This window comes from Lampetra fluviatilis, chromosome 53 (genome assembly GCF_964198595.1).
Source record: "Lampetra fluviatilis chromosome 53, kcLamFluv1.1, whole genome shotgun sequence".
NCBI lineage: Eukaryota > Metazoa > Chordata > Hyperoartia > Petromyzontiformes > Petromyzontidae > Lampetra > Lampetra fluviatilis.
Genome location: NC_136327.1, coordinates 1,531,722 through 1,594,499, shown reverse-complemented (window position 1 = coordinate 1,594,499; position 62,778 = coordinate 1,531,722). Strand labels below are relative to the sequence as shown.

The 62,778-nt window shown below is 52.7% G+C and overlaps 2 protein-coding genes and 1 long non-coding RNA gene across 3 annotated transcripts; 1 reads left to right on the top strand and 2 right to left on the bottom strand.

Annotated features, from left to right (window-relative positions):
* Positions 1-8,833: 8,833 nt before the first annotated feature.
* LOC144949266 (lamin-B1-like) lies at positions 8,834-29,466 on the bottom strand. The gene is made up of 12 exons (XM_078879186.1): positions 29,115-29,466; positions 25,673-25,884; positions 20,906-21,062; positions 19,230-19,355; positions 18,614-18,784; positions 18,154-18,279; positions 17,345-17,565; positions 15,534-15,765; positions 14,885-14,992; positions 13,276-13,395; positions 12,619-12,732; positions 8,834-10,775 (listed from the first exon to the last, which is right to left on the bottom strand). The coding sequence occupies exons 1-12, from the start codon at positions 29,262-29,264 to the stop codon at positions 10,734-10,736; spliced, it is 1,779 nt and encodes a 592-aa protein (XP_078735312.1). The 5' UTR covers positions 29,265-29,466; the 3' UTR covers positions 8,834-10,733.
* A 4,253-nt stretch (positions 29,467-33,719) lies between these two features.
* LOC144949267 (uncharacterized) lies at positions 33,720-37,742 on the top strand. Its single transcript, XR_013640260.1, has 4 exons — positions 33,720-33,808; positions 34,277-34,388; positions 37,091-37,204; positions 37,685-37,742. It is a non-coding gene; the product is annotated as an uncharacterized LOC144949267 (long non-coding RNA).
* Positions 33,799-47,649, bottom strand: LONP1 (lon peptidase 1, mitochondrial). The gene is made up of 16 exons (XM_078879185.1): positions 47,100-47,649; positions 45,391-45,479; positions 43,855-43,974; positions 42,846-43,194; positions 42,067-42,258; positions 41,387-41,470; positions 40,564-40,784; positions 40,253-40,391; positions 39,439-39,705; positions 38,161-38,283; positions 37,706-37,822; positions 37,070-37,210; positions 36,532-36,697; positions 35,918-36,126; positions 35,320-35,484; positions 33,799-34,948 (listed from the first exon to the last, which is right to left on the bottom strand). Exons 1-16 carry the CDS (start codon positions 47,604-47,606, stop codon positions 34,793-34,795), a joined length of 3,045 nt encoding a protein of 1,014 aa, XP_078735311.1. The 5' UTR covers positions 47,607-47,649; the 3' UTR covers positions 33,799-34,792.
* Between the last annotated feature and the right edge of the window lie 15,129 nt (positions 47,650-62,778).

Here is a 62,778-nt window from a genome sequence, read left to right as displayed (position 1 = left end):
TGTGAGCGTCGCTCCTCCGCCCTCCGTTGTTGTTGGAGGGCGACTGCCTCCAACTGCCCAGTAGCGTCCTTCACGAGCCTCCTCCAGAGGCCGATATTGACACCACTGGTACGAGTCATCGGCAAGTCCACTCAGCTCCACGTCCTCCCGTACCACATCACTCCATCTCTTCTCTAGCCCGTGCCGCGCCCGTTTAGCCCCCTCGATCCGGCCGAACAAAAGCTGTTTAGGCATGCGGTGGCTTTGCTGGCTACATGACCCAGCCACGGATACACAAACACGGAGACACAGACAGACGCATCGATTTAATGGATGAACGAGCTTTCTAAACCTCGTTTCAATGGTCACTTTTATTCAATAAACTATGTTCAATGAGTTTAACACGTCAGCTTTCGCGACCAATGCTATCCATAATTAAGGTTTTTTTGGGTCGCATAAATATAAATGCGTCGTGAAACCCGCACAAGTTTTGCATATTCCCAGGTGTTTTCTCCAGCCGTGCATCCTCCCTCACGCACTTAGCCAGCTTGTTGCAGGCAACTTCTATTTTACACTCGAATTTATCTGGAGCTTAGACTCTTAGGTTTGTTCGGTAAAGTGACGTAGGTAAAAAAAAATCAATTAAATCACGACGTTAATTGATTTATTTTCATTTATTATTATTTCATTATTTTATTTTTTACCTACGTGACTTTACCGACAAAATCTAAGAGTATGGATCCTTGCAGTCACGAAAGCTCCAAATCTAGAATTATCTGGAGCTGTGCTCTCTACCAGAAGATGGTGGTGAAGCCAAGGCTGCCGGTCCCTTACGTAATGAATACTGCAACAACAAGGAGACACGTGAGTTGGTGGTTATTGGCAGTGGAAGGCCTCGTGTCTTGCTGCTTCAGAGAGAAGAGAAAGGCGCTGGAATACGACGAAAAAAAAACTACCCCGTAACTTCAAACTCGCGAACGATTCTCACCAGCGGCCATCTTACGTGAGGGAAGCGTCGCCGATTGTGATGGGAAAGCTGGCGATGACGTCATCAACACGCCCCTCCCTCCACCTCCCCCCGTCTGCCCCTCCCCCCCACCGTTATCCTTCCCGCTACCGCCAGGGGCGCTGCGCGAGACGCCGCGTGAGGTAAAATAAATAAATAATGAGAGCGCAGCTCGGTCTGTGACGTCACAACCCCGATTTTTTTGGGGGCGGGGTCAGCGTGTCACATCCGGCGGTGACGTCACAATCGTCACAGGCTAAATACACGTGACGCTCACACGCGAGACTCACACCTCAACTGGATTCGCGCTGGCAACACTCGTGGCAAGATGCTGCTCCTGCATGTAGTCATAGCGTTTGTCATGTTGATCTTGAGTCACTTGACCAGATTGGTTGACTACGAAGGAGAAAGTGTCAACTACCGGACTCTATTGGTCACAGAACCCAACATGGACCCCTTGCCATACACTGTGTCACAACAGCTCATGGCCGTTGCGATAGTGATAATGGCTGCGATCCAGATATTCACGTGGCGACGTTGGAGCTCTAACCTATCCGACACCGAGCGTTACAACGCCGTGCTGTGCGAGGAAAACGTGAAGCTGCGTCAAAGAAGAAGCTTGGTGGAAGACGACAACGCATTCCTCAGGGTCAGGGAGGTGGAGACGCGTAAAGAAAATGAGGCGTTGCGTCGAGAGATACTGCTTCGGGAGAGAGCAATGGTGCTGCGTCCACAGGTGCTGTGTGAAAAGAACTGGCTCGTAAAGAAGGAGAATCAACGGCTGCGTCACGAGAAGCTGATTCGTGTCGCAGTCGCCAACGCCGCCGCAGCCAACGTCACCATCTCCACCAATGCTGCCGACGCTGCCACCGCCGCGAACGCCAACGCTAATGACGCCACCACCGCCGCTATCACGACTAATGAGGAGACCTTCGTTGCTGCCGCAGCCAACACCACAATGTCCACCAATTCCGCAGACGATCCCACCACCTCAAACGCCGACACTGATGATGCTACCGCCTCCATCGCCGCCACTGACGCCACCACCGCCAACGTCACCACCAAGACCAAGAAACTTAAATTTCGATGTCTCAGAAACCTCTTTCATAAACGCTTAAATTTGCCAAGTTAAAGAGCCCTAAAAAAACATCGCACACATAAAGGCAAAAGACAAAGAATAGGATAATGGCTGTTAGCAAGGACGTATGACATACACGACTGCTCCTCACACACACATGCACACACACATGCACACACACACACGCAAGTGCATGACTTACTAATGGGTTATGTTTCTGAAGACCCTTCATTAGTCGAATGGTTCGTAAGTCGGGAAGCAATAATGTACTGTATTTAAATGCACATATCTGTCGGTGTCTTAAAATGTGTTATGGTTAAACAAAAAAGTGAAGCATTGTTAAGCTTATAAATAAGAATAATTGTATATTTGCATGTAACACTCTAAAATATATATATACTGTATGGTGAATACAACTTAAAATAAAGTAACATCAAAATAAATAAATCCGTTTTGTTTTTGTTACCTTGAGTCCTGATGTTGGCTTGGTTGTGTAGGAGAAATTCATGGTTAATTAAAAGAAGTGACCAAGCGAGTATGGTGAAGGGCGCATTTTTGGAAACTTTTCTGGAAATCTTTCTGGAAAGATTGGTCGGGTTGGCTCTGGCTCCTTTTCAACATTTCTGAAAAACCTATCAAGGGAAACTTGGACAGAGGCCATCTTATTTTGTTCATATATATCTTCGTGGAATCTCAAGCCATCGGTGGACACTCTAGAGACATTGGTAAATATATATAAGTTAGGGTCTTGTACCTCAAGAATAGTCAAGCCGGCTTCAAAATAACGAAAAGCTTCAGCCAATGATTTGGTTGTAAATCTCTTGGGCTCCGGAATGGCAGTGACCTCAGCTACATCTGAAAGCACATTGGTCATCTCTTGTGAATGGGAGCTGAGCAACTGTTGAACTTTATCAGCCTCAATCTCCTGCTCAATTTACTTTCCCAATCCAACCACGTTTGTCAATGACTGTGGACATCGTTTCCTCAAACCCCCTGAAATCACTCACAAATTGAGGGCAAAGCTGTATCCAAACACCATTCATGTTTGTCTGCTGCACCTCATTCCAAGGCCCTGTAATGTTCTTGATGAAATGATAAATATTGAAACCCTTACAAAACTCAAGGGTTTTACAACCTTCACCTTCTATTGCCTTTATTGCCTCTGCAAATGTCCTACGTAGGTAGTAGGCTTTAAATGAGGCAATACGTCCCTGACCAATAGGTTGCAGTATGGATGTTGTGTTGGGTGGCAGGAAGACAACCTTGATGTTGTGATGAAAATCACCCAGGTGTGCAGGGTGACCAGGAGCATTAACCAACACTAGCAAGATGATGATGGGCAGCTGATTGGATGCACAGAACTGCTCCCGTTCGTTCACTAAATGATGACAAAACAAGTCTTCCAATAGGGCCCCAGTTACTGATGCTCTGTTGTTAGACTTCCTGAGGACAGGAAGTGATGCCTTGGAGATGCCCTTGAGGGGCCAAGATTGCAGTCAACAGCTGCATTGCCACCAATTTATAGGGTTAATCTGCCGTTTGCAGCTTTAAACCCTGACAAAGACTTCTCCTCTTTTGTGATTTAAGTACAATCAGGCATCTTCTTGCAAAAACAATGTCTCAGCCAGGTTGAACACCTGCTAAGCACTGAATTTCCCCTCCCTAATAATATCAGCCATTAATGGCCAGGAAATTCACGAGCTGCTTCAACATCAGCACGAGCAGCTTCCCCATTAATTTAATGTAATGAAAATTTGCCCTCGCTTTAAATATATTAAACCACCCACGACTCTCAACAAACTATTCACTTTCACCTAGCTTCGCCTTTAAATCGTCGGAGAAACGTTTGCTTTATCCTGGATCAACATACGGCTTCGTGGCACATGACGCTGAATCTGGACCTCAAGCCATATAAGCATTTTTTGGTTTCCAATTTGCAAATCACGGCAATCCTTTTACTTGTAATTGTGGTTGACTTCATAGGTACCGATCCCGTCTCATGTTCGATAATTCGATCTTTGTCTTGTATTATTGTTCCTATCGTTCACTGGTGAAGGCCGAATGTACGTCCTATGGTCGTAGGAGTTTCACCTTTCTCAGACTGCTTGATTATGTCCAGCTTCATCTCCATAGTAATGGTGCAGCTTTTCCTCGACACACACACATCCATTAATTCAGTCTTCTGTTTCTCAGACATGGTGAGGTTCACTCCGATATCTAAACTTACTCATGAGAATAAACAGCACACGATGTTGCGCATTACGCGGGATGCTGCCACTCATTACATCTCTCGAAGGATCGCTGCACCAAACCAAATTGTTCCGTGGTTTGGTTCTTAACTTCGAGTGTACGTTCGCAAGTCGATGATTAAAACATTAATATATTTTTGAAATGTTCGTAAATGTGGAGGTTCGCAAATTGGGTGTTCGTAAGTTGGGGACTGCCAGTATAGAATAACAGCCAATATAAATTGGCCAGGCCGGCGCTTTCTTTTGGTGGGCAGAGTGATGGCAATGCCACAACTCTTCGTGGCAACCCTGTAGGTTCAGCCACCCGTGCACTTGATTTGGTCAGGAGGCACATTCACACGAAGTGAGACATATCGACAGAGACACACAGACACGGAGCTGCACAAACACAGACACACAAACACGGAGACAAAAAGAGACGAACAGATTTAATGGATGAACGAACATTCTAAATCTCGTTTCAATGGTCACTTTTATTCAATTAACTATGTTCAATTAATTTTGATTTAAAGCTTTCGTGACTGCAGGGATTCATATTCTTGGTTCTTTCGGTAAAGTCACGTAGAAGGGAAACAATAAAATAATAAAAATATAAAACAATAAAATTGTCACGACTTTATTGTTTTGTTTCCCTTCTACGTGACTTTACCGAAAGAACCAAGAATATATTCAACGAGTTTAACACGTAGGCTTTCGCGACCAATATTATCCATAATTAAGGTTGTTTTTGGTTAGGTCGCGTAAATATAAATGCGTCGTGAAACCAGCACAAGTTTTGCATATTCCCAGGTGTTTCGTGCATCCTCCCTCACGCAACTTAACCAGCTTGTTGCAGGCAACTTTTATTTTACACTCGAATTTATCTGGAGCTTATACTCTTATGTTTTTTCGGTGAAGTCACGTAAGTAAAAAATAAAATAATAATAATAAAAATAATAATAAATTAAAATAAATCAATAAAATCACGTTAATTGATTTATTTGCATTTATTGTTATTTTATTTATTTATCTGGAGCTGTGCTCTCTACCAAAAGAAACTCGACTCCCAGAGACCACTTTTGGTTGATGGTGGTGAAGCCAAGGATGCCGGTCCCTTACGTAATGAATACTGCAACAACAAGGAGACACGTGAGTTGGCTGTCATTGGTGGTTATTGGCAGTGGAAGGCCGCGTGTCTTGCTGCATCAGAGAGAAGAGAAAGGCGCTGGAATACGGCGAAAAAAAACTGCCCCATAACTTCAAACTCGCGAAAGATTGTCACCAGCGGCCATCTTACGTGAGGGAAGCGTCGCCCGTTGTTGTGAACGGGAAAGCCGGCGATGACGTCTTCAACACCCCCCCCCCTCTTCTTGGTTCTTTCGGTAAAGTCACGTAGAAGGGAAATAATAAAATAATAAAAATAAAACATAATAAAATAATTCTCACGACGTTTCGTTGTCTTTCCGACAGACCTGTTCTTCACCTGAGGACAGCTGCTTGCGTTGTGGCCGAAACGTCGTGAGAATTATTTTATTGTTTTATTTTTATAATTTTATTATTTCCCTTCTACGTGACTTTACCGAAAGAACCAAGGAGATGAATCCCTGCAGTCACGAAAACGTTAAATCGAACCCCCCCCCCTTTCACCTCCCCCCACGCTGTGAGGGGACACGGGGATTGGCAAAAGCGAGAAACTCTTCCCTGTGTAAGATGGCCGACAGGAACGCGGCAGCGACCCCCCCCCCCACCGTCACCCTCCCCGAAAAACCGCGTGAGTTGTAATAAATAAATAATGCGGGCGCAGCTCGGTCTGTGACGTCACAGACTCATTTTTTTGGGGCGTGGTTAGCTGACGTGCCCGGCCGATATCGGATTCTAAGCGCGTCACATCCGGCGATGACGTCACAATCGTCAACGGCTAAATTCACGTGACGCTCACACGCGATGCTCACACTCGAACTGGCTTCTGTGGCAAGATGTTGCACCTGCACGGAGTCAAGGTGTTCGTCATATCGACTTTGATTCACGCGACCGGATTGGTCGTTTATAAAGGAAACAGTACCAACTACCCGACCCCGACTCTATTGTGCACAAAGCCCAACATAGACCCCTTGCCATGCGTTGTGTCACGGCTGATGGGCATTGCGATAGTGATGATGGCTGTGATCCAGATATTCCTGTGGCGTCGTTGGAGCTGTGACCTATCCGACGCCGAGCGTTACAACGCCATGCTGTGCGAGGAAAACGTGAAGCTGCGTCAAATAAAAAGCTCGGTGGAAGACGACAACGCAGTCCTGAGGGTGAGGCAGGCGGCGACGCGTCAGGACAATGATGCGTTGCGTCGAGAGATGCTGCTTCATGAGAGGGCGATGGTGCTGCATCCACAGATGCTGCATGAGGAGATCCGCCTCGTAGAGAAGGATAATCAACGGCTGCGTCACGAGAACGAGAAGCTGATTCGTGCTGCAGCTGCCAACGTCAGCAGCTCCACTAATGTCACCGATGCTCCCAACGCCGCGAACACCAACACTCACGACGCCACCACCACCACCACGACGACGCCAACACCGCCACCACTAATGCCACCACCAAGACGAGTAAACTTTCATTTGTATGGCTCAGAACTCTCTTTCGTGCAACTATTTCATTTTAAAAGTTAACATCACACACACACATAAAGGCAAGAGACAAAGAACCCCCGTATAGCCTTAACAGACTCTTTGGACAAGGGCTGTTAGCAAGGACATATCCTACACGATGGTACACGAGTGGGTGGGTGGCCAGCATCACGCCCGACCGCCTTTGTCTTCCCAGTGGCGATGTTTACACACTACCAGGCACTCATTTGAGGCTGAGTCGACCTAGGGGAGGCCCAGGACCGGTTCAGATAATCGTCACTGGTGGTAACCATGAGCAGGAATCAAATCCGGGTCGCCAGGTTCATAGCGCAGCGCGCTAAACGCTACACTACCGCTCACACGGACAAAGATCCCCCGTATAGCCTTAACAGACTGTAGGGGCAAGTGCTGTTAGCAAGCACCTATGAAGGCCGGAACAGTACACGATGGGGTGGGTGGCCAGCACCACGCCCGACTGCCTTTGTCTCCCTAGTGGCGATGTTTACACACCACACCAGGTACTCATTTGAGGCTGAGTCGACCTAGGGGAGGCCCGGGACCGGTTTAGATAATCATCACTGGTGTTGGCCGTGAGCGGGAATCGAACACGTATCGCCGGGTTCATAGCGCAGCGCGCTAACCGCTACACTACCGCTCCCCACTTTAAATGCATATATCTGTCAGAGTTATAAAATGTGTTATGGTTATACAAAAAAAGGAAGCATTGTTAAGCTTAAAAATAACAATAATTGTACATGTAACACTGTAAAAAATATACTGTATGGTGAATACATCTTAAAATAAAGTTGCATAAAAATAAATAAATCCGATTTGTTTTCGTTACTTTGAGTCCAGAAGCGTGGTAACACTGGTGGTATTGTGAGTAATGTATCACGTGGTAACACCGTGGGGGTATTGTGAGTAATGTGTCACGTGGTAACACTGTCGGGGTATTGTGAGTAATGTGTCACGTGGTAACACCGTGGGGGTATTGTGAGTAATGTGTCACGTGGTAACACTGTGGGGGTATTGAGTAATGTGTCACGTGGTAACACTGTGGGGGTATTGTGAGTAATGTATCACGTGGTAACACCGTGGGGGTATTGTGGGTAATGTATCACGTGGTAACACTGTGGGGGTATTGTGAGTAATGTGTCACGTGGTAACACCGTGGGGGTATTGTGGGTAATGTATCACGTGGTAACACCGTGGGGGTATTGTGAGTAATGTGTCACGTGGTAACACCGTGGGGGTATTGTGGGTAATGTATCACGTGGTAACACCGTGGGGGTATTGTGAGTAATGTATCACGTGGTAACACCGTGGGGGTATTGTGAGTAATGGATCACGTGGTAACACTGTGGGGGCCTTAATCCACTTATACGTAAGGTCGATTTTGGCAACTCGGGAAGGGAATGACATAGCGAGCTGAAAATAATCGCGTTGACTTAGAAATTCCAGACAGTATAAGCTGTGAAAATTTCATGACGCCAGAGCTCATCGTTCAAGAGTTTTTGCTGCTTCACACAGATGTATTTTCTGCTTTATAAATTAAGATAATTTGGGTCTTTCGGTAGTCACGTAGATAGGTTCACAGAAAATAACCAAAACTACGACGTTTCGATCGCAACACGAGCGATCGTCATCAGGAGGAATAAAATAGGGGGAAAGCTGCTGAGGCAGACTGTTTTAAAGGTTTAAAATGGGTGTAGCCCAAGGGTCATAAACGAAGTGGGCAGGGCGAGTGATGTTAATGTGAGAGATTAGCATGTTAATGTAAGATCGCAGAGCCGCCGCCACATTGAGGTCGGCGCGCGGAGGTGGCTGTGTTGGTTTGAAAAAATTTAACCTGTTCAACTTCCACTGGGTGAGGCTGTGGATGATTTCACAGGAGACGTGACACGAGACACAGCAACAAGTTGGCATGGGTATAAAAGTAAGTTTATTTTTTTTGTTGTTGTCATGGACAGAAACAAAAGACTTCCATAATTTCACTTGTTTCATAATTTCAGGTAAATGCGTAATTTAAAAAGACGAAAGATACTGTAGAGCATGCACTAGAAAACTCCGCTAGAAAACCTCGAATTCACAAATACTGTGCTGCGACACGCGAGGGTGCCGAGCCGACCCCAACGCTCCCCAGCACGCGCTTCACAGTTTAATCCCGGCCCAGGTGCTCCTCTCTTTTGTCCTTCACCACGTGGCAAAGGCAGCAGTAGGAAGTCAGTCAGTCAACTTTCAGTGTGAGAGCTGTCCACTCTGGAGGTGGTTTATGTAGAGATGTTCATCACCCACAGGATGCGTTAGTGTGCAGTGTACCCTAGAGGAGATGCGTGAACAGCCAGACGTAGTCAAGCGACTGCACGTGTGTTTCGATGACGGGCTCTCTCTCCTCACGACATCACGACTCTCGGCATCCATGCATGGGAACCACACGGCACGGAGAAAGCACCAGACGTGAGGGACATGGGGTGATCAAGGGTGGAGAGGGGTACATGGGGGTGAAGAGGTACATAGTGGAAGAGGGGAGGGGGGGACGGGGTCTAGTGGCATTGCCCTGCATGACGTAACCCCACCCCTCACCGCAGCCACACAAGATGCGTTCCCTGAAACCATTATTTATTTCAGTGCCAATGCAACACTGCAAGAGAGTGGACTGCCTAACTTTGAAACAGTGACGTGCATGTCTGTACAGCACAAACCAAATTGGAGCCCACCAATAGCTCTCCGCGTGTTTTCTAGTTGTCATTTTCCTGGAGAAGCTCCCAGCACGTGCTGCGAAAAATCATACATCGTGCTGAATGCCACAACATAAAGACACGTCGGAGAGCTATACAGCACAACTATATAAACCTACGCGCTAGAATGGAGCACATGTTTATGGGCGTGGAGGGGACACGTGCGTGGCGTGGAGCAGTGGTGACTTCAGTCTCTGCCACATCGTACGGCGCAACACCATCGACTATAGCTACATGCATCCAACCGCGACCACACGCTCAATTCACTACCGCATGTCACCATGACCACACAACTATCGCCACCACTACCAGTCTACCGCACAATCTACCACTACCAGTCAACTTTAGTTGACCATTACTACCGGAGTCGACTACTACCGCGGTCGATAGACACTGCAGAGTTGTTCACTACCTGTCAACCATCGTCGCGGTCGACCACTACTTGACTGACAATGCAGACTAACAGCTCCCGCCGTTAACCAATGCTGCAGTCTACCACTGCAACTGATTGGTTACGCCACCGTTGATCCCGACCACACAGTCGACCACTCCTACTCACTAAACACTGCACAGTTGACGCTGCCGGAATGCTCAACTGTGCGGTGTTGGTTAACAGTAGCAGTGGTCAACTGTGCAGTGTTGGTTGACAGTCGACTGTTCCCCTGTCAATCAACGCTGCAGTCGACCGCTCCGGCACAGCCGACCTAATCTTGACCCGAGAATCGCCACGAGAAGGGCTCCTTATGGAATGAAGGCCCCGACATAAAAACACTGCTCCTACTTACCATTGTAAATTTGTGGTTTTTTTATTTGTTCAAATTGTAAAAGCATCAAGAGGGGAAAAATAAACAAAAAAATGAGTGTGGTTTGTTTTTTAGAAACCTCCCTGTCACGTTTTGGGTGTTGGTTGGTACATCCTCTAACAAAGCAGAACAAAATCTAATGATCTTTCACACTACAAATCTCTAGTAAAAGGCTACACTGGCATGAGGCTATGAGATCGACTAACTTAAAACACGTTCTCTACCATAGAAAAAAAAATATGCGAGCTGCCCGAGGGGGGGTCTCCTCTCTGCAACGCCGGACTCACATCACCACGCACTGCCGGTCACTCGCCTGAGGATCGCCCTGGACCAGACACAGGGAGATGGAGCAGAAGGGTCAGGAAACACGAGTGTGGGTGAGTGTACGTGGGCATGCCGGTGAGTGCGTGTGGAAGTGCATATGTATGTGCGAGAAGGCAAGTTGGTAATAAAAGTGTATCTGGGTGTGTGGGAATATGGGTGATGTGTGTGTGGGTTTCTGTTGGTGTATGCATGGGCACGCATGTGCATGAGTGTATGAGTGCGGGTGTGTAAGTGTGCAAGCATGTTTCGGCGAGGATGTGTGTGTGCGCAAGTGTGGTGTGCGCATGTGCAGGCATGTGGGTGAATGTGTTGGTATATGGGCATGTGGGGGAATAGTGGAACGGTTAGTGCGCTGCGCCACAAACCCAGCAACCTGAGTTCGATTCCCGCTCATGGCAAACGCCAGTGACGATTATCTGAATCGTTCTTGGGCCTCCCCTAGGTTGACTCAGCTTAAAATGAGTATCTTGTACGGTGTGTAAACATCGTCACTTGGGAGACAAAGGCGGCCGGGTGTGGTACTGGCCACCCATCCCCTCGTGTGCTGTGTCGGCCTTCATAAGTGCTCGCTCACAGAATCTGCCCCAAAAGTCTGTTATGGGTATACGGGGGATCTTTTGTCTTTGTATACGAGAATGCGAATGCAAATGTATAAGTGAGAGCGTATAAAGGTGTGTGTACGTACACGTGGATGCCTGTAGATGAGAGAGTAAATAAGTGCGAGAGCAGAGGTCTCGGGAATTTTCAAAAGGACCTACATATCTGCTTTATTGATCTGTGAGGCTGACCGATGCCTATTGGTCCACCATGTTATGTATACAAGTGATATGGTAACTGCTGCTTACTCTGAGAAGTTGGAAATGAACTACTCTGCAGCATGCCACTAAGAGGTGGGACCTGACCATCAGCCCAACCAAAAAAAACAACCTGTTTGGGTATTTTATGTCATCAAACACTCCACCCCCTCATCTCCCCATGAGTGATGAGGCAGTTTTGGAGAGAGCGAAGACGTTTGCATACCTGGGCAGTGTACTCAACACGAGCTCCAGTTTGGCAGCGGAGGCCTCACTCCGAATCAGTCAAGCGGCATTATCGTTTCACCAGCTGTGTAACGCTGCGTGGAAGCTACCTGGCCTAACCCTCCATGCAAAGCTCCGGGTCTTCTCGGCCAGAGTAATGTCCTCCCATCTCTATGATTGTGAAATGCAGAGCCCTTTAAAGGAACATCTGCACCGGTTTTGAAACATGCCTATGATCCATCCTGAGTTTAACCAGACTGGATTGTGTGAGGATCTGGACATAACCGCATTAGTGAGCTCCTTTGGCAGCCACCACATGCCCAAGCAGCTTCTAAATAAAGACTCTGACTCTGTTTAGCCGGATAGAGGGGGGCTAATAGGGCACGGCATGGGTTAGAGAAGAGATGGGCTGATGCGGTACAGGAGGATGTGGACTGGTACCAGCGGTGTTAAGATCGGCCTTAGTGGAGGAGGCCTGTAAAGGACGCTACTGGACAATTGGAGCCAGTTGCCTTCCAACAACAGAGTGCAGAGGGGTGCACCCACAACACTGCATTTTAGACAGCTGAAACGCAGTGAGGTGGCACAGTGGGTGCGCAGAAAGCGCATCTGTCAGTCAGTCAACTCATAACACCTGGGTCTGTCCCGTGACCTCCTGCCAGCAAGCCTTTGACACTTCATGTGGCCTCAGGGTGCACCTAGCCTGGCACAGTCGTTGTGGTGACATCACCGCCACTTAGTGGCAAACGACAGTTGTCGTTGTTATTGTACACGTGTGTGTGTGCAGGCATGGATGTGAGCGTGGGAGAGTTGTCCGTCACGCACCTGCTGGTGGAAAAGCTCCTCCTCTTCCAGCTCTGCCTCCTCCTCGTCGTCCTCACCATCTCCCCCCAGCGCGGCGTCGGTGAGCACGCGACTCAAGTTCCTCACCGCCACCTCCTGCTCGCACATCCAGCACAAAGACCCCCCCCCCACCCCGTATCGTGTTAAGAGACTGTAGGAGCAAGTGCTGTTAGCGAGTAGCACCTATGAAGCGATGAAGGCCGGCACTGTGGCATACTAGGGGGTGGGTGGCCAGCACCACACCCAGCCGCATTTATCTCAGTGGTGATGTTTTCACATCGCACCAGGTACTCATTTGAGGCTGAGTCGACCTAGGGGAGGAGGCCCAGGACCAGTTCAGATAATTGTCACTGGTGTCGGCTGTGAGCAGAAATCAAACTCGGGCCGCCAGGTTTGTAGCACAGCGCGCTACCCGCTCTGCATCCAGCACAAAGCCAGCAGTCACAACCACTCACGGACACAGACTAATTCACCTACCCAGACTTGTTACACACACACACAGCCAGATTCACTACATTCACCCATCCACACTCATCACACTCACCCAATTACAATGGCCACTCACCTACCCCGACTCACCACACGGACCCCAATTACACTCGCCGCACATTCACCCACCCAGGCTCACAACACCCTCACCTGGCCGGATGAGTCAAAAAGGCTGGTGAAGATCTGGTCTCCCGAGCCCCAGGTTGCCTGGCTCTTCCACAGCAAGTCCGTGGGCGGGTTGTGAGCCACGTGGGAGTCCGATGCCCACACCTGCCAGCCACAGCCACAACAGAAACTCCCTCCATCACCAATGACACAGAGGAACAACACCGCGACAACCACAACCACCACCCTGGCCTTAACAGGCTGTTGGGGCATGTACTGTTAGCGAGCACCTATGAAGGCTAGAATTGTATACGAGGCGGTCGGAGGCCAACACCATGCTCGGCTGCTTTTGTCTCCCCAGTGCTGATTTCACACCCTGCACCAGGTACTGTACTCATTTAAGGCTGAGTCAACCTCGAGGAGGCCCAGACCTGGCTCAGATAATCGTCACTGTCATTGGTCGTGAGTGGAAATTGAACTCGGGTTGCTGGGTTTGTAGCGCAGTTTGCTAACCAGACACTACCACTCCCCCACAATGACAACAACCGCCGTCTCCCAATAAGTGACATCACCATGGCACTTGTGCCAGGATAAGTGCACCTTAAGCCCATATGAATTGTCGAAGGATCACCGGCAGGTGACAGGACAGAACCAGGTGCCAGGAGTTGACTGACCGAGATCACTGACAGATGCACCACCTATGCTCCCCACTGTGCCAACTTGCTGCCTGACGCTCCACTCGTTGTGTTACTCTTCTGCCCTTCGTTGTTGTTGGAGGGCAATTGCCTCCAACTGCCCAGTAGTGTCCTTCATGGGCCTCATCACAAAGGCAAATCTAGACACTTCTAGTACCAGTCATCGGCAAGTCCACTCAGCTCCACAACCTGTTCCATATCAATCCATCTCTTCTCTACCCCTTGCCGTGCCCGTTTAGCTCCCTCTATCCGGCCAAACCGAAGTTGCTCCTCACCACCACCTCTGTCAAAAAACCACAAAGGCCCAGCACCAGCACCGTTACTACAATCACTTCAACCACCCTCGATCACCAATGTCGCAAGGGCTCAAACAACACTACCACCACCCTTCATCACTATTACTGCTCCCTTCATCACCATCCTCAGTGTGATTGATCTTGGTCACGGCCGTCATCAAGGCCAGTAGCACTGTAGCAGATAACAGTGAAATGTGAAGACAACATCTTCATGCCCTGGTGAAGCACTGGAGGTGGTATGATTGCTAGTTACAATAATGGTGAACTGTTTGTAAGGGCTTCGGTTATTATGGCGATGGTGACAGCTACTTATTACGGTTGTGTTAATTTTATTGTGCTACGGTTGGCTACATACAGCGCAAAATAAGTTCAACGTACATACATAAAGGTTAAGGCCAGTGGCAGCGCAATTGGCATGTTGGCTGTTTGGTTAGGGCTTGGGGGTATGACTTATGGCTGGTTGGCCAGTTGATTACGGTAAATAGATACGACTGGTGCAAACGGTTTGGCGACTGCTTAGTTAAGGTTTGACCTTGGGGATAGTCCTTGTGGCTGGTGGGCTGGATGTTAGGGCTCGTGTTGTCGCACTTCACGAGCTACACCGGGTCGACGGCACCCGCGCAGCGGTGTGCGTCTCCGTACTGCGCCCTCCCCTCCCCTCACCGTGACCGTGGCATTGGCCTTGAGGACATATCGCGACGTGAACTTGTAAGTGATCTCGTCCTGCTCCCCCACCTTCCTCTTCAGCACCCACGCTCCCAGCGGTTGGTCCTAGTACACACAGCACAGCACAACACGCGTGTACTCACCCCCACACATGTACTCACTCGACAAGGCACACGTGTGGAAGTTGCGACGATGGTGAGTGCAGTGTTAGTCATGATTGTGAGTACTAATTACAATAATGGTCAATAATTAGTAAGGGTTTTGGTTATTATTGTGATGATAACAGCTATTTGTTACGGTTAAAGCGAGTGCTTTTTATTACGATGTGTGAACGCTGTTAATATTTTTGTGACGATGGCGAGTGATGGCGGCAAGTGGCGAGTGTGATCTTGTTGAGAACGAGTGCTGTATTAACGATGAAGGCGAGTGCTCATTAACAAGACAATGGTGGCAAGCGTCAAGAGTGTGTGATCCCACTGATGAAGAAGAGTGTTGCGTTGTTGCAATAGTGTCGGGTGTTGAGAGAGTGATGCTGCCGATGGAAGGCGAGCGTTCAAGGTGTCACGATGGTGACGATGGCGCGTTAAGCAGCGTGATTACGACGATGGCGAACATAACGGCGGCGAGCGCGTGGCTCGGGCCTCACCTGGGCCGAGGTGTTGCGGAGTCTCACGAAGCGGCCCTCTTGGTCAGCCTCGTCGATGGCCACGGGCCCCGAGGCGTGTGCGTGCTGTCTCACGCTGCTCGAGCTGCTTGCCTCGCGCTCCTCCACCTCCACGCGCTTGCGCTTCCCCCTCCCCGTGCGCACGCTGCTGCTGCGCGACGCCGACGTGCGCGACACCGTGACCCGCGACGCCGGGCTCGGCGACAGCTTCAGCCTGCACGCAGTCACCACGGAGACACCACAGGGTTACCATAGAGACAGGACATCGACATCATGGAGACAACGTGACCCGTGACGCCGGGCTCGGAGACAGCTTCAGCCTGCAAGCCGTTACCACGGCAACACGACATAGTAACCATGGAGATGCCATGACCATACCGCGCCATTACCATGGAGCAATCATGACTTTGTAACAGAGACACTACCCCATAGCGACACCACGATGTTACCAAACACCGTGGCAAAACCACGACATTACACTTTTACGTCAGTCCATTGCTTATTCTTAAAATACTTTTACAGATTCTGTAGTTTTGTAAGAATTCAGATCATGCAAGTACAGGACAGAGAAAAAATACTGAATTAAGAAAAATTGTCAAATCATAGAGGGGGTGAATAATTACATCTCTATTGTAAACAGATCATATGACTGTTAACCCATCACGTGACCTCACACGGCTGTCATGTTACTTCCCTCTCAAATAGATACCACATCCTACCATAGGAACCAATCTCATCATGTGACACCCATCAACCGATCCCACAAACTGGTCACAAAGCTACATTTGAATCCTGGATACGCGTTTGTATTTAGATGCCACGTAATTTATTATCATTATTATTATGTACACGCATACATGTGTGAACATTAACACGTTGGAATCAATTGAGACAACAGATTCCTTAGCAAGAGAGATGTGGGAACAAGGGAGACATTAAAACAAGGCGCGGAGCACAGGCAGCGTCAGCAGCTGTCATCTTCACAGCTAACATTGTGTATCCATTAAGAGAACAAACTCGGCTTATTTTATAGCCTCTAACGGTGTGCAGTGATTACTGCAGTTTGTATAGTAGCATTCATTCGGCACTCTGTGGTGGTGCCTCTGCATCCTTACAGTGCACATTTAAAAAAAGAAAGTCGCAGGTAAATGTATGCTCTAATGAGCTTTTGAGGCAGTGCTCCCCTCCTGTTTACAGCAGGGGAGAAAATTTCACATTCTCATGGTGGGGGCAAGTCTTTGCATAGGACAACCACTGTTGACTTCTCCACAATGTGGTACTCATTCTTATGGCCCCCAGAGGGATGATGGGCTCAATCAACCCCCCCAGTATTTGAACTCGCAACCCTTCCGATTCGGAGCTGCTTGCACTATCGCTGAACTAACTGGCCGGACAAAAAGCTAAAATTTTATTGAGTTGGACAACGATGAAGATGTTTATTTGATCCATAAAGGTTGTTTTTGGGTTAGATCACGTAAATATAAAAATGTGCGATTAAACCCACCACCACCCGACGCAGCTGAAGTTGTAACAAATTGCCACATTTTGTTTACGTGACAAACCTGGCTAATTGGCTGTGTCGGGTGGTGGCGGGTTTAACGACACATTTATATTTATGCGATCTAACCTAAAAATACTTAGTAATGGATAATTTGGTCGTAAAAGCTTACGTGTCAAAATTATAATTGAACAACTGTAACCCTGGTGTGCGATTCCCCCGTCTCGGTGTGTGTGTGGGTTGTAAAATGTTAATTTTAGATTATTAGACGGGGGGGGGGGGCAAGAAACCACACCTCTCCTCCTCGCCCTCCAGCAGCTTGCGGTAGGCGGAGATCTCCATGTCGAGCGCCAGCTTCACGTCCAGCAGCTCCTCGTACTCGTTGAGCTGCGCCTGCATCTGCTCGCGAAGCTCCGAAAGCTCGCGCTCTCGCTCGGCCAGCGCACGCCGGTGGGAGTCACGTTCGTGCGCCAGGCTGTCCTCCAGATCCCGCACGCGAGACTCCAGCACAGAGGTCTGCATTGCGGTGGCACACAAGCGGGCGCACGCGCAAAACAATTATTAGCACGCACGCACGCCTTGGTTACCATGCCCACTCACTCGCTTTACCTGTCCAGGCATGGCGCTAGCGGTAGACTTGGGGTCAATTACAATTAGCATCGTGCGATTTGTAATGAATTGCAATGTCGTTGTAATTTCAGTTAACAATGCTGTTATATCTGTAGAATCGACCCTTGGTCTATCGGCCTGTGTGTGCATATTAGGTGCGATAGCGAAGTCGTTAGCGCATTGCACTATGTACCCAGCGACCTGAATTTGATTTCAGCTCGTGGTCAATATCACCGATTTTAATCCGAACCGGTCCTGAGTCTCACCTAGGTCACCTCAGACTTAAACAAGTACCTGGTGCAGTGTATAAACATCAGAACTGAGGAGATAAAGGTGGCCAGGTGTGGTGCTGGTCATACCATCCCCTCGCACACCCGTTCCGCCCTTCATGGGCACTTATTAAATGGCACTTGCCCCAACAGCCTGTGTAGATTACACGGGGGATCTTTCAGTGTGTGTGTGTATATAAAGTGTACATTTTGTGTGTGTGAGCACCTGTTTCTGTGCGTTGTTGAGCTGGCTCGTGAGAGTCTCCACACGGAGGGTCATCTCCGAGAGCTCCTCGCGCGCCCTGTTGGCACTGGAGCTGTTCTTCTCGGATGACAAGCGTGCATTGTCAATCTGCACACACAGACACACACAGACAGCGAGACCATTTACAAGAATTCACAGGACAAGCACATAACCAGGAGGTGCAAGAAATGACAACAAACTTAAACAAACAAGTGTAGTTTGTTGGTGGTCTCAAACATGGCACCAATGATTAGAAAGAAAAAAAATCCCTGAAAACATGTTTTTACTTAAGTTGACTATATATTATACATATATTGCAGCTATGAGACACTATTCTCATGGCATCACTCTACCGCTCACAGGTGAGGCCATGCACCATAATGAAACCACGCAGGTCAGGCCGGGAAACACAAATGACGCCGCTGCCCACAGCCCCTCACACCTTGGCACGGAAGTTGATCTCCAGCTCTTGCTTGTAAGCGTTCACTTGATCAGCGTGCGCCTCCCTCAACTCCAGCAGCGCCTGTCCCAGCTTGCTCTCGTACTCCCGCTGACGCCCAGAGTCCACCTCCACCATGCGCGTCTCGTGCTTCTTCCGCGTCTCGCGTACCTCCTGCGGCGGCGGCACGGAGGCACGCCACAAGCGTCACGGGGGCAAGGAGGGGAACTCCACCAACACGATGCCAATATGCAACGACCGAAAACTTTCTTCTTCAGATTATTATTATCATCCTGTCGATTATCAAATTACTTTTTCAAAAGCACCCGCACAACATGCTCGCTCATCTTCCTCATCTATTTTTACATTTTGACATGGGTCCACCTTCCAAGAACCAACATGCAAAATGACGATGATGTTTCATCAATTACAACTGAAACAAGTAGAGCAGCATTCTAATGAACTCAAAACAACTTGATTAGCCGATAAAAAAAAATCTTGACAGGATAATAATCTACGTACTCGTTTCTGCCTTAACACTTTCGTTGACTTGCACGGAACAGCATGAGCATTAGAGGGGGGCACAGGGAGAGTTGAAGCACACGCCGAGGGAGCGCACCTCCTCAAAGACGCTCTTGCGGAACTCCAGCTCCTCCTTGAGGCTCTGTGCGCGGTTCTCCAAGTCCACACGCTGCAGGGTCTCCTCAGCCAGCTGCTTCTTGGTGGAGGCGAGGACTCCCTCCATCTGCACAGACGCACAACAAAGACCCCCCATATAGCCTTGACAGACTTGCGGCAAGTGCTGTTATCAAGTAGCGCCTATGAAGGCCGGCAAGGCACAGGAGGGGGTCAGTGGCCAGCATCACGCCTGCCCGTCCTTGTCACCCATGTGGCGATGTTTACACACCACACAGGTGCACACACAGAGGTGTGCAACCCTTTCCCCTATCTCGCCATCACCATACTATTGCCATGCTTTCAGGGTCACAATTTAAGAACCGATTAGTTTACAATCTAGTTTATGGTTTATGTTCTAAATGTTTTGCTGTCTCATTTGTGCCGTTTGTTTGCTCACATAAGCCTTAATGTAATATTAGCATGCATCTTGCAAATGCAATTCTGATTCGGGAAAAAAACATTTTCAAAAGTGCACGCATCATGCGCACAAGAAATTGATATACATTTTTAAATCAACGTAATGTTACATGCTTAATGTTTGGATATTAGCCAGCACTTTGAAGGCAAAGGCTGATAGGGATCACAGATTTAAAATCACAAACCTACTAGCCTGAGGTGGAAAAAAAGCAGGACAACAAGTGGGTTTAAGCAGCCACATGTGTTATCTGCTCCTTCCCTATGGCTGTTAATGGGCCCTCCAATTTTCTCTCACAAGCGACACTCTCATTAGAAAAAGATTCACAGGGCAGGATCTTCCTTAAAGAGGCTTGAGACTATAGGGAAGCTTTCCTGGATCAATAAATGATATTATTTTACAGACGTCTATATAGTATGTCACACATGCAACTTGGTGGGGCCTGAGATACATTTATATAGTGTACGAGTGTTACACCATTCACAAATACTGCATTGGGTGTGGGCGGGTTAATTGGTCAGGGTAGAAATGCGTGACGTCGAAAATTGTCGATGGCCAGATGTCTCAGCGGCACAGGGAGCGACTCACAATCGTAAGGTTGCGAGTTCTGATCCTAGTTGGGGGTGTGGATTCAGCCCATCATGCCTCTGGGGTGTGTAAAATAAGTACCACTTTGTGGGGAAGTCTATAGTGATTGTTCTATGGACAGTGGTTCAAGAGTTGTGAACTGGAGTTAAACACCAATGCCTCAAAACTCATTTGAGCAGGAAATCGCTTTTAACTATCAACTTTAACTATTTCACCGGCAACACAGCTATAATTCCACAATTGTGTAATCACCAGCAATCAAACAACGGACACTGCACTATATCCCCAGATGTGAAGGCTGTAGCAGCTGCATTAACACCCACTGTATTTCCCTCATCAACCAAAACGCCCTCCATCTTGGAATCTCGGCATCCAGCTTAAACCTCAGGGCTCCAACGTCATTTCATTTCCTACGAAAACCCGGTCCCCCCTGCCTCCCCCCCCGAATGACCCCGTGAGGTTTTACAGACACTGCCCATAACCCCTTTTGGCTAACGCCTCCCGTGTGGCTGGGTCTGGTTACATCTGGAGCGACTGGAATTTTTGGGGTTTTTTTCTCATTTCCTGCCAGTGTTGTCACCGCGGCAGCCCTGCCGGGCCCAGTTCGGACCCACCTTGGCGAGCTGGGCTTTGATCTCGTTGAACTCGGACTGCAAGCTCTTATTGTCAGACAGCGCGGACCCCAGCGCCACCTCCTTGGCCCCGAGCTGCGCGTCCAGGTCACGAGCCCGAGCTTGAACAGTCGCGAAATCATTGTCACGCTTTGATAGCCTGAGGGATCACACACCACGCAACATGCACATCATGCACACCGCCAACCGACACACACCACGCACGATACACAACCCCCACCATTACACCGCACGTACAATAATTACAAAACACACTGCGAACCACTAATGACCACCTCCACACCGTACTGGATATACATCCACCACCATGCAGAGCTCCATACATTAAACACACACCATAAAACACATACTCCAGACAAACAATTCACACACATCCTGTTCAGCACACAGTTTACCATATACAAACCACACAAACCCTGAACACCATTCAAATTACATCAAATATACAACACACACGCCATGCATCACTCTTTCACCATGTAGAAATGTGAATGACCTGTGGGGTCTGCTGCTGATGAGCACTCCTCTGCATAAGACATGAAGATGGGATGATGTCACAAGCTGTAACTATATAAGCAAAGTGGGAGCAGCTGGGAAACCAACCCAGGCACCTTGAGCGAAAACTCAGTCGCCAATTGCATAACGTTCCTTAAAATTACATTTCCCGTTTTAACAAAATTCGTAATGATTTACAAGGAAAACTAAGGAGAAACATTCCTTAAAATGGTTGATGCAACCGATCACAGAACTAAATCAAGGACTCGGTGCCTAGCAACTGCCACGAAAACCCAAAATAAAACAAATACCAATTTGTTTGCACTGCTCGCCTGGGTTTCACTCTGCGGTACAGAGTTCCCGGCGAGTCTGAGTCACGTCCAGGTACCACAGCCACACCCAGGCACGAGGCCTCACCCTGTGCGAGTGGCAGCAGACACAACATGGACGCGGTGCCGGGCAGGAGCACGGGCTCAAAAGGGACTCAACGAGACCACAGCGACTCGACAAAACAGAAACTTGCACAAGTGAATCTTTCACAATGAAACACTCCTCCATAATTCATACCGCGTCTCCGACGATAACGCACGCAACTCCCTAATCAGGGCATATTTACGAATGCGTATGTGTAAGCTGGGTGGGGTAATGGGGAAGATTGTGGCTCTGTGGTCAGTTAACTTCCACCAGCTCGTGCGGCGGAGACCAGAGCAGGATGCTTATTCACACCACAGCCGCCTATCGCTCACACCGCACGCTTGGCAAAAACCAAAAGGGGCGCGGTTCATTTCTCAAACTGCACAGGAACTTTCGAGGAATAGAATACAACTTTTTTAAGGTAGAGAGAGTTTGCTGCAGCCAACAGCAAGACAAATTATCAATAAATGAGGAAGTTAAAACTGTCAGCCTGCTTGTGAAGTGAGCCAACGGTTTGGCATGGCGGCGCAGTCACGCAGAACGAACGGGGGCAGTGGAAGGAAGGGAGGGAAAGCCCCGCACGGGCACGCCCTGTTGAAGAAGGCAGCACCCCACCCCCACTCGCCTCTAGGCGACTTTCAAAACTGACCAATCACAGCGACCCGTACTCTGGGCTTATTTGTTCGAGATCCAACAACCAACAAAGCTATCGTGGCAAGAGAGGCCGCTGCTAGCACACGGCCACTGCAGCACATTCTTGACATCGCTCGCATTGCCAGCACCAAGCGGCCAAGCACCCAGTGTGTATGTTCACAGGCTGCTCCATTCCTGGAGAACTCCCCAAAACTGCATTTAGGACATTCGCAACGGCTACTTAACTTACACAAGCCACAAACAATGTATAAAGGTCCCTCATTTGGCCTCACTAACTGCATAATTGTTGTCAGAGAGCACGGCTAGCATGACACAGGCAAGAGACCATGCCCTTTTTCTACCCATTACCAAAATGTAGAATTATACTCCCTTCTCATTTATGCCATGTCCTATTAACTATTTATTATTTTACCAGGTAAGGCCCACTGAACGATTATAGCTCTTTTTAAGAAGCGACCTGGTCACAAATGACAGCTCAAGTGGCTTACGTGGAAATTTATAGCAGCAAATGTTGACTATAAATGTGGAGGACCCGGAGAAAAATCCATACAACTACAGTAAGAACATACAAACTCCAAATATACAATCTTGATTTGAAGCTTTCGTGACTGCAGGAATCCACTCTTTGGTTCTTTCGGTAAAGTCACGCAGGTATAAAATAAATACAAGAGTCAGGGTCGGGATCGAACCCATGACCTCCTGTATACCAGGTGAGGGAGATAACATCTAGCTATTATGGCGCCCATGTCTGCTTAGAAGACACCCAGAACAGGTTCAAATACCACTTCCGTGTTTGACAAAGAAACTAAACTGGGATCGTAAAGCAGCGGGTTGAGACATTATGCAACCAAACGCACTATTGCATATGTAGTCAATACAAAGTCCAGCAATGGGGGGGGGGGGGGTTGTGCTTCAGGAATATAGCTGCCAAATACGATACACTGGGGCTGTAAAATGTGTGGCTCCACCATCTCACACACATGCGCACTCTATCTTACTGTCCCCCATCACAGCCATGTTCAACACTCTCACTCCCACCCATGGAGGTGCAGTGGAAGCCAATGGCTCAATCAGGTGACGATAACTCAGCTTTGGAAGTCCAAGACGTGGGGAAAACACAGCCCCCGCCTGGCTCCCCATAAGCTCCTTTACAGGCACAGTGCAGACTGGACTAATGAGTGACGCCCCACAGGTGGCAGGGTCAACAGCTGCTGCGCTCGCCCCACAAAGCGTTGCCTGTGGCTGCACAAGCGCAGCTGTTCCACCCCTCGACAGCAAAACTATCGCTGACAGCCCACAACCGCACCGCATGGATGCACCCACGCCCCAGGTGTCATGGCCTGGTGGTGGGGGTACTGCATCTACCATCACCTGCCCGCTCGCTCCTCCTGCACACGTGTCGGCCGTCAGTCACAAATCCCCATAAAAAACTACCCGCCAACATGGGAAAGACAAACACGCGCGTGTGGACAGGGGGGGGGGTTCCATCTCCCGCACCAAACTTGGACAGAGCTGCTTTGTCTTGAGGTTCTGGTATTTTTATTTCAGTCTCTTTCTCGTGCTTGATTGGCACGAAGTTGTTTTGTCACCAAGAGGCCCCAAGCCGTATCCCTGAGCTTGATGGGTTTCCACTGGATCCCACAGCACAATACCTCCCAACGCTACGGCCACTCTTCACGCGTGGACGAGGTACAATCTCGTATAATGGCTCGGGACGTATGCCGCCCTGTAGCCCGAGCACTACCCACAACAACTGCAGCTATATCATGGGACCTCCTTTGACAGTACCAAAATATGAGAATAAGTTTTCCACTTTTTTCTGGCAACAAAACAAGGTGCTGACATATTAAAACACCAAACTAAAACCTTTTACAAGGAATCATGTCTGCATTAACCACAATACTTGTGGTCAGAATGCAAACAAAAAACACTCTGATAATATATACATTGTCTTTGAAACCGATTGGTCCACACCAGAGACAGCTTTCTTTTGAGCCTAGTCTCAAAACGGTGTTAGACCAGAGGACGCTGTACGCCTTTTGGCATCCTCTGGTCTAACACCGTTTTGAGACAAAACTCAAAAGAAAGCTGTCTCTGGTGTGGACCAATCAGTTTCAAAGATAATGCATGTATTACTCTTTGGTTCTTTCGGCAAAGATTGAACCACCTCTACGGGGAGGGTTTTTACACAACTGTTAGAACCTGAAGATGATTGCTTGTGTGGCGATCAAAACGTAGTGATCTAATATTTTTTCTACCTACGTGACTTTACCGAAAGAACCAAAGAGAATGGATTCTTGCAGTCACGAAAGCCTCAAATCAAGATTGAATTAATATATTATCAGAGAATGTTTTTTGTTTGCATTCTGACCACAAGTATTGTGGTTAATGCAGACATGATTCCTTGTAAAAGGTTTTAGTTTGGTGTTTTAACATCTCAACACCTGTTTTGTTGCCAGAAAAAAGGGGAAACCCTATTCTCAACTGCAGCTATAACAAGTTTTATAGGGAAAACCAATGGTGTCATATAACCTGACACCTGATGCATCAACTTTACGTGACCTGGACAAACCCATGTAAGTGGGAAACAAGTCACAGGTAGCAACAGCCCTCGGGCACCAGCCGCACGTGAGAACCGAGAGCACGCGGACATAAACCACAAATTGTGCCGGCACGCGCCAGCGCGTGCCGTCACCCGGGGCACTTCTCTCACCACACTCCACGCACCGCGGATCTGAGCAGCCGTAATCCCGCCAGTGCAGCACGCACTATCGTCAGCTGCTCTGTGAGGCCCGTGCGGTGGATACATCTACAAGGGCGGTGCGGGATGTAATACGGTGCGGCGTGGTATGTACGGTGATGTGGCGTGATGAAGTGTTGGCTTACGGTACACAGTAACACGTGTAGTATGTCGTACCATGGTATGTTGTATTACAGTGTGTGGCCTATCGTGGTGTATAATGTAACAGAGTGTTATATAGTGTGGATTGTGCATTGTGAAGTTGTGCGATGTATCCTGTTGTCCCAGTGTGCTGTGCCAGTGTAGTGTGATGTATCATGTACGATGGTGATCTATTGTAGTGTACTGTGACGTATTGTGTACTGTAACTCGGTGACACGCATCACGGTATTTTTCTGATGTACCGTATCATCTATCGTGCCGTGCCGGTGTGCTGGCGCACTCACTTGGCGTGCAACTCCTCGTATTCGGCACGGTACTTTCCAGCCTCGATCTGCAGGCGAGCACGCTCCCGCGCCGTGTCGTCCAGCAGTGCACGCGCGTCCGCGAGCTCCTGCTCATAGGCGGAGCGCACGCCGCTCACCTCACGTGTGACCACCTGCTCGCTCTGCGACACTTGCATCAGCAAGCGGCTGTTCTCCGTCTCCAGCGAACGAACCTGAGCAAGACGCGACACCTTCGTTTACGACCAGATAACAGCAGCATACGTTCCTACGGTGTATAAATACAACCTTATCTTTACCTCTGTGATGTCGGCTCCCACAGAATGCTCTTTAACACAAAGACTTGAACTGCTCCGAATGGTTACTTCACCTCATGACATGCCACCAATAGCACAATCAGTTAAAACTGGAGAAAAACCAAAATGAAACTGCATTCCAAGACGTTTTAGAAAAAAGACGAACTACATTTAGCCTTTAATTGCAAAAGACAACTTTTGAGAAGGAAAAATAACAAATAACCATTGTTTTTTTGGAGCCAAGCTGGATTGAGCATGGTTAGCACTTGGATGAGAGACTATCTGGATATATCAAGTTTGGCCTGCGAGACAGTCAGGAAATTGGCAGGACACCAATGGTGGAGCTTTCTGCATCACTCCCTCGTTTACATGTGGTTTCCCTCACTTGCCACTCATGTAAGGGAACTGGTCAAACATCACCAATACAGGACCCTCCCCCCCTGAGGAAGTGTCTTGAGACTCAGTGAGGCTTTGCTTGTTCAAGGGCATTTTTATTGTGATTGAGAAGTCACATTTCGCAGGGAAGCCTCGGTGTGAACACAAGCATTTTAACATCCGCTTAGTCAGCCGGATTGCTGTTGGAGTTTGGACTTAGATACATAGCCCAGCATATCAGAGATCCGGACTAGCAAGTCAGGGAGCACAGTGATCAGCTTTATACAAATAATGTGATCTCCTTCCCGTAGTGTTTTGCATAAGTGTAAAGTGATTTTTCATTTTCACGTGGGGTGTTTTATGTGACCAGTCACAGGAGACTTACATTTATAGTGCAAGAAGTCCTAGCTTAATGGAAGCAGGAAATGTTGTAAACTCGGTTGTCCTACGCCTTATGGACACTTCAGAACTAGTAAGCCATGGGCCAGTGTGCCATTTGGTACCAACTGTGGCATCAAAACACAAATAGACTCAATCCTCAACCATGATGAATCCACTGTTGGATGAAGGCCTCCTCCTAAGCCACCACCACCATCCCCGCAACGTTCCCACCATATACTTTAAATGGCCATACAGAGCTTTTCGTGACAACTCAATAAAAATGGTTATTACATAATCCACTTGCAATGTCCATATGAAGATCTTACCACGAAAGTTTATTCCGCCTCTCGTGACACTGGTGCGTACGCGTGTTATGCCCGCTCTGTGCTCACGGCGTCTCTGCGGATCTCCGGTTGAGCATCGCCCTCGTCTCAAACGAGACACAAGGGAGCTGCTGTCTTCTAAACCCGTGACGCCGCAATTCCATAGAGATCCCGTTTTTAGCTTCAGCTCTGGGCATAGCGCATCCACGCGCCTACGCGCGCTGGGGCGGGGGGGGGAGTCTTGAGTTGATGGGAAATTTTTAAGCCTGAAGTTTCCTTGACACAAACCTCTGGTTGCATAGGCACCATCATCATCAGTTTTTAGTTCAGTTTTAATTGATTAGGTATAACCCTGTGAGCCTCTGGAGGAACCCGTCCGCGCGGGTACCATGTGGTGGTGGGGGGTGACCACGTGAACGCGGCGCTGACGCGAGCGAGAGGCGAGGACCCTTACAAGGAGACGCCTGGGGGAATGCGGTCATTGACCTCCAAGGAGCGGGCGGGAGAAAGCCGCGCCTCACCAAGTCACCCACAACCCCCTAGCCAACTCATTCAACCTCCTCATAGACAAACAAACCACTCGAGCCCCCGTACCAATACTGTACACACAAAACCACTTTACACCCCCCCCCCCTAAATTCAATACTCACCAATCCATTCACCCCTTCATGGACTAACCACTCACCCGTGCCCCAACACTCTTACGTGTTAACTCAATAATTCCCTCACCCCCTTAACCAATACACACAAAACCATTTCACACCCTCACTCAATCGCCTACTCACTCACCCACCCCCTAAATTCACCCACCAACCCATCCACTCACGCACGGACTAACTCACCACTCACCCGCGCCCAAGCACTCTTACGTGTTAACTCAACAATTCCCTCACCCCCATAACCAAGACACACAAAACCATTTCACACCCTCGCTCAATCGCCTACTCACCCACCCCCTACATCCACTCACCAACCCATTCACTCACTCACGGACTAACTCACCACTCACCCTTATCCACCATAACTTGTTCGCGTTAACCACCCGACCACGAGAATCACACTCACTCACACCTCCAAACCACTCATCCACGCCCTGATTGACTCCCACACGCAACCACGCATTCACATTTATCACGACCTCTAACTACCCCAGTCATTGTAATATCATTAAAGTTTACATTGCGGTTACATAAATGTGCAGCCATGTCTCGCAGCGCGCTCACTCGCACGCGGCTTAACACACACACACGAGGCATTGACACTCACACACGAGGAACAGCGAAACACGATGAAGATGTCACAGAAGACACCGACACCAGATATTTACACAAGACGCGAGGTTGTGACACAACCCCCTTAACCTAATACACACTCTTGATACACTAAATTTAGCTGTGACGGTCCCACCTAATGAAGGAAGCGTGTGTTGCCTCCGAAACGTCGTGATTTATTCTTTTATTTTGTATTATTAGCTTATTTTTTCTTTATTTTGTAACTACGTGGCTTTACCGAAAAAACATAAGAGTATGAATCCTTGCAGCTTCAAATCTAGAAATATTCACACAACAACCTCGCGTGTCAGTGAGAGAGAGAAGAGGCCATAACGGGCGTAGCACGTGGGGGGCGGAGGAGACGCCGCCGGTTCCACCTCCTCCTCCTCCACCACATGGACACGGGCACGTGGCACGAATGGCGATGCTTCCAACGATGATGATCGCTGCTGCTCGTTATGTCGCCGATGTTGATGTTGGAGAAAGCTGCCGGTGATTATTCCGACGGTGATAATTGGGTTAATTTTGCTATTTCCGATTATTCCGATGGCGGTTATCGATTGCCCCCCCTCCTCCCCCAATGAAGATAATGCTAACGACAATATCGAGTCGTGTTGTTAATTACATTAGTTACCTTAACCCCCCTACGAACCCCACCGAGGGGGGGGGGGGCCGAGGAGGAGGCCGAGGAGGAGGCGGCCGGTGGCGGTTGGCGGCCCCGGGCCCGGCCGGGGAGACAAACCCACGACCTCTGCCGCCTCACTCAACGCCACAAACACTCGTGCGACAACAACGTTACCTTGTCGATGTAGATGGCGAGGCGATCGTTGAGGTTAATGAGATCGTCCTTCTCGCGTTGCCGCGAGAGTCGCGTCGGGCTCAGAGGCGACGCCAGTGACGAGCGTCCCGCGCTGCGGGGCCCGCTCGGCGTGGCCGTGGCGGACGACATCGCTGCTGCTGCTTCTGCTGCTGCTCCACAAGCTTCCTTGTCAACTCGCTCTCGTCAATCCTCAAGTGAAGGCCCCACCACTACCACCACTACCGCTGCCACCACCGTCACCGCCGCTGCGCTTTGTGAGGGACGCGACCGTTCCTCCTCCTCCGACAACGACTCGAGGTGGCGCGAGGGGAGGGGGGCGGCGGTCGCGGGGGGCGGGGCGAGCGGGCAGTGACGTCACCGAGCGCGCGCGCGGCACCGCAGGCAAGATGGAGGAGCGCACGTGACCGCGCGCCGGCCAATGGGGAGAGCGAAGCGGCGCGCGCCGTTTCTTGGTTCCCGCGCTTTTTTTTATTTTCGGTGAGGTGCAGAAAATAATTAATTAACATTTTAATTAATAATTGCACAAACAACACACCCGAACACCACACCGTTCGCAACAACATTGCCCCTCTAAAGAATAAAACACGATACAGGCAAACGTTTCTGGTAATAGCTCTTTTATTAATTAATTGCAGCGATGGAGAAAAAAAAATCGTCTAATTTTCCCCGCACCCTCCTCGTGAGCGCGAGCAGAGTTATCTCTCATACTGCGATTGTGGCAGTGGGGGGGGGGTAACACTGCGCTTGCTCAAAGTTATTTTCCACGATGCTGTCAATGGAGAAGGCTCCACACCGGAAGGTTTGCGCTTTGTTTCAATGGGGGACAAAGGCGACGTGCCCCCCCCCTCCCCCATGGACTCTATTGGCCCGCCTCCTCCATTGATGCCATTGGCTCCTCCCCCCATCGACTCCATTGGCCCGCGCCCTCCCCCCAATTGACTCCACCCCCCCCCTCCCATTGACTGCATTGGCCCGCGCCCCCCCCCCCCATTGACTACATTGCCCCCCATTCACTCCGTGCCCCCCCCTCCCCATTGACTACATTGCCCCCCATTCACTCCGTGCCCCCCCCCATTGACTACATTGCCGCCCCCCCATTCACTCCATTGCCCCCCCCATTCACTCCATGGCCCCCCATTCACTCCATTGCCCCCCCATTCACTCCATGGCCCCCCATTGACTCCATTACCCCCCCCCATTGACTACATTGGCCCATGCCCCCCCCCATTGACTCCATTAACAATATAAATACATGTTAAGAATAATTTACTAAATGAACTAAAAGTTTAATAAGCGGAAGCGAAAAAAAATGTCCACAGGCTCAGAGAGCTCCATAATATCGGTGTTTTTTTTGGGTGTTAGAGATATCACGTAAATATAAGAGAGATCCATCTGAAATCTCGTGGAAGAGAGTTCCATAGCCGGGGGGCTACACGTGAAGAAGCTCGGTCACCCATAGACCTCGAGCACATTGCGTGTAGCACAATATGCTGGGGAGCTAAATGATGACCCGTGTGTGTGGTGTCCGAGGGCTGCTAAGCTTTGAGAGAGAGTGTAAGCTTTAATATTCTCTCTTCGTGAAGGCTTCAGCGGTTTACTTTGTGGTGAATAAATTGCGCTGCGTGGCCACAATCACACTACCGCACTGTGCCGTGGTTCGTCTTTAATGTTATCAATGAGTCTCTGTCTCTACGAATCTCTATGCGTCTTTATGTATCTCTAAGTCTGTGCATTTATATGTGTACGTGTGTGTCTGTGGGTCTCTGTATTTCTATGAGTATTTGAAGAGAGGTATCTAGTATCTCTGTGGTTTTAACGATACGGTCTATAGTTTGGGCTGCGTGGCCACAATCTCACCACTCTGGCTTGTGTTTAATTTAACATTTATAAAAAATATGTGCAGCATCGGCCTATTGATGTTCGGATGCGGTTTGATGGTTTGTAGTGGTAATAACTACTCGCTGTTCGGCGATCCGCGAGAGAGCGGATCGAAAACACAGTTTTCCCGCTCGGTAAACGGTCAGGGTCAACTGAGGTCATGCAGGATCCAAACGCCAGATTGGGAAGGACCAATCAGAAGGTTCCAACAGTGGCCTGGGATTGGACGAATTCAGCCACGAACCAGTATAAAGGCCAGAGCGCTGAGAGCTCTGGGCAGTTCTGCCTGCACGAAGACTCAATCTGGCTGAAGACAGCTAGGACCCTGGACCAAGCCTTCCAGCCCTTGTAAGGGCTGAGGCTCAGTGTAACCAGTGGTCAAGGGAGAATAGGTCCTGGATAGGCAGGACCCTGGCTCCCAGCCTTCTCGCCCTTGTAAGGGCGAAGGTCCTGAGCGACCAGAGGTCGGGGACCCACCGGGCCAGCGGTGGGTCAGTGAGCCTCCCCTAGGTCCCAGCCGGAGGACGCTAGGTTAGCAGGGAGATTGAGATAGCTCCTGCCAAAGTCCGGAGGCTGTACCTCCTTAGGATCGAAGATAGACTTGAGTCTAGATTTGAAGCTTTCGTGACTGCAAGGATTCATACTCTTAGGTTTTTTCGGTAAAGTCACGTAGGCAGAAAAAATTAAATTAATAAAAGTAAAATAAAACAAATTAAAAATAAAACAAATAAAAAAAAAATCTATTTGTTTTATTTTACTTTTATTAATTTAAATTTTTTACCTACGTGACTTTACCGAAAAAACCTAAGAGTATACACTTGAGTGTTAAGCTTTGCAAAGTTTGGAGGCTGTACCTCCTCAGGGTAACGAATAAGGGGACCGTATACCCTTTGTGCGATAGGGACTGTATTAAGAAAACAATAAACAGTGTGTGCCTTAAGGAAGGATTTTATTCGTCCGTCATTTACAACACTACAGTTGCACCAGGGTCTGCTGACAGGAGGAATGTAAAAGCCAGGAGGAACCAAACCAGAGGATGCCTTCACAAATCTGGCTGTCCGCCTGATGATGCTAGTCGTAATTACTGGCGAAACGTCGTACTCAGATTGTAAATATTGTAGTTGGTTTACTCAGCTAACACACCGGTGTGCTGTACTAGTAACGAATTGGCACGTTCTGTTTACGTGACAAACCTTACCAATTTGCTGTGTCGGGTGGTGGCGGGTTTAACGACACATTTATATCTACGCGATCTAAACCAAAGGATAAAACCTGTTATGGATATCGGTCGCGCAAGCGTACTGCGTGTTAAACAGGAGAAGTGGTGTGATTATGTTTGAGTCTAGAATGAGGGGTTTATTCTTTCGGTAAAGTCACGTAGATAGGTTCAAAGAAAATAAAAAAGAAAATACGTTGGGTCTAGAATTAGAGGTTTATTCTGTTCGTCCGCGTTGTTCCACTGCTCGCCACAAGCAGCGTCCAGTACAACGGAGGCCGTGATAGCATCTTCTCGTGTCCTCCCCACGCCAACAGCCGTGATCTGTCCACTGCTGGGATGAATTTCTCTATCTCATCGCTCCATCTACACGTGGGGGGAGCTGCGTGTTTTTTGTTCATGTTTCACGGCTGCCACGCAAACGCAAAGTCTCCACACACACCGGCCCTCAACCTCTTCTTCCGACCGAAGCGGACTTTTTTTCTTAAACAGTTAACACAACGGTGCCTGCGATGCGCGTTGTAATGAATGACAGACGAGATTTTTTTGTTTGTTTTTAAATAAAATCAACGTTAACGTTTGCCAGGGCTTTACAAGGTGAAAGTGCTCAGCTCGCAAGTGGGCGTGGCCACGAGCGGAGGTGGTGACGTCACCAACGGTTGCCCCTTTTTTGGCGCGAAACTTTTTGGGTTTCCATGACGACGAGCCGTTACAAAGGACTTGGGCGCGCCAATGTCAGCAGATAAACAATGGTCGATAACAGTGTGGCCTTAAAATCAATATACGAAAGGCGATGTTTAGGGAAATGGGCCTCCAAAGCATACTTTAAAAAAAATCTTAACTGACGAGCATCTTTCAAAAGACGGATGTCTTACAGAAGACGCATTCCCGAATACATCTCCATCTTCCGGAAGACGTCTTCCGGAATACTCTCCATCTTCCGGAAGACATCTTCCATCATTCTGAAATACGCCTTCCGGAAGGTTTATGGCATCTTCCGGAAGACGTCTTCCTGTGAGACGGAAGACGTCTTCCAGAATACATCTCCATCTTCCGGAAGACGTCTTCCGGAATACTCTCCATCTTCCGGAAGACATCTTCCATCGTTCTGAAAAACGTTTTCCGGAAGGTTTATGGCATCTTCCGGAAGACGTCTTCCTGTGAGACGGAAGACGTCTTCCTGTGAGACGGAAGACATCTTCCGGAATACATCTCCATCTTCCGGAAGACGTCTTCCATCTTTCTGAAATCCACCTGAAGAAGACCGCTTGTGTTGCGATCGAAACGTCGTGGGTTTTTTGCTTTTAAAATGTTTACGTGACTTTACCGAAAGAACCAAGAATATGACGAATGAGTGTTTTATTTGCACTTGTGTACCACTGCCAACGCAGCATGATCACCAAATAATTTATGTAAAGATTCTGCTTTTCACCAGAAATGCTCGATCACCAGCTATGCTCCATCTACCGCTGGATGGTCTTCCAAAGACGTCGCAACCCCCCGCGGTCCTTGGACGCAACGCTCCACCGAGCGCCTGCACGACGGCAGCAGCCAAGACACAAACAGGCACCTGATTCAGGTAATTTATTATAGATTAGACATCTTTACAATGTATATTTATCACTATCAGCTCATAATCCCCGTCTGCTCAGGCCGGGCTTAGCTCGCGGTTGCCCAATCGACACTTGACACAGTCGCCGTAGCGCAAACTACAGCAGCAGCATGGACACAGACCCACACCGAAACCGTGACTCCACAATCGGCGAGGCCACACCGCCGCAGTGATGGGGCCGGGGCTGCGGCCAGCGGAGGCAAACGATGACGGGGTTGTGGCGGCGGCGGCGAGCTACGCCAGCGTTTGACCTCATCGCAGGTGCTGGGGGTCGGAGGCACCTACCACGTCACTCATCGTGGACCCACTCGGGAAGGGGGGGGGGCGTAGGGGGTGCACGCTATAAAAACCGTACGAAACCGATTAATCAGGCGGTAGGTGCACACTAGGTGCGCGTAAGCGGAGCTAAAACTACATCGAGAGACTCTTTCTCAGAAACTCGACTTCCAAGGCCACGGCGCGGGACGCCCGCGGAGGTCGGCGTCCGACGATGGTGGCGATGGCGACAGCGATGGCGACAGCGATGGCACGCTGCGTGAACGATGACGTGAGTAAGCTGCGGGGCCACCGTGGCGTCGCTGACCCCGGCACGACGGAGGTACGAAGTGGAGGTCCTACGCAGCGTGTCCAGCTCAGCCGGGGTCGTGCTGGGCTCGTAGGCAGAACGGCGACACAATGACGGACGGCCATACGAGTCCACACAAAGGCCACCCGGCTACGGTTAAGGCCGGCTTAGTTCACCAGCCGAACACCGGAGCAGTGACCACAGCCGATACGCTGCCCACTCCACCCACGTGTCTCCACAACTCTACCAATGTCGCTCCACCTTCCCGCGCGGACGCCGCTTGTCGGTGGCTCGGTGAGCACCGCACCGGGCTCGGGTTCAAGTCTTTGGGCCGATTTGAGGCCATGTTTGTGCGTGTGCGCGCGTGAGGGGGGTGGGGGGAGAGATCAGCTCTGCTCCGGCGGGAAGGCCACGCCAACGATCTGGCTGTAGTGGTCCACAAAGTGGACCTCAAGGCCCTCAGTGATGTACGACGCCAGGTCCGAGAAGTCCTTCCGGTTCTCCGCGGGGAGGATCATGCAGGTGACTCCCGCTCGCCGCGCCTGACGCACGCACACGCGTGGGGGGTGTGAGTTAAGAGTGCGGGTAAGGGTACAATATTGTGTAAGGGGGGTACACCATGGTGGCGAGATGTTAACTACTTCGCCTGGTTTCCAGGAGGTTGTGGGTTCGATCCCAACCATGATTCCTGTATATTTTGAATTTGCATGTTCTCCTCGTGGTCACGTGGATTTTTTTCCAAGTCCTTAGATTTTTCCCTCCACATTTAGAAACATGCGTTTAGAGTATTTGGCCGCTATACATTTCCACACGACAAACCACTTCGTTGAGCTATCATTTGTACCCAGGTCGCTTCTGAAAAACAGCTACATAGCTCAGTGGGCCTTACCTTGTAAAATAATAATAGACTCACCGCGATCGTCTTCTCCTTGATGCCGCCCACCGGGAGGATTTTGCCTGTGAGCGACACCTCCCCCGTCATGGCGAGGTCCTGCCGCACGGCGCGGCCCAGCGCCAGCGACAGCAGCGCCGTCACGATGGTGCAGCCGGCACTCGGCCCGTCCTTGGGCGTTGCACCCTGCGAGCGCACAATGATAAAGATTCACCCGCATAGCCTTCAGCAGACCAAGTGCTGTCCACGAGCACCTACAAAGGCCGGCGTATGTATGGTGAAATTCTTTCGCATTGCACGTAGCCAACCGGAAGGACAACAAACTCAACACAAAAAGCAGTTGTAAATAAATTAATTTTCAATCTAGATTTAAAAGTTAATAGCTCTTTGAAGAGGGCCACAGTACCATGCCTGGCCCGCTTCGTCCCTTAGCGACGATGTTTACACATCACACCAGATACCAATTTGTGACCGAGCCAACCTAGGGGAGCCACAGGTCTGGTTCAGGTATTCGTCACAGACGTTGGCCTTGAGCAGGAATCGAATTCGGGTCACTGGGTTTGTACACACACCCACAAAGCATGCGCACATGCCCACGCGCGCACCCACACAAATGTACCTCAGGCACGTGTAGGTGGAGGTGCGAGCTGGTGAGCGTCTCGTTGCCGGGATCGTGCTGCATGAGGAAGGAGCGCGCGAACGTGTACGCGATGCGTGCGCTCTCCTTCATCACGTCGCCCAGCTGCCCCGTCACCTCCAGCGTCCCTTCCTTGGTCTCGGGGTCGCGGGGTCGGCGCAGTGACGTCTCCACAAACAGCGTCGAGCCGCCTGGGGTCGGCGAGGTTGAGAACGCAGTTACAACGCGGTTACATCGCGGTTGGGCGTCTGGAACTCAAACGAGCAGGCTATCGTAGTAAACGAGCGGGCTATCACGTGGTAACGAGCAGGCTGTCGTCTTGTGCCGCCGTCACGATCCAAATTTGCAAAATACAAAAAATAAAATTACACCGTAAATTAGTCAACGTGGAATCTCCAACTAAGCAACCAGGGCAGGCCGTCCCTGTGACGATGGCTCTGCGCTGTAAGTACGATACCGCCCATACCACATTTACTACATAATCATTATTTTCGTTATCACGCTGGGGGAGACAGTGCTGTAGACAGTGACGGCGGTGGTGGGGGCGGCAGCGAACGGGGCGAAGGGAGGGAGGGGGGGAGGCCTTTGCGACGCACCCATGGCGGTCCACGCCAGACCCATGACGACGCCGGGCGGCGTCACGTCGTACATGCGGTCCACGGTGAATACCGGCTTCCCCACAAAGTCCTGCAGGTTCCCGGTGTCCACGGTGACGCTCTCCGCATCACCCTCCACCAGCCGGAACGCGGCCTTCCGGAACACCTACACCACAACCGCCACCACCATCGTCAACAACACCATCAATTACACATAGCCATCAGCGTCGTCAACACAAACACCACTACCATTGAAAACATGCCCTTTATGAAACTACCCGAGCCGGAATGCGTCCTTCCGGAACACCGACACCACCACCGTCACCACCGTCACTACCAGCACCACTGTCACCACCACCAACAATCTCACACAGCCATCGGCATAAACATCAATACCACCACCAATGCCGTCACTGCCATAACCGCGATGACGAGCTTTCACTGGCCCTCCACCAGCCGGACCGTACTTCCTTTGCAGTACTCTCTCTGTCTCACTCTCTCTCACATGCTGCCCTCTCTCTCACGCTCACAATCTCACCTTCTCGATCTGCTTCTGCAGGTTGCGCACGCCGCTCTCCCTGCAGTACTGCCGGATGAGGATCGCGAGCGCGTCCGCCGTGATGGACGCCCGCCCGTCCGTGAGTCCCGTGCCTGTCTGCACCTGTGGCACCAGGTACTTCTACGGTGGTAGGGGGGGCGGAGAGGGGGTGGGAGATGTTGAGCTGTGCGCGCATGTTCAAGGTTGTGATGAAGTGTGTGAACGTGATGGTATGTGGGGAGCGGTGGCGCAGCGGTTCGCTATTGGGGAGAAAAAGGCACCCGGATGTGGTGCTGGCCACCCTTGTGTGCCGTACCGGCTTTCATCGGTGCTCGCTAGCTGCACTTACCTTAACAGTCTGTTAAGGCTATACGGCGGATCTTTGTCCGAGTGTGTGATGAAGCGTGGAGTGCGATGGCGTGTGCGAGATGCGGTGTGTTCGGCAAGCTGTGGACTACAACGATCGTGTGCGACGAGGTGCAACCGCGCGATGGCGTGCAGCTGCGTGTCACGGTACGCGCGTGCCGAGGTGTGTGTAGGACGCGCACACGTGACGAGGGTGCGTGTGTGTGCGTACGCGCGCGTGGTTTGTGTGACGAGGCGAGTTCGACGAAGAGGTGGATGTGTGATAGTTGCCTCGGCGATAGCGAGCTTCTCCTGCGCCACGTATCCCGACACGGCGATCATCTCCATGCGGTCTCGCAGCGGCTCGGGGATCGTGTCCAGCACGTTCGCCGTGCAGATGAACAGCACCTTGGGGGAAGGTGGGTCAATGGGTCAGGGGTCAAGTCAATTGACGGGGCAGCCAGTCAAGCATCAAGGTGCGATCCAGACCCCAATGCCTGTATATTTGGAGTTCTCCCCATGGTCGTGTGGATTTTCTCAAGGTCCCCCGGGTTTTCCCTGCACATTTTGGCTGCTATAAATGTCCACGTGACAAGCCACTTCGTTGAGCTATTATTTGTGGCCAGTTCGCTTCTGAAAAGGAGCTATGTAGCTCAGTGGGCCTTACCTGGTCAAATAAAAGTAGTAATAGTTTGATGGAGGGAGGTGGAAGGTCACCAGGGGTCACGGGGTCAAAGCGGCCTCACCTTGGAGAGGTCGATGGTCACGTCGAGGTAGTGGTCCAGGAAGTTGGCATTCTGCTCGGGGTCCAGCAGCTCGAGCAGCGCGGACGACGGGTCGCCCTGGTAACCACGGCCAATCTTGTCCACCTGGTCGCCGTGGAAATGGGCACAGCGACCACGTTACCGGGGGAACGCATTCTCGTGGAGTGGCACTCGGCTAAGCAAAGGAGACCCCGAATTTTATAAATATAACGGAGAAAAAAAATGAATTCAAGATCCTTATAGAAATAAACACTGTGAATAATTTTTATTGGAATTAGTCCATTGCTTTAAATCTTTTCACACAACTGGTGCACGTGGCATGAATGCCAGGCATGACGAGAGCCATGCGTTCCTGTTCTGATAACGAGCTGTGAAATCTGTTCCTTTGCAAAGGCTGAGTCGATCTAGGGGAGGCCCAAGACCAGTTCAGGTAATCGTCGCCAGTGTTGGCCGTGAGTGGAATCGAACTTGGGTCATCGGGTTTTCTAGCGCAGCGCACTAACCGCTACACAGACAACAAAGACAAAGATCCCCCGTGTAACCTTAACGGACTGTAGGGGCAAGTGCTGTTAGCGAGCACCTATGAAGGCTGGCACGGTGCACGAGGGGGTGGGTGGCCAACACCAAGCCTGGCCGCCTTTGTCTCCCTAGTGGTGACGTTTACACATCACACCAGGTGCTCATTTGAAGCCGAGTCGACTTACGGGAGGCCCAGGACCAGTTCAGATAATAGTCACTGGTGATGGCTGTGAGCGGGAATCAAACCGTACATACACACAACAAGCGGTGTGGGGGTGACATCACCACAGCGCTTGTGCCAGGCCAGGTGCACTTTGAGGCTATGTGAAGTGTGGAAGGCTTGCTGACTGGAGATCACAGCACAGGCCCAGCTGCCATGGGTTGACTAAGATGACTGGCTGATGCCCCAGCTGTGCCCCCTACTGTGCCAACTTGATGTATTTTAGCCATCCGGCACTCCGCTCGTTGTTGTGAGCATCGCTCCTCTGCCCTCCGTTGTTGTTGGAGGGCGACTGCCTCCAACTTCCCAGTAGCGTCCTTCACGAGCCTCCTCCAGAGGCCGATCTTGACACCGTTGGTACCAGTTATCAGCAAGTCCACTCAGCTCCACATTCTCCTGTACCACATCACTCCATCTCTTCTCCATCCCGTGTCATGCCCATTTAGCCCCCTCTCCCAGCCAAACAGAACCTGCTTGGGCATGCGCACACACACACACATACACACGCACAGGGTTCTCACCTCGTCGATGAGGATGAGCGGGTTCTCCGTCTTGGTCTTTTTCAGGCACTGGATGATCTTGCCGGGCATGGCGCCCACGTAGGTGCGGCGGTGCCCCTTGATCTCGGCCACGTCCGTCATGCCGCCCACGCTGAAGCGGAAGTACTCGCGATTGAGCGCGCGGGCGATGGAGCGCGCGATCGACGTCTTCCCCACGCCGGGGGGGCCGTGGAAGCACAGGATCTTGCCCTGCGTCGTGCCGCGGAGATGGCTCACGGCGATGAACTCCTGCGTACGTGCGTGTGTGTACGCGTGTGTGTGTGTACACGTACGTACGGTAGGTAGTGGGGGCGGGGGGTAGAGTGAGATCAGGGTGGGCGAAAGCTGTGTGTGTACTCGCGCGCGTGTGTTTGTACACTATGGGGAGAGGTGGTGCAGTGGTTTGCGCGCTGCGCTACAAACCCAATGACCCGAATTCGATTCCCATTAACGGCCAACACCAGTGACGATTATTGTTAAGGCTAGATGGGGGATCTGTGTCTTTGTGTACACTGAGCAGTGGTGCGGTGGTTGGTTAGCCCACTGCGCTACAAACCCGGACACTCAAGTTTGATTCCCGCTCACAATCAACATCGGTGACGATTATCTTAAACGGTTCTTGTTGTGGTTGTTGTGCTTGTGGTGTATTTGTTGTTGTGCTTGTGGTGTATTTGTAGTTGTGCTTGTGGTGTATTTGTAGTTGTTGTTGTGGTGTATTTGTTGTTGTGGTGTATTTGTTGTTGTGCTTGTGGTGTATTTGCTCCGTGGCTGTGGTGGCGGTGGCTGTGGTCCCCACCAGGATGCGGGCCTTGATGTCATCCATGCCGTAGTGGTCCTGCTCCAGGACTTCGCGCGCTCGCCCGATCTTTAGCGTCTCCTCGCTCACGCGGCCCCACGGCACGCTCGTCAGCCAGTCCAGGTAGTTCCTCGTCACACTGAGGGCATCATACGTACCACATCATCATACCAACATCATAAAGACAGAGATTTAACGTGTAGCTGTAACAGACTGTTTGTCGTTGTAACGTGACCCCCGTGCCCCGACTGGACACGTGTGAAAAAAAGCTCCATAGCTCATCGGATTCTCCCGTGCGCCGCTGCCCTCACTTGAACTCGGAGGAGTGGTTGTCGAGCAGCGCCAGCTTGCTCAGCTCCTCCTCGATGACGGGGACGACGTGGGGCGGCACCACGAGGTGGGAGAGGCGCTCGCGCATGCGCTCCGCGATGGCGTCCTTGTCGTCCTTCTCCAGGCCCAGCTCCTTCTTGATGATCTTCAGCTGCTCCTGCAGCAGGTACTTCCTGTGCGTCTGCTTGATCTTCTCCTCCACCTGCGAGGGCGGCAGCGGCGGCGGCGGCGTCGCGTGGAGGAAGACGCAGCAGGGAGAGGGCCGGGCGTTGGGGGGGGGGGGGCTACACGCGTGGCGACCTGCGATCCCGCGCTGGGGAGAGGAGCGGGCCGCCCCTCTGAGGCCGTGCCCCCACCCCCACGACAGACGCCCAGCGGGGGGCCCGAGGAAGTGGGAAGAGGCCTCGAGGAGAAGGAGGCGGTGTGGGGAGCATGGGCCGCATGGGAGGGGAGCCGCTGGGAGGACGCGGTGGGGGCCAGCGAAGAGGTATTGATGGTCGAGGTGGAGAACGTGGTGGGTGCATCACGAGTTGGGAGATGGCGGTACCAGCAAAGTGTGGACTGATATCATCATTGCCTTCTGTATGGGATCGAGTGTTGCCCCCTTGCTCAAAAATGATTTGCCAAAAACATCCTAATCTATGCGCGCCTCCGTGTGTACCGTTTTGTATGTGATGCAGTTACAGTACGTGTTTGATGACGAAGATAATCGTTGTCATTATGAAATAATGAGTGGGGAGAGAGGCTGAGAGAGAGAGAGAGACAGAGGGTAGAAAAAGAGACCGGGAGAACCGGGCTTCTCACCTCTCGCCCGAGCCTCTGCTGGAGTTTGCTCAGCTCAAATTCCTTCTTCAGCAGTGACAGCGCCTTGTACAGCCTCTTGGGGATCTGTTAACGCTCACACGCACGATCACGCGTGTGAGCGCTCGCGTGTGTGCGAGCACGCGAGTGAAAGTGTGTACGGGCACGCGAGTGAAAGTGTGTACGGGCACACGAGTGTAAGTGTGTGCGAGCACGCGAGTGTAAGTGTGTGTGAGCACGCGAGTGTAAGTGTGTACGGGCACGCGAGTGTAAGTGTGTACGGACACGCGAGTGTAAGTGTGTGCGAGCACGCGAGTGTAAGTGTGTGCGAGCACGCGAGTGAAAGTGTGTGCGAGCACGCGAGTGTAAGTGTGTACGGGCACACGTGTGAGCGCTCGCGTGTGTGCGAGCACACGAGTGTAAGTGTGTACGGGCACGCGAGTGTGTGTGCGCGTGCGAGCTGGAGTACGCGATCGCAAGGACACATGGGTCGACACGGAGAGACACACTGTCGCACGGGAGACAGGGACGTGGTGACACACGGACACGATGACGTGCGAGTGCCGACGTAACAGCTGATCGCCCCAAGAGCCTGCTAAAGGCTGCATGGTTAGGGGAGGTAGATCTTAGTCTCTGCGTAATATCCCCGCGCTCCCAACCCCCCCACCCCACCCCCAGCTCACGTTGGTCTCCTCCAGCACGTCCTGCAGCTCGTGCGACTCCGCCCCGGTCAGCGCCGCCCCCATGTCGCTCAGGTAGATGGGGTTGTCGATGACGCGCTGCCCGGCCTGCATCATCTGCACCACCGACTCGCGGTACAGCGGGTTCAGCGCGATGATGTCGCGGATCGTCTTCACGATCTCCGCCGTCAGGGCCTGGCGCACGGGGACAACAACGGGAGACGGGGAGATGTGGGGAGAACACGTGGGCAGACATGGGGACACGCGGGGAGATACACGATAAGAGGCGGGGCAAGAGGACACAGGCACACACGGAGGGACACGGACAAACGGGAACACGGAGACACATCGAGAGACAAAATGACACACAGGGGGACAAGTGGAGGAGCACAGACGCACAGGTCGACACGGAGGGACACGTGGTGACACGGGAGACAGGGACGTGGAGACGCACGGTGAAACGTGGACACACGGAGACGACACATGCAGACACACGGGGAGTCGGGGAGACACACACGAGACAAGGAGACACACACTGAACACGTGCAATCAGCGCGCCCAGACACACACAGTCACAGTTGCATTTCGGGACCTCTCAACAATCGCCATTTGCGGTATCTCTGAGAACTCCTTCTGACCCGCCCTTACTGGACATCTGTGAGAAAGAGCTTTATAGCTCATCGGATTCCTCCAGTATGAATAAAGATTGTGATTCTGACCTATCTGACCTATCTCTCCGTCAAACCTGTGCCCGTTTGGCGCGACCTCTCAACACGACGCACCTTGACCTCCTCGGTGTGCGTGAACTCCTCGTGCACCACGTTCTCCACCTCCACCATCAGCACCTCCTCGCTCGCCCCCCCCGCGTCCTCCCCTCCCAGCGGCTCCACCCCCACGGGGCCCGTGCCGCCCCCCGCCGCCACCTCCGCCACCTCCTCGGGGCCCCCCGGGGCGCCAGGCGCGGGGGGCACCGTCTCCAAGGGGCGCCCGCCCCTCTCCCGGCGCCAGCGTCGACCCCGGGGTCGCCCTTCCTGCTCGGGGTCGCCCGGGGTCGCGGTCTCGTCCGCTTCTGCCTGCGGGGTCATGACCATCATCTCGGGGTCGGCGTCGAGCGCGCGTGTGATCCGGATCCTGGGGGGCAGGTGGGTTGGGAGGGGGGGGGCAGCGTGGTCAACGATGACTGCGCTCGTTAAATTTGGTTTCATCACCATCAGGCATGGTCGATCCACTGCTGGATGAAGCTTCCTCAAGCGTCCGCCACCATCTACGAAGGTTTAATTCGCGTGAAGGAATGCTGCTGGATGACAGTGGTATGTAAATCGAATAGGCCGATGGTCCCGGTGATACCACCAACAGTAGCGGTGTGACGCGAGTGCGGCCCTACCCCCGGTGTTAACGGTGTGACGCGAGTGTGGTCCTATCCCCGGTGTTAATGGTGTGACGCGAGTGTGGTCCTACCCCCGGTGTTAACGGTGTGACGCGAGTGTGGTCCTACCCCCGGTGTTAACGGTGTGACGCGAGTGTGGTCCTACCCCCGGTGTTAACGGTGTGACACGAGTGTGGTCCTACCCCCGGTGTTAACGGTGTGACGCGAGTGTGGTCCTACCCACGGTGTGAGCGGTGTGACGCGAGTGCGGTCCTACCCCCGGTGTTAACGGTGTGACGCGAGTGTGGTCCTACCCCCGGTGTTAACGGTGTGACGCGAGTGTGGTCCTACCGCCGGTGTTAACGGTGTGACGCGAGTGTGGTCCTACCCCCGGTGTAAGCGGTGTGACGCGAGTGTGGTCCTACCGCCGGTGGCCCATGACGATCATGCGCAGCTTGTCGCCCAGGTCCTGCATCTCGTGGATCTGGACGAACGTCCCCACGGGGTGGATCTCGTCGAGACTGCTCACCGCGTCCGCCTCGTTACTGCACAGAGACACACGCAATCATCGTATAACCTCAACCGACTTTTAGGAAAATGCACGTACGCTGAATTTCTTTCGCACCGTATATAGCCAACTGTGCTAATCGGAGGTGCGAAAAGTGTTCTTAGTGTGCACAAATGAAGGCCGGGACGGTACACGAGGGGGTGGGTCGCCAGCACCACGCCCAGCCACCTTTTTCCCCCCAATGGCGATGTTTTACACACCGCACCAGGTACTCATTCGAGGCTGAGTCGATCTAGGGGAGGGCCCAGGACCGGTTTGCTCAGGTAGCTGGGTTGATGGTTCAGCGTGCTAACCACTGCACCACCGCTCCCCACACACACGGACACACCCATCAGAGCTCCTCCGGCACACACGCACTCGCACACAGTCGACACACGGGTGGTGATTGCCATGCAATGAACACCTAAGCAGCAGGATGTGACTCAATAACACCCCCTGCTGTGGATGTTGTTTGTGATACTGCATGGGCAGTGGTGCACAAGCACAAACAACACTATCTCAACACATTCGTCAATAACATTGCCTTAAAATGAAAACAAAAAATGTTTCAACACCCTACGTTTCAGGCAACGGCCCCTTCTTCATAGCAGACAAATGGGATATACTCGAATATAGATTGGGATAACGCTGTTTTCGTGCTGGTGGTGTTGAGGGTGGTGGGGGTGGTGTTGAGGGTGGTGGGGGTGGTGGGGGTGGTGGGGGTGGTGATGGTGGTGGGGGTGGTGATGGTGGTGGTGTTGAGGGTGGGGGTGGTGGTAGTGGTGGGGGTGGTGGTGTTGAGGGTGGTGGTGTTGAGGGTGGTGGGGGTGGTGGGGGTGGTGGTGGTGGTGGGGGTGGTGGTGGTGGTGGGGGTGATGGTGGTGGTGTTGAGGGTGGGGGTGGTGGTAGTGGTGGGGGTGGTGGTGTTGAGGGTGGTGGGGGTGGTGGGGGTGGTGTTGAGGGTGGGGGTGGTGGTGGTGGTGGGGGTGATGGTGGTGGTGTTGAGGGTGGGGGTGGTGGTAGTGGTGGGGGTGGTAGTGATGGGGGTGGTGGTGTTGAGGGTGACGGGGGTGGTGATAGTGGTGGTGTTGAGGGTGGTGGGGGTGATGGTGGTGGGGGTGATGGTGGTGGGGTTCATGGGGGTGACGGGGGTGACAGGGGTGATAGTGGTGGGGGTGATGGTGATGGGGGTGATGGTGGTGGTGTTGAGGGTGGTGGGGGTGACAGGGGTGATGGTGGTGGGGGTGATGGTGATGGGGGTGATGGTGGTGGTGTTGAGGGTGGGGGTGGTGGTAGTGATGGGGGTGGTGGTGTTGAGGGTGACGGGGGTGGTGATAGTGGTGGTGTTGAGGGTGGTGGGGGTGATGGTGGTGGGGGTGATGGTGGTGGGGGTGATGGTGGTGGTCTCCCACACCTGTCGTCTCGCTTGAGGAAGACCCCCGCGTAGGGCTGCGCGAGCCGAACCTTCCTCCTCAACAGCTCCATCAGCTCCTTGTTCTTCACCTACACGGGCAGAAAAAAAAACAAAGATCCCCAGTATAGCCTTGAACAGACTGTTGGGGCAAGTGCTGTTAGCGAGCACCGACGAAGGCCGGCACGACACACAGGGGATCCGGCGATGTTTACACACCGCACCAGCTACTCATTTGAGGCTCAGTCGACGTAGGGGAGGCCCAGGACCGTTTCAGATAATTGTCACTGGTGTTGGTTGTGAGCGGGAACCGAACTCGGGTCGCTGGGTTCTTAGAGCAGCGAACTAACCGCTGCACTACCACCTCCACGGACACACGCGGAAACACAGACATCACTCTTCCTCCTCACCACCACGAGATGTTGCAAACTATCAACACCCAACCCCAGCATTAACCACTCACCACCACGAGCCATCACAACCAGCATCCTCAAGATACATACTCTTTGGATTGCTCGGTAAAGTCACGTAGGTTAAAAAAGAAAACAACTAAATTAAATCACGACGTTTCGGAGTCAACACAAGCTTCCGTCTTCAGGTGAAACCGTCATAGCAAAATTGCTGTATCAATTTTGGTACAGCAATTTTGACTTTACCGAAAACCCCAAAGAGTATGAATCCTTGCAGTCACGAAAGCTTCTAATCTAGAATCTTCAAGATCATTACCCTGAGTCATCATCACGAGTTGTCACCAAACAAAGATACCCCCATAGAGCCTTAACAGAAACTGGATTTCTCCACTAATCTGGCTGCCGCCTGATGATACCGGTTGTAATTACAAGGGAAAGGTCTTACTCAGATTGTAAATGTTGTGGCTTTCTTCTCCAACATACCAGTGTGTTGTATTAGTAACGAATTGCCATGTTCTGTTTACGTGACAAACGTTACTAATTGGCTGTGTCGGGTGGTGGCGGGTTTAACGACCCATTTATATTTACGCAATCTAACCCAAAGAAAAAAACCTGTTATGGATATTTGTCGCGAAAGCGTACTCCGTGTTAAACAGCCTTAACAGACTGTAGGGGAAAGTGCCGTTAGCAAGCGCCTACGAAGGCCGGCACGACACACGAGGGGGTGGGTGGCCAGCACCACCACAGCCAGCACCACCACAGCCAGCACCACCACAGCCAGCACCACCACAGCCAGCACCACCACAGCCAGCACCACCACAGCCAGCACCACCACAGCCAGCACCACCACAGCCAGCACCATCATTACCCCGAAGTCATCGCCACCACGAGCCACCAGCTCCCACTCACCACTCTCCACCTCGACCACACAGCACTCGTCACTCGACGTAGATTTACCATCAACAAACACAAACCACCCCCGCGGTGCAAGCGAGAGGACGGGGTGGTGAAAGTCAACAGTTGGGAGGGCAGATCATTCTAGAAGGTGGCGGAGTGACAGTGAGTGTGGAAGATGTTTGAAGGGTACTGGGGGCGTTGCGGGTGAGAGAGAATACGGGATGAGTCTTGGAAGGTGTCATTGAGCGTGGACGGAGCGCCGAGTGCTTCCCGCACCTCCCACTAGCACGGCTGGTTCCGTACGGTGCGAACGAAGTTCAACACAACACACACCAGCGAGAATGACAGCACAAGCAGAGAGAGAGATGGAGAGTGAGTGTGTGTGAGGAGCCCAGGAGCCTTCACCTCGATGATCTTGATGAAGCGCGGGAACACGGGGTTGCGAGACACCGCGATCGCGGGCACGTTGGGGAACACTTCTGGGACCACGAGCGTCGCCAGCGCCGTGATCCCGGGCGAGGAGAAGGCGGCACCACCGCCGCCACCGTCCCCGCTCCCCGCCTCCTCGCCACCGCCACCACCGCCCGAACCCTCGGCCGCATCGTCTCCCCCGAGGCCTCGAGCCCCGCGGTCGCCTCCCTCGCTCCGCCCGGACGCGAGGCGCCGCGGCGGGCGGTGCGGCCATCCCAGCTCGGTGACCCCGCGCGGCCTCTGCCCGACGCCTCCGTGCGGGGCCCCGCAAGGCGCCGGCGGCGGCGCGGCCGAGCTCAGGGCCCGCACGCAGCGCGACGCCTGAGCCGCGGCTCCACGGCGCGGCCGGCAGAGCGACGATCCCCGCGGAGGTGCGAGCCCCAGCAGCCGCAGCGCCGAGCGCGACCCGCCGCGAAGCGAAGCACCAAACATCGCCGCCATGCCGACTCTCGTCCACAACGCACGCACGTGGGTGCCGGGCTCCGGGTGGAAACACGAACGCGGTGGGGGGGTGGGGCCCCGAAAGGTTCCGGGCCGCGGTGACGCAACCGCGGAGCAACTGCGCGTGACGTAACGCGGGAAGGGGCCACGTGGTCAGTGATGCGGCGGCTCCACTGCTGGATGAAGACCTCCCTCGGGCCTCATCGTACGGACGCGTTTCATCCCCCGAGGCTGCCACTCCGTCATTCGTCTCGGCCTTCGTCCCGTCTGTCTCCCCCATTGGGAAATTGCACGTTCCTATGGCGGGGGCGAGTCGATACATCTGATACGCACCGTTGGCTTCCCGAAAAAAATTGTCCTTATTTTACCGATCCCGTAGAGATGATGATGATGAGTCGGCATACCTGTCAAACCATACGGTCGAGCCGTATTCTTGTACAAGCAAATTGAGTGTCCAGGTTCCATACGGCGCAGAGCCGTTTCGAATTGCAACTTTCAATTCGTGCAAAAAACATTTCCGCTTGTTTCTCCCTTGCGATGGAACTTTGTAGGATGAACGTTGAGATTGATAGGGGCACGGGGTGGCCAATAGGGTCTGACTTGGTCTGCACTGATAAAGGGGTTGACAGGGATGCGAGTCAACTCCACACCAACAACCTTTGTTTGCACTCGCGACCTTTGGGGCCGTCCATAAATGACGTCACGCACCTGGGGGGTCAGACATTTGTGACGAGGGGGGGTTTGATAAATGTGACGTCACATCAAAATGCGCAACTTGAAATAAATATAGACAAGTTCTACTTAATTAAATAGACTTTTTAATAAATGTTTTCTCCTACAACATCAGAGTGCAGCGCCACATTAAATACGCACTACAATGACGATAGTTTAAAGCGATTTGAAGCATGTTTTATTTTTGGGGAAGGCAGAGCTTTGTGACGTCATATTTGAGGGGGGGGGGGTGTTACTTTTTATGACGTCGTGACAAAGGGGGGGGGGGGTCGTCCAAAATCGCGTGACGTCATTTATGGACGGCCCCAAAGATATGTTGGCACTCGAAATGTATTTGCCAACGGAAGGATCCTGCATCAACGCTGGACACACAGAGTGACCAACGGAGAAGAAGAAAATGTCACACGTGGAAGACCACGTGACGACGATGGTGGTGATGCAGGCAGTGACGAGAAGGAAACTGGCACGAATTCGGACACACGAGTAGGATGGACAACAACAGTACAATTAAGAGCGTGTTGTTTGGGAAAAAGAATGGAAGGAAACGGAGCTGGAGACCGAACAGAGAATGGCGTGAGGGCGTCACGAGAGAGATTGGTGCCAGAAAGATGTGGCAACGACTTGAGAATTGTCGGCACAGGACAAACGAATGACTCCGTGTGCAGTCGACACCTACGGGGCGACCTGCCCATGGATCGTGATGACGAGTACCGACACACGTTGGTTGCGAATCCTGCGTGTAAGCGACTGTTCACGTGCTGCTGGAAGCCCATCCGTTTGTTTTGAAATATAAATTGCCGTCGAGTTCCTGCCACTGTCCAGGATGTGGGAGGTGTGCGCAGAGATGGATTTGTACCGTTACGTTGAACTTCTTTCGCACCGCACGTAGCCAACCGCGCTCATCGAGCGGTGCATGGGAAGGACAACAAACTAAACCACAAAAGGCAGTTCAGAACAAATTAGTTTTTCATTCAAGTTAATGATGTGAAAGTGCATTGCTCCCAGTGGAAGAGCGTTCCAGACGGCCGCAGAAAGCGCATCCGAAAGCGCGCGATGTGGCGACCGCCTTTGTTCACCGGCCAGCCAATCGCGGGCGAAGCGCGACGGGTGGCGCGTTCATCCTAACGGAGACCACCTTGTTGTCCCCCTGCACACCTCCTCCTCTGACGACGGCCGGCGGTCGAGACTGGTGACGGAATTGCAGGCAAAGGCGCGAGAGCAACGCCCCGCTCGAGATGGCAGCGACGGAATCGGCCCGCGCGCCGGCGCTGGCTGCATCGTTTTGGTCGCAGGATGGCGAGAGCAGGCGACGGATTGGGGAAGCCTTCGTCCTGCAGTGGATTGATCGTCGCTGCCGCTTGCCGATGATGCCGATGAACGAAGGTGGCGACACTGTTGTCTTGCTTATAAGAGCCCTTTAATCGACCAAAACCTTTATTTAAACAACACAATTGCAAGTCACCACTTCACAGAAATGGCTAAAAACCTTTTTTTGTACAGGAAGCGTCCTCACAGGACTCGGGGGAGAGACGGGCACTCGGCTTTGGTTCACAGAGACAACTCGCTCACCACACGAGTACACTCACCACACGAGTTGTCACCACATGGGTACACTCGCCACACTCACCACACGAGTTGTCACCACATGGGTATATTCACACTCACCACATGGGTACACTCACCAGACTTACTACACGGGTACACACCGCACAGGCACACACTCACCACATCCGCTACATGGGTTATACACCAAACCACACTCACTACACTCACCACTGGGGTACAATGTAACACTTGCCATGTGGATGCATGCGCAAGACAGGGACTCTTGTACCATACTCGCCACACTCTCGTGCAGTACTCAGTGCTTAACTTGGTCCATGTATAGGTCCCTCTCTCCCTGGGTCTCTCTTTTAAGTCACTCACTCAATGAACGACTCACTCCTTTGGTCACTCACCCCCTTGGCCACTCAATTACAAAGTCATCCGTTGACCGAGTCACCCACTAACTGGGTCACTCACCGTGTCACCCGTCGCTACAACGTTGGTCCCTCGCTCGCTCTCCGCCCGACATGGTAGCGGTGCCAGAGCGAGGTTCGGGGGGTTGGGCTGGGTGGTGGCTGCCACCCTCTCGCCGTACCGCACAGCAACCGCACGCACACCGCTCCACCGGCAACCGAATCACCCGCACCGCAAGCCACCGCTGCCGATCACCACAAACCACCACCAACCACCGGGCAGCACTAACCAGGTAGCACCACCACCACCACGACCACCATCACCGCACACACACACACACGCGACAATAACTTAACCCACGGCCCGGCTCCTGGTGTGGCCAGAGCACCAGGGCACGAGCTGTAAACACGCTGAAGTAGGAAGGTGCTCACTGCTCACCGCAGACACACACACACAACACGGACTAGGGTCCCCCCTCACCACTGTGTGGTCCACACAGACCACTGGGGGGAAAAGTGCTGTTCGCGAGAACCTATCAAAGCCGGCGTGAGGCGGCCGGGTGGACGTGGCGATGGCAACGTCCGCCCGGCCACCTTTTGTTGCCACCAAGTGGCGACGTTTTAACGTGCCGCGGGGTGGAGCTCGCTCGAGGCCGAGTAGACCTAGGGGAGAGGCACAAGATGGGTTCAGATACCGCGCGCCACTGACGGCAGGGCACGGGGGGAATTGAACTCGATGCGCAGTGCGTGAAGCGCTGCGCCACCACTCCTCAAAGGCAATGTTCAACCACGCACGGAGGGCCAGAGGGGGGAGATAGTCGTGCCCCCCCCCCAACGGTGACCCCCCGACCTCCGCTCTTCTCACGATGCCAAATGCTCAGATTCCTCGATCTCCTGGAGTAGAAACTTCAGCGAGGCATGGATCTGCAAACACATGAACACACACACACATAAACAAAGATCCCCCGTGTAGCTATAACAGACTGTTGGGGCAGGTGCTGTTAGTGAGCACCTATGAAGGGTGACATGGCACACGAGGGGGTGGGTGGCCAGCACCACGCCCGGCTGCCTTTGTCTCTGAAATGGTGATATTTACACATCAGACCCGGTACTAATCTGAGGCTGAGTCGACCTAGGGGAGGCCCAGGACCGGTTCAGAAAAAAATCGTCACTGGTGTTGACCGTGAGCGGGAATCGAACTCAGGTCGCCGGGTTTGTAACGCAGCGCGCCAACCGCTACACTACTACTCCCCCACTACGACACACGCACGAACATACATACACATACAAGAAAGCACTCGCATCCATGCACAAGGGGGGGTTACGGTCAGGAAATGGACTCAGTGGATGGTGCTTCAAAGGGGCACAGTGGGGGTCATGGTGGTCACGGGTGGGGGGCGGGACGACTCACGCTGTTCAGCCTCGCCATGTTGGTCGAGACTTCTCGGAGGAAGTCGAAGTCGGCGCTGCCGCCAACGTGAGGCCCGTCGGCACCCGCGCCACCGTCAGCGCCGCCACCAGCAGCTCCGCCGCCGCCTCCTCCGTCTCCCATGTCCCCCACACCCCCCACTCCCACCCCTACATCCCACTTGGGGTTTGAGCTCTCCGGCACATTCAGCCTGAAGGTCACAGGTCACGCATTGGGAGGGGGAGAAGGGGGGCGGTCACACGCAGGGTTACGAGCGGGGTCACGAGCGGGGTCACGAGCGGGGTCACGGGCGGGGTCACGCATGGGGTCACGAGCGGCGTCACGTGCGGGGTCACGGGCGGGGTCACGAGCGGGGTCACGAGTGGGGTCACGAGCGGGGTCGAGCGGGAGGTCGAGGGCAGGGTCGAGCACACCTGCGTCCGAAATGGTGCGGTGCGTGGCGGTGTGAGGAGCGGCGATGCACGGTTTGTGGTGTGGTTTATTGGGGCGGTGTGTCACAGTTGTGTGGCGGTGGCGTGGCATGCGTAGAGCGGTGCAAGGTGGCACGCGATGGAGATCGTGGCGCGGTGGTCGTGCGGTGCGGTTGGACGGTGAGCGGCGCGGTGTGCGCTGTGCCGCTGGTGGCGTGTGTCGTGTTGGCACAGTAGGGAGTACAGCTGCTGCATCCGCCAGTCATCTCAGTAGTCAACCCACGGCACCTGCTGGGTCTGTCCCGTGACCTCCTATCAGCAGCGAGCCTTCGACACTTCACGTGGCCTCAAAATCAACCTGGCCTGGCACAGGCGCCGTGGTGACGTCACCGTCACTTAGTGGCGGGTGGCGGGTATTGGTTTACGACGTGTGCCGTGTTACCGCGGCAGCGCGAGACATTCGGTGCGGTCGTGGTGCGGGGCCACTCACCCGGAGGCAAGCAGGCGTTCCTCCAGACAAACGAGCTTGTACGCCAGGAAACACGACAGGAGGAAGAGGACGACCACCCTACAGGGGCGGCGGTGGATGCCGCGCGGGGGGAGGGGAGGCCACGCGGGTTATCGCGCAGAAGGGTGGACGGCAACACCTCGACACGCACGCGCATTCGACGAGCCAAGTTTTGGCGTAACGAACTTTGGATGCAGCAGCATTACTTGAAAGAGAACTCTTAAAAATAAGTAATAAATAAGCATGCGGAAATGAAAACACAAATAATTAAATTGTCAAACAACGGTACTATATAAATAAGAATACAATTCTAATAAGATATGGATTCTTGAGCTTTGCACATCGCGAGTGAGTCTCACAGGAGTGTGTACAGGTGAGTGTGAGTCTAACAAGATGTGTACAGGTGAGTGTGAGTCTAACAAGATGTGTACAGGTGAGTGTGAGTCTCACAGTAGTGTGTACAGGTGAGTGTGAGTCTCACAGTAGTGTGTACAGGTGAGTGTGAGTCTCACAGGATGTGTGTACATGTGAGTGTGAGTCTCACAGGATGTGTGTACAGGTGAGTGTGAGTCTCACAGGATGTGTGTACAGGTGAGTGTGAGTCTCACAGGATGTGTGTACAGGTGAGTGTGAGTGTGAGGCTCACAGGAGTGTGTACAGGTGAGTGTGAGTCTCACAGTAGTGTGTACAGGTGAGTGTGAGTCTCACAGTAGTGTGTACAGGTGAGTGTGAGTGTGAGTCTCACAGGAGTGTGTACACGAGCAGCACGTTGTGCATGAGCGTGGATTCTCCCGCATGCATGCGCCGGGACCACCGCGTCAGACGCGCGCGCACAGAGCCTAGTGGGGTGGGGGGGGGGGGTAGACAAGGCAGAGAGACCGTGAGACAACTCGTTAGAGATGGCTACGCTGCGCTTTGCTGCCGACAATTCAGAGCCGTGGAGGCGGCAGCGAGGGTTAGTGGATCGCACGCAAACGTCGTGAAACTGCCTCCCTCCCGTGGGAGTGGAGGAGGTGCCGGACTAATCACCATCTAACACGTAGTAGGCTTTCGCAACCAATATTATTCATAATCAACTTTTTGGGTTTAGATCGCGTTATTTATAAATGTGTCGTAACCCTCCACCACCCGACACGGCCAATCAGTAAAAAAGTGTCACGTTGACAAAAGACAAATAGTTCACTGCTTTAGCCCACCGGTGTGTTGAAGCGTGAAACCACAACATTTACAATTTTTGAGTAGTACGACGTTTCGCTGGTAATTGCATCCAGCATCATCGGGCAATTCGCCAGAATGGCGAAACGTCGTACTCAAAAATGAGAGTGTGTATGTATGTTGAACTTTTTTGGCACTATACGTAGCCAACCTTGTGTGTTGTGTGTGCATGTTTGTGCGTGTGTAGGTATGCGTGGTGAGTGCGGTGAGTGCGGTGAGCATCGCACCTCCGTGGAAGCTCGACTTGAGGCGTCGTCGGGGGCTGGAGTCACCCTCCCCCACCTCGTCCACCCCACGGTGCACGTCCACCAGCCGCTCTTCACACACACACGTACACACGTAACAATGAGACAGATCCCCCTTGTAGCCGACACACGATGTTGGTGGTGAGGATGATGCTCATGTCTGTGTGTGTAGGGCACAGCAGAGGCACAGCGCTTTGCGCACCGCACTTCAATCCCAGCCACCTGAGTTTGATTCTCGCTCACGCCCAATAAGTGAAGAATTGTTGAGCTGGTATGGCAGTGCATGTGTATATGTGTACCAGTATATGCAAGTGTGTGTATGCCAATGCATGCCACTGTCTGTGTGTGTGCGCGCGAGCATCACTCTTTACCGCTACTGCCCGATGCTGAGCTGGCTGGGCAAGTGTTGCTGGAATATGTAAGTGCGTGTGCGTGCGTGTGTGTGTGTGCGCCAGGGGTGCACGGTGATGTAGTGGTTAGCGCGTAGCGCTCCGTAGGCAGCGACATTGTTCAATTCCTGCTCACGGCCACCAACAACAGTGATGATAATTTGGAATCGATTCTGGGTCTCGGTTTGTGTGTAAACGTCGCCGCGAAGGAGATAAAGGGCGTGGTGCTGGAACACCCACCCCTTCGTACTCGCTAGCAGCACTTGCCCATCGGTCTATACGTGGGATCTTTGTCTTAGGATGTCAGTGCGTGTGTGAGTGTGTGCGAGAATCCATGTGTGAGTGTCGCTGCTCACCGCTGCTGCTGCCGGAGGCCGGGCGCGTGGTGCTGGCCTGAGCGTTCTCGCTGTCGCTGGAGTTGGTGGTGCGCGGAGTGATGGAGCCCGGAGTCTCCACCCACTCGGCCAGACCGTCCACCTCGTCCCCACCGGCCAGCACGACCTGCTAGCCGAAAGACAAAGATCCCCCGTATAGCCTTACACTTTTGGGGCAAGTGCTGTTACCGAGCACCTATGAAGGCCGGCACGGCACACGGGGTTAGCGCATGCTGACGGGAGTTCAATTCCCGCTCACGGCCAACACAAGGGATGATTATCTGACCCAGGCCTGGGCGTTCTCTTAGGTCGACTTAGCCTTAAATAAATACCTGGTGTGGTGTGTAAACACTCGGGAGACACCCACCCCCTTGTGTACCGTGCCGGCCTTCATAGGTGCTCGCTAACAGCACTTACCCCAAAAGTCTGTTAAGGCTACACAGGGGATCTTTGTACAGGTGTGGGAAGCAGTAGTGTAGCGGTTATCACGCTGTGCTATGAACCTGAGTTAAATTCCCACCCACGGCTAACACCAGTGACGATTATCTGAATCGGTCATGGGCCTCCCCCCTAAGTCGACTCAGCCTCAAATGAGTACCTGGTGCAGTGTGGAAAAAATGTCGCCACTGGGGAGACAAAAACGGCCAGCTGTGCTGCTGGCCACACACCTCCTCGTTAGCCGTGTGGGCCTTCACGGGTGCTCACTAACAATACTTCCCCAAACAGTGTGTTAACGGCCATATGGGGGATCTGTGTCTTTGTGTGGGTGTGTGTGGGTGTGATTTTCACCAGTGCGAGTGAGGTTGGTCTCTCAGGGTGAGAGAACACTCTCTCGCTCTCCGGAGACACGCGGCTCAACCCGCCGTGCGTGCCGGACCCCACCTGTTCAACACACGGGGACACAGAGACACACAGAGACACCCACACAGGGTGGTGACACACAGAGACACCCACACAGGGTGGTGATACGTGGGGACACAGAGACACTCACAGAGTGGTCACATGGGGACGCAGAAACACTCCCACGGGGTGGTGACACACGGTAAGCTGCGTACAGTGCAAAAGAAGTTACACATCCAGACATAGAAGGTGATGCATAGAAGGGGTGAGGCTGATGAGGGGAGGGGACGGCACGGGGTGGTGGGAGCCGGCGCTCACCAGGTGCTTGCAGACGGAGGCGAGGGCTCGGTGAGTGGCGTCACGTGACATGAGCGACACGAACAGGAACTGGGGTGGGGAGAGACAAACGCGGCGTTAACCCCGCGGTGACCAATCGGCACGTACCGCGTTAACCCCGCGGTGATCCTGGCATGTGCCAAGTTAACCCCGTGGTGACCCATCGGCACGTACCACCTTAACCCTGCGGTGATCCTGGCGCGTGCCACATTAACCCCGTGGTGACCCCGGCGTGTGCCACATTAACCCCGCGGTGACCCCACGTCAACCCCACGGTGACCCCGCGGTGACCCCGACACGACAGCAGAGATGCAGGCAGGAAGTGGAGTTGTGCAGAGAGACACTGAGCGAGGGTCTCGCCGCGTGGATTGGGCGGCGTGCTTCACCTTCTGCCCGTGGTGAGTGGTGACGCAGAGCCCGTTGGGCACCAGCATGGCCGTCTTGTGCTTCTTCACCGACTTCACCGAGTCGACGGGGATCACCACCTGAGCCACGGGGACACACCATCATCACTACCCCCACCATCATCACAACCCCCACCATCATCACAACCCCCACCATCATCACAACCCCCACCATCATCACTACCTCCACCATCATCACTACCCCCACCATCATCATAACCCCCACCGTCATCACCACCCCCACCATCATCACGACCCCCACCGTCATCACAACCCCCACCATCATCACTACCCCCACCATCATCACTACCCCCACCATCATCACTACCCCACCGTCATCACTACCCCCACCGTCATCACTGCCCCCACCGTCATCACTACCCCCACCATCATCACTACCCCCACCATCATCACTACCCCCACCATCATCACAACCCCCACCGTCATCACAACCCCCACCATCATCACAACCCCCACCATCATCACAACCCCCACCGTCATCACTACCCCCACCGTCATCACTACCCCCACCGTCATCACTACCCCCACCATCATCACAACCCCCACCGTCATCACAACCCCCACCATCATCACAACCCCCACCATCATCACAACCCCCACCATCATCACTACCCCCACCATCATCACAACCCCCACCATCATCACAACCCCCACCGTCATCACAACCCCCACCATCATCACAACCCCCACCATCATCACTACCCCCACCGTCATCACTACCCCCACCGTCATTACTACCCCCACCATCATCACAACCCCCACCGTCATCACAACCCCCACCATCATCACAACCCCCACCATCATCACAACCCCCACCATCATCACTACCCCCACCATCATCACTACCCCCACCGTCATCACTACCCCCACCGTCATCACTACCCCCACCGTCATTACTACCCCCACCATCATCACTACCCCCACCGTCATCACAACCCCCACCATCATCACCACCCCCACCATCATCACCACCCCCACCATCATCACTACCCCCACCATCATCACTACCCCCACCGTCATTACTACCCCCACCGTCATCACTACCCCCACCGTCATTACTACCCCCACCATCATCACTACCCCCACCGTCATCACAACCCCCACCATCATCACCACCCCCACCATCATCACCACCCCCACCATCATCACCACCCCCACCATCATCACTACCCCCACCATCATCACAACCCCCACCGTCATCACTACCCCCACCGTCATCACAACCCCCACCATCATCACTACCCCCACCGTCATCACAACCCCCACCATCATCACAACCCCCACCATCATCACAACCCCCACCATCATCACTACCTCCACCATCATCACTACCCCCACCATCATCACAACCCCCACCATCATCATAACCCCCACCGTCATCACTACCCCCACCATCATCACTACCGCCACCATCATCATAACCCCCACCGTCATCACTACCCCCACCATCATCACTACCCCCACCATCATCACTACCCCCACCATCATCACAACCCCCACCATCATCACAACCCCCACCATCATCACTACCTCCACCATCATCACTACCCCCACCATCATCACAACCCCCACCATCATCATAACCCCCACCGTCATCACTACCCCCACCGTCATCACTACCCCCACCATCATCACTACCCCCACCATCATCACCACCCCCACCGTCATCACTACCCCCACCATCATCACTACCCCCACCATCATCACAACCCCCACCATCATCATAACCCCCACCATCATCACTACCTCCACCATCATCACTACCCCCACCATCATCACAACCCCCACCATCATCATAACCCCCACCGTCATCACTACCCCCACCGTCATCACTACCCCCACCATCATCACCACCCCCACCATCATCACCACCCCCACCATCATCACTACCCCCACCATCATCACAACCCCCACCATCATCACCACCCCCACCATCATCACAACCCCCACCATCATCACTACCTCCACCATCATCACTACCCCCACCATCATCACAACCCCCACCATCATCATAACCCCCACCGTCATCACTACCCCCACCATCATCACTACCCCCACCATCATCATAACCCCCACCATCATCACTACCCCCACCATCATCACAACCCCCACCATCATCACAACCCCCACCATCATCACTACCTCCACCATCATCACTACCCCCACCATCATCACAACCCCCACCATCATCATAACCCCCACCGTCATCACTACCCCCACCGTCATCACTACCCCCACCATCATCACTACCCCCACCATCATCACCACCCCCACCGTCATCACTACCCCCACCATCATCACTATCCCCACCGTCATCACTACCCCCACCGTCATCACTACCCCCACCGTCATCACTACCCCCACCATCATCACAACCCCCACCATCATCACTACCCCCACCATCATCACAACCCCCACCGTCTTCACAACCTCCACCGTCATCACAACCCCCACCATCATCACAACCCCCACCGTCATCACTACGCCCACCGTCATTACTACCCCCACCGTCATCACTACCCCCACCGTCATTACTACCCCCACTATCATCACAACCCCCACCATCATCACAACCCCCACCATCATCACTACCCCCACCGTCATTACTACCCCCACTGTCATCACTACCCCCACCGTCATCACTACCCCCACCATCATCACTACCCCCACCGTCATCACAACCCCCACCGTCATCACAACCCCCACCATCATCACTACCCCCACCATCATCACAACCCCCACCGTCATCACAACCCCCACCATCATCACTACTCCCACCATCATCACAACCCCCACCATCATCACTACCCCCACCGTCATCACAACCCACACCATCATCACTACCCCCACCATCATCACAACCCACACCATCATCACAACCCCAACCATCATGACAACCCCCACCATCATCACAACGCCCACCGTCATCACAACCCCCACCGTCATCACTACCCCCACCATCATCACAACCCCCACCATCATCACAACCCCCACCATCATTACTACCCCCACCATCATCACTACCCCCACCATCATCACCAGCAACACCATCATCACTAGCACCTCCATCACTGCTACTGCCATCCCCTCCTCACCATACACCTTCACCCCCCAGCCCCCCGGCCCCCCACCCTGCCGTGGGACCCCACCTTGATGTCGCGGCCGAAGAAGTTTGCGTAGAAGCAGACCCAGCGTGCCGAGATGAAGAGACGGCCGTGAAAGAGCATGTCCTTCTGCAGCGCGCACGAGAATGCTGAGGAGAGCACCACCATCAACATGGACATCAACACCGTCACCAACGCCATCACGAGAGAATGAGAGTGAGCTGCGTGTGTGTGCATGCGAGTTGTGTGTGTAGGTGTGTGAGGGTGTGCGTAGCTGTGTGCGTGTGTGCGTGGGGAGCAGTAGCGTCGTGGTTAGCGCGCTGCGCTACGAACCCGGCCACCCGAGTTCGATTCCCGCTCACGGCCTACACCAGTGACGATTATCTTGACCGGTGCTGGGCCTCCCCTAGGTCGACTCAGCATCAAATGAGTACCTGGTGTGATGTGTAACCATCTGCACTGGGGAGACAAAGGCGGTTGGGTGTGGTGCTGGCCACCCACCCCCTCGTGTGCAGTTCCAGCCTTAATAGGTGCTCGCTAACAGCACTTGCCCCAACAGCCTGTTAAGGCTATAATTGGGATCTTTATATTTGTAGCTGTGTGCTTGTGTGAGTGTGTGCGGCTGTGTGGTTGTGTGTGAGTGTGTGTGGCTGTGTGTGAGTGCGTGTGTAGCTGTGTGTCAGTGAGTGTGTGTGGCTGTGTGTCAGTGCGTGTGCAGCTGTGTGGCTGTGTGAGTGTGTGAGTGTGTGTGGCTGTGTGTGAGTGTGTGTGAGTGTGTGTGTAGCTGTGTGTGAGTGTGTGCAGCTGTGTGTGAGTGTGTGTAGCTGTGTGCGTGCGTCTCTCACTGTCGCTGAGCGGTTCGTCTGCCGTCACCTCCTGGAAGAGGCGGTGGAACTGGGCGTTGTACTTCTTCCGGATCTGTGGCCAAACACGCAGAGAACATGCAGAGAGCGAGTGACGGTGAGAGTGTGAGCGGGAGGACGGGTGTGCTCCAGGAAGGGTGGGTTTGCGAGTCAGTGTGCATAAGTGACAGCGAGCGTACGAGTGAGTGTACGAGCGGATGAGTGTGTGTTGAGGGTCAATGTACGAGCGTGTGGGTGAGTGTGACTGAGTACACAAGCGGGCGAGTGGGTGGGTGAGTGTGACGGTGAGCGTACGAGTGAGCGTGACGGTGAGTGCACGAGCAAGCGGGTGGGCGGGTGAGCAGACGAGGTCAGCCGACTGCGGTTGCCAGAGAGTCGGGGGAACGGCGGTGCGTGCGCCAACAACCGTGTGGGTAAACACCGGCACAGGCGGCGTGTTTGAACAGCACCGGCTTTATCGAGTTGGGCAGAGATCACGGCCAAACTCTCGGCTTAATCTCCGCCGGGTAAACTCAGGAACTTCCTTGCTCACCGGACGTCCCCGGGCTCGCCAGTGAATCTGAACTGTAGGTTCCGATGACGGAAGAGGCACAAGCGACTGGACCGGTAGTTGTGATCGCAGTCATAGCACGAGGTGGATGTGGTGTAAAGATTTTTTTTTATGGGATATAAAACTATTATCTAGTTCCTCTAAACAATTTTATTTTACCAGGTAAGGCCCACTGAGCTATGTAAGCTCTTTTTCAGAAGCTACCTAGCCACAAATGATAGCTCAACGAAGTGGCTTTTCACGTGGGAATCTATAGCACCGCAAACCCAGACGTTCCCGGTTGAAATGAAGCCACCCAGGAAAGGTGATCACCGTGGTGAGAACCGTCACACCACGCACTCCCTGCCGTTCCCAACACACATGACGAGCCACGTGGTTGGGGGGGGGGGAGAAGTGTCGGGGAGTGGCGAGGCCAGGAGGTGGTGCTGCTCACCGTCGTGGAGGAGTGAACTTTCTCCCCGGACTCCCGCAGCAGCTTACTCGCAGACTTGGAGCTGCTCGCAACACCAAGACAAAGATCCCCCGTATAGCATTTACAGACTGTTGGGGCAAGTGCTATTAGTGCTGTTGGTGCACCTTACAATGCCAGCACTGCCTCTGTCTCCTTGCAATGTTTACACACCTTTGCAATGTTTACACACCGCACCAGGTCCTCATTTGAGGCTAAGTCGATACGTACACACACATGCACAGCCGCGTGACTCGTGCACACACACAGTGCTTCCCGTGCACACACACACACAGTGCTTCCCATGTCGCCCGTACAGACATGGGAAGTGTTGTAGTTGGCACAGGACGCGGGGGGGGGGCCGACAAACACAGAGCAGCAAGTACCCCATTGTGCTGAGGTTAGACTACACACACGCACACATACATACCTACATACACAGATAATACATAAACATATAATACATAAACGACAGAGATCCCCCATACAGCCTCCCAGAGGTTGCTTGGGGCAATTGCCATTCGCAGGCACACGAAGGGACGGTGTGTGGCCAGCACAACCCCCCTCTCCCCTCCACTGTGAATGTTCACACGCCACACCAGGTGCTCATTTAAAGCTGCACGTGCTGCAGAAGGAGGCTGACGTCTGCTCGTGGGTGGGAATGGAACTTGGGTTGCCGGGTTTGTAGCAGGCGGACCACGACCCTCTCGTTCTCTCACACGACACTTCCACACACTCGCACACACTCGCACACACATGCCTACACTCGCACAAAGACAAAGACCCGCCATATAGCCTTAACTGGCTTTTTGGGCAAGTGCTGTTAGCGAGCACCAATGAAGGCCGGCACGGCACACGAGGAGTGGGATGGTCCATACCACGCCTGGGCGCCTTTGTCTCCCCAGTGGACTTGTTTACACACCACACCAGGTACTAACTTGAGGCTGAGTCGACCTTTGTGAGGCCCAGGACCGATTCAAATAATCATCTCTGGTATTGGCCGTGAGCAGGAAATGAGCTCAGGTCGCCAATTTCGTAGCACAGCGCGATACACTACCTCTCACACACACACACTCTCACACACACACACTCTCACACGCAACAAAGATCCCCCGTATAGCCTTAACAGACTGTAGGGGCAAGTGCTGTTAGCGAGCACCTATGAAGGCCGGAACGGTACACGAGGGGGTGGGTGGCCAGCACCACGCCCGACCGCCTTTGTCTTCCCAGTGGCGATGTTTACACACCGCACAAGGTACTCATTTAAGGCTGAGTCGACCTAGGGGAGGCCCAGGACCGGTTCAGATAATCGTCACTGGTGTTAGCCGTGAGTGGGAATCGAACCC

Excerpts from the sequence above, each read along its gene's own strand:
- LONP1 (XM_078879185.1), bottom strand. The coding sequence starts at position 47,606 with ATGGCGGCGATGTTTGGTGCTTCGCTTCGCGGCGGGTCGCGCTCGGCG. Across the intron at positions 38,284-39,438 it reads CGCTCATCCTCATCGACGAG|GTGGACAAGATTGGCCGTGG; the intron begins GTGAGAACCCTG and ends CACGGCGACCAG. Across the intron at positions 34,949-35,319 it reads TCAAGGAGAAGACGATCGCG|GCGCGGCGAGCGGGAGTCAC; the intron begins GTGAGTCTATTA and ends TGCGTGCGTCAG.
- LOC144949266 (XM_078879186.1), bottom strand. The coding sequence starts at position 29,264 with ATGTCGTCCGCCACGGCCACGCCGAGCGGGCCCCGCAGCGCGGGACGC. Across the intron at positions 21,063-25,672 it reads TACGAGGAGTTGCACGCCAA|GCTATCAAAGCGTGACAATG; the intron begins GTGAGTGCGCCA and ends GTGATCCCTCAG. Across the intron at positions 18,785-19,229 it reads GCAAGAGCGTCTTTGAGGAG|GAGGTACGCGAGACGCGGAA; the intron begins GTGCGCTCCCTC and ends CCGCCGCCGCAG.